At 42.9% G+C, this 71669-nt stretch overlaps 3 protein-coding genes across 7 annotated transcripts in view; 2 read left to right on the top strand and 1 right to left on the bottom strand.

Annotated features, from left to right (window-relative positions):
- Positions 1 to 15923, top strand: part of SH3RF3 (SH3 domain containing ring finger 3) — a gene marked incomplete at its 5' end in the record, with an annotated part of 235066 nt that extends 219143 nt beyond the window's left edge. Inside the window, 2 exons of the mRNA XM_042866782.1 lie at positions 3830 to 4167; positions 12689 to 15923. Coding sequence (XP_042722716.1) covers positions 3830 to 4167; positions 12689 to 12857 — 507 coding nt within the window. The remainder of the gene's footprint in view (positions 1 to 3829; positions 4168 to 12688) is intronic.
- Positions 15924 to 29406: 13483 nt separating this feature from the next.
- On the bottom strand, positions 29407 to 57197 carry SEPTIN10 (septin 10). Of its 5 annotated transcripts, none has more exons than XM_042867039.1 (10): positions 57072 to 57194; positions 49631 to 49745; positions 48810 to 49005; positions 47135 to 47321; positions 43542 to 43703; positions 42730 to 42826; positions 40786 to 40954; positions 33906 to 34038; positions 31355 to 31542; positions 29407 to 30230 (listed from the first exon to the last, which is right to left on the bottom strand). In XM_042867039.1, exons 1-10 carry the CDS (start codon positions 57090 to 57092, stop codon positions 30215 to 30217), a joined length of 1284 nt encoding a protein of 427 aa, XP_042722973.1. In that variant the 5' UTR covers positions 57093 to 57194; the 3' UTR covers positions 29407 to 30214. The 5 variants fall into 5 exon arrangements, with proteins under 5 accessions (XP_042722973.1, XP_042722974.1, XP_042722975.1 ...); XM_042867043.1 differs by lacking the exon at positions 29407 to 30230 and adding an exon at positions 30857 to 31133 and having other exon boundaries at positions 57072 to 57197; XM_042867040.1 differs by lacking the exons at positions 49631 to 49745; positions 57072 to 57194 and adding an exon at positions 47716 to 47777 and having other exon boundaries at positions 48810 to 48897.
- A 223-nt stretch (positions 57198 to 57420) lies between these two features.
- Positions 57421 to 61755, top strand: SOWAHC (sosondowah ankyrin repeat domain family member C). Its single transcript, XM_042867287.1, has one exon. The coding sequence runs from the start codon at positions 57421 to 57423 to the stop codon at positions 58885 to 58887; it is 1467 nt and encodes a 488-aa protein (XP_042723221.1). The 3' UTR covers positions 58888 to 61755.
- The last annotated feature ends 9914 nt before the right edge of the window (positions 61756 to 71669 follow it).

Here is a 71669-nt window from a genome sequence, read left to right as displayed (position 1 = left end):
CAAAATATTTCAACATTTACATATCTGAGACTTTAATTTTGATCTAGTCTTTCATGGTTTCTTAAGCTCAGACTGTATTCACTTTTCAAAATGTTCCCACAGCAAAATATCAAGGGGAGCTTGCACCTGTCTAAGTGATGGCTTCCTAAATGTATGCTTCAGGGTCACAGAAGTGTTGCCTATCCCTTCGTGTGTTGCCAGAGACTGATTGCCTCTGAGATTCCTTCATGCTACACCATAGGAACAGTCTTGAGCTTAGATTTTGTCAGGGAAGTAAGAAATTCTGACCTATATATACTGTGTTCACAGTCCTTTTTTTTTTTTTTTTTTCTTTTTTTTCTTAACTAGAAACAGCCTGGGATTCATTTCGTTCTTTCTCTTTTTTTAAAAGAAGGTATTGATCCTTACAAAATTAATGGCTTGGAAGTTTTGACTGTGAACCTCGTAGAATAAAACCTGCACAACACAAAGGTGATGATTTAAATTCAGTTGGACATGTGGGCAGTAGCCAGGAGATGGGAGAAGTGCCGTTAGGACTGTGAACCCATCTATCAACAGAGATGCAAAGGTCTGACCTTGGTGGGTTCAGGAGGCAGGGACGTCAAACACAGTTTGCAGTCAATTGGAAACGTAGCTACCAGACAAAGAAAACTCAATAATTACACAGCTGCTTCGGTAGATTACAGATTTCCTAGAAAGCAACAGAACAGCAGCCCATGAATGGAGAAGGGAAAGCATCTTTTTTGTTGTTCAAAAACGTAATTCCTTACAGTCATCAGAAACGTCCTCTGTAAACTTGTCTCTTTTCAAAACCCGCGGCGTCTGAAACCAATCGGTGAGCATTTCTGTACAGCCCTTTAGTGCTTAGCTGATTTATGGTGAAACCGCTGCAGAAAGGACTGTCTTGGACAGCCATATAAATATTAAATTAATTTCTTATGAAGGATGGTTGCTATTATACTAAATATTAAATGAATTCATAATACTTGGACACTTGGAATAAATCATTACTGGGATTGCATTTTAAGATTCGGCTCCAAATTCCCCCTTTTTTTTTTTTTTTTTTTTGGCTGTTAAAGCCATGGAAAACGACTGGTTGCTCTCAAAGAAATGTGTGACTACGCAGCATTGGAGCACTAATGAATTCCCACAGCACAAGGAGTCTTAACTTAGGACCGTTTACGGATGAGAGGAGGCCTGATGGGTTTTAGGTTGAACTACTGATTGTAGAAAGTTCAGAACCAATGTGTTTCTCATGAGAGACATCACAGCAAATCATCAGCTCCAAGCAGTCCTTGGTTTACTCTGAGCAGCATCAGCAGAGAGTCTGGCACTGCAGTACCAGAAGATGCTGGGAACATCTGGCAGACTCGAAGGGAGGGAGAGCTGGATGCAATATCTACACTCCAGGCACCCAAGGCGTTCTGTATTTGTTCACCTCCAAACATCTCCCCCAAGGCCACAAGGGGACTTCTGGGTCTTTTGACTTGGCTTAGCAAATGAAGTGCAACATCTCAGCTCTTTAAAGGTCACAGATCTACGTCTCAAAAGTTGAGTAAGATGCACAGTTCACTACAAGGAGCCTAAAAATCAATTCTTTATTTTTCCCTTTTGTTAAAGTAGAACAAGGGGTACCTCAGTCAGTTCATTATAGCTCTCTGCTGTCTGAGGGACAGCAGCTTCAGTGCAGAAATTTATGTCAGGAGTAACCTTGTAGGGTGGGAGCTGTTCCTGTAAACAAAATTAGCTGACTGTCAGACTCGTCTGCTTCTTAATGCACAGATGGTTGTGAATGTGTGTATTTCCTTCTTTCCAAAGATTTTGGCTTCCGTGCCTTGGATGCCTAAGTCATCCAAGGTTTTTCAAATGAAAATTGCCCAAGGTATTGAAATTAGAAGCAAAAATTAGAAAAGCTGCTACCACATAGGAATATTAATTGTTCATTATACAGGGCTTTAGTTCGTGTAGTTACTTTGCATGTGCAAAGCTGCCAATTAAAGAGTCTCGAAGTGCTCACTGCTGCACAATAGCCATTTCTCCAGGGCCCCACAATGGCTATTGTGTTCTGTCACTGACCTTTAGACACCTTCAAATGCGTATTGACACAGTATGCTGGGATCATTCGAGCTATTGTTTCAGCGAGCCACGGGGAAAGAAGAGGTTCTCAATTTTCTGAAGAGCTTTACAATTTGATTTAATGATGACAGCAGCAATATTTCTTAATCAGAAAGTGAAAAGAAATGCTGAAATGTTTTCTGGTTCTTCAAGTGAGTTCCATCAATCACAGAGGAGTTCTTCCTCCTGGTCAGGGAGAGATGTTTCTCAGGGGCACTCGGTCTCCTCCTCTGCTACACCCAGGGGAATGAAGTTGGTGGCTTTGACCCGTTGGTGCCATACAGCCCTCCCTTTGCTCACGCAGATAGTGCCTGGGTGAACATCTTGGCTGGACGAGTCCTTTAATCTATAAAGTAACCCGTAAGTGACAAAAGACCTTAATAGTTGCAGTGGGTCCCAGGAGACTGGCACCTGGAAGCATAGTTTAGACTCTACGCTTCAAAAATCACTGGATATGGTAAGAACAACCGTGCTTTATTTTGGCGTGTACAGATCTTAACATCTGAGGTACTTCTGCTTTCTGATGAGTCCATGACGGTAAAGAGTGCAAGCAAGAACTTTCAGAAGCAGAGACATCGGATATTCTGAGTACATTTGCAAGTAGATTTACTACTCTGAGCGTCTTCTAAAAGCTTATATTTATTTCACTGTAGTCCTCCGATTCTTTAAAGCTGCTTTGAGAAATAACTTCAGCACTCAGCACATAAATGAACATTGTTTTAAACCTCGCATGGGACATTTTGTCTACAAGCAAATGAATTGCTGGCTTGTATTTCCAAAGAGCTTTCCTGCTCAGAGATAGAGAGATCATTCTGTTCTATCAGTACTGTGTTTGCTGGGCTTGTTTTTCCCTCCCTATATTTGTGCGTGCTTAAGATGGACACATAGCAGAATTTCTCACACTGTTACAAAACATGCAAAGTCCATTGCATTTCTTCAGTAAAAGACTCTGAGCTTTATTTCCACATTAAATGAACGAGTGCTTTTAATTTGTTTGCTTTACTCTGCATCAGAAACCACAGCAGAACTTTGAAACTACACATGCACTGACATTGTGATTGCCAAGTGTGAACGTTGCAGTCTGTATTCAACCATAAGGCAACACTTGCACCTTAACACTGAAGGAGAGGTGACCTACCTCTGGAAGGGAGGTGTGGGTAGGAGCAGTGTGATGTAGGATGAGGAGAGAAGCAGGGCCTGGAAAGTAGTATAAAAACACTGTTTCATGCCTCCCTCCTCCTTGCAGTAAGTCTGTATCGAGCAGTAAAATGGCAAGCAGCAGATGAGGCAGCCATGATGAGTGGTTCTCTTGCTATCCCACTGGTGTTTTTTCAGCACAGCACCTGCTGTGTTACTTTGAGGGAGTTTCTCTATTGGACAACAGGAGTCCCTGGAAAGAGAGAGCAGCAGTCTGGTTGCCTCCTCCTCTGTATGGGAAGTTTGTACCTTTGCAGTATTTCTTTCAAGAGGTCCATGATCACTGCTTGGGTGAATTCGAAAATAGAGTTTATCTATAATAGGTCCTTATTCTGCTGAATAAGTCCAGCACTTCTGGGTGGGGAGGGATTTTTGTAAGATGTTTATTAGCAGATGCTCAGTTCTACCTGAATCTACCCCTTTATAAGGCAGCCTGGGGGAGTTTCCTGCCACACAGGAGAACAAAGGGACGAGGGATATCTGCTCACTGCCCACGTTTCCTTTTGTTGCTTTGCAGAAGGAGAAGAAGAGCGGGCTGCTGAAACTTCTAGCAGGAGCATCAACAAAAAAGAAGTCGCGCTCACCACCATCCGTGTCTCCCACACATGACCCACAGGCAGCCATCGAAGGAGTCCTCCAAGGGGCAGTGGGACCAGAGCTCTCCTCTCTCTCCAGCCACGGCAGGGCAGGCTCATGCCCTATTGAGAGCGAAATGCAAGGAGCAATGGGGCTGGAGCCTCTGCACAGGAAAACAGGCTCCTTGGATTTGAATTTTTCCATCCCTTCTCCTGCCAGGCAGCCCCTCTCTTCCATGGCAGCTATTCGGCCAGAGCCCAAGCCTTTGCCTCGGGAAAGGTAAGCTGCGTATCTCCAGAGGTCACTGCATCCTCAGAGAGCATTGGGAGGAAGGCTGCACATTTAACTTGCTCAAGGGTTGTTAAAGTTTTGCAGCTCCGTAGATTGACTGTGAGCGGCTGTGCCTATGCCCATTGAAAACCTTCTGGCGCATAGTGCAGGTTTAATTTTCATTCATTTAAAAACGTATTTCTGGAGAGCAGCACCTTGCCACGACAGCCCTCATTCAAGTAGAGAGGACAGGGATGCTTTCTCAGCCCAAAGACAGTAGATACTGTGGACAAATACCTCTTTGGGATCCCAGTGTTTTAATAAATTCATGGAGCTGTCAGGTGGCAACTTTGGAACAGTAGCTGCAGAAAGAAACAGAAAGAAACTGTTTTTATGTGAAAGAGGTCAGATGAAATGCACAGGGAAAGTCAGCCTGGCCCTGAATCTGGTCAGTGTTATGGAGCAGGTGTGCAGGGCATAGGAAGGGCTACCACAGGACAGTCCAGCCTTACATGGTATTTCACAGCATACAGCTTGGCATTTGGCTGGGAAGGTGACAATGACACTGTAACAAACTTTTCTAAGGCATCTAGCCTGTGAACCACGGAGTGCTGTGCTTGGCAAACTGTACACAACTGAGTAGCAGGTAGTAAGAAGGTTGCAGGCTGATTCATTGCTTGGCATTGAATGTAACTCTAGATCAGAAAAATGAGTTGGGCCATAGGCCTGCACTGTCCAATGTGAAGTTTCTGCTATTTGCAGGACAGGTGTGGGAGGACGGTGATGAAGAGGGCAGACCCATTGGTACAGAGCTAATTCAACTCTTTCATAGAAGAACACAGAGTAACAGCATATTCCGTGAGGGCCAAATTTGAGGCAAATCCAAGTGGGTGCAGGGCAAACTAAGAGCAATGGGAGATTTGAAACCACGTGCTTTTGGGGAGTGATACAAAGAGCTCTATCTCATCTGTTATGGAACAGGCTTGGGACCAACCTGTAAGAGACTGCAGAAGGGACAGGCTTGGGAATATTTTTATTCTGGATTGGGAGTTCTGTCTAAAAGAGATGCTGCACTTTAAGCACAGATATTACAATGGAAGCAGAAATAAATGCAGACAGGTCCTTCAGCATTGTAATGAAGGCACTGAGAGTAGACTATCACAGTAGTCTCTTGTCTTTAAAATCCATGAAAAACCAATTTAGTGAAAAGAGTGAAAAACCAATCCCTATTTAGGCACACTTAATTTGGTCTGCATCAGTTTAGATTAACGCTGTAAGAAAAGCTAAATCAATACAAACCAGATTTAGCAGCAGTGTAACTACATCAGTGGAACGCTGCACCTTTAGTTAAACATAGCCATGAAAAGAAACCAGTGAGAGCATTCCCTGGTGCCTTGGAGCTGGCCGTTGAGGTGCTGCTTTCCAAGCTTTGATGTAGAAGAGTCTGGACGCGTTGTTTAATATGCCAGGGCTGGTCCCATATCCTACACATTTCTCATTTCACCTCAGGGGGGTCCTGACAGTGAAACATTGAACTAATGACAATTTTAAGCAGCTGCAGTGAAACAGAATAGAACCAGAGGGACACTCTTAGCCTTGCTGGAATGAGGAGAGAATAGATGTAGACTGCTACAACTGTGCAAATACTTCCAACTGCAATATATGGTGGTAAGGAACTTCCTCTCATTTTAAGCATTTTGATTCTCGAGTCTTAAATCTGAAAATAAGCTATAATTGAAGTAACCCTAATTATACACAGCAGGCAAGATTCTCTAATTGATTTATGAATTAACTTCCATATCATTGGTGTATCTGCATTCCTTAACTGATCATACGGGTTTTTTCGTGCCATAATGGGAAATATTAATTACCTTCATGCACTAGAAAGGATAATGCTTAGTCCTAGAATAATCTGAGCAGATACATTAAACACTTGTCTCTTAGAAATTCATCCCACATCCATCTGTGCTCATTAAATCATCAAATTGCTCAGAAGTACCGAATTATTTAAAAAAAAAAAAAACAAATTACAGTTTTCAAACCACTTGTTCTCTTCACATCTGGCAGTGGAGGAACTTGCATTCAACATCACTCAGCTACACATTTTGCTTGTTTGCATTTTGGTGCATTTCATCTGCACAGTAGGAGCAATTCTCTGAGAAAGAAAAGGGAGGGAAGGGGGAAAAAAAAAAAGAAGAAAAAAAAAAGGTTAGATAAACAGATTCAGATGCTGGCTGAAATTTTAAAAAGCTGCAGAGCATTTCAGTGCTCTTAGCTGTACTTGGCTTTCTATCTCCCAACGCCCATCTGTGCACACAGAGACAGAACGCTGGAAGGTTGGAAGAAGTAGCACATTCCTTAATATTTACAGCATTCAAAATGAGGCTCACACAGGCAGCAGAGCACTGCTACTTCTTACAAAGGGGTTGACTTGTATCTCTGGCCCTTGCCATGTCCAGGCTACTGATGGAAACCAAGCAGACGTACCACAGGTCATATCGCACAGGAGATGCGTTACAAAGCCCTAATTGCTTGCAGCTTTAACAGGAGAATTGCCTGTCCTGCTGCCTGACAGCACAGCCCTTCATGAGAGTCTGTCAGAAAGGAAGGTGAACTGAGGTTCACCGTCATAGAAATGCTGCTAATTTTTATTCTGTTCATTCTTTGTACATGGAGAAAGCAAGGAAAGCAATACTGTATCTTACTCCATTTGATGTTTTCAAAACCTGGCTGTGGGTGGCTGCATCAGAAGGGAAAATGGTCCTACCTCCCCTGTCATTTACCTTTGACATTTAACTGTTTTGCTGGGATGGTTAGTGCCTATCTCTGCCTTCTGAGTGTAGCTTCCCACGGTACATTTTTAAAACCACTTTCCTTCTGCTGTTCCCTGTTGTAAAGCATACCACAGTCTGAGCAGCAGAGCGGAGAAATTTCCCAGGTGGTGTCCTTGTCACTTTGTGTTGCAGTGACTGACTGTCAAGTGAGTACCCCGTCATGATGCATGTGCCTCACACACTCTTTGCCAGCAGCTGCTCCATCCAGCAGCTGGTTGTGCAAGAAACCGGACTGGTACAGCCGATCCCATGCAGGGATGCCATGAGGCAGCTACAGACTCACCCCCATCCCCCTGACACCGGTGGCTCACGTGGAAGAGGGGTATGCCGTCTGCCTAGCAGCACCAAAGCAAAACATTTGCCTTGCCACCCCCTTCAAGAAAATATGACTGTACATTAAAGCAAAATGGGAAAGCTGAGTGTATGTGTGTGAGTCATGTTCCCCTAGCTGACTGGCACCGTTCCCAGATGCAAACCTGAGTAAAACATGTCACGCGTTGTTGACTCTTTTATAGTAACTGGCACTAATTCTGCCATGTTATAGTCTGATAAAGCGGTTGTATCCAGACTTACTGTCACGACTGGCATATCTGCCTGGCGTTTATATGGTTTTCAGGGAGCTTTTGAACAAGTGGTAACCACAGCAGCACTGCAGAATTAGATAGGAGCAGTGAGTGTGACCTTTAAAATAGACCCCTCCTGGTTTCCAACTATCCCTTCTACAAATCACTGCCACATTAGAAATTGAGCTCCCCATTCAAGGAGGCATTCAAGCATGTGCTTAACGCTCATTGACTTCAATTTTGTCATGCACGTATATCTTCTTTGCCAAAAGGGAAAGCAAAGGAAGGGCTTTTTTCTTTCCTGAAAAGTGATACCAGAGAAATGACCCTAGGAGTGTGTTCTGACTGAGCAGTGACATGTATGCACACGGTTAAGTGCTCCTCTGTCTTGGGTGCTTGCCTCAAGGTTGAGAAACTGGGGTCAGCCATCTTGGAAATTGAATCCCGCAGTGCTTGCAGCAGAGGGTGAAGGATCCAGATGAGGTTTGTTCTTCTGAGTCTGCTGGTTCAGACACTGTCAAACAGAGCAGATGAATGGGTTCTGGCTTGTAATTTGCAGAGGTGCTTTGCAGGTCTCTGCAATGGGTCAATGAAAGGATGAAGAAACAGAGCTCCAATGATAAGCAGGAGCAGTGGTTATCTGGGCTGGATACTCGATTGTCACAGATGAGCTATCCCCTCACAGATGTCACATCCCAACACACAAAAGATCTGTTGAATTCACAGCACTGGACTCCTGAAACCTATCCTCAGTGCAATATTTTTACAAGCAGAAACTTGGAATAAAGTTTTCGAACTGTAGCACTGTAAATGGGTCCAGATTGGAGATTAGCTTTGCAGGACTAATTTGCCTTGTTGCACCTCTATTTTTGCAGCCGCTGTAGCTCTGTCAGTCTAGTGGACATATAGATTTACTCAGGGAGAAGATACTCAGTATTTTGTTTCTTTTCCTCAGCTTTTAATTACTGGTGACTTCTGATCAGTACCGTTCCATGCCTGTCTGTTCACAGTGACAGCCTGCATGAGCAACTTAGAGCAGGCAACTGACTCCTACGCAGCTGAAGTGCATGAGATGAGGCTTACTCTGTGGAAAGTGTGGCATGAGGCCTTGCAGCTGGAGCAGTCAGACAATCCACGTGCCTCACACCTGTGCTTCTCTGCCAATTTCTCTAGGGTCACTCACCAGACATCTCCCAGCCTCTGCAGAAGATGAGGTAGCTTCAGCAAGCTCGTATCTCTTCCATGTCAGAACCTTGACTTGCATCCAGAGCAGGACATTGTGTGCACTAAATGAGGCAGGCATCCTGTAGGAAAAGTAATACATGATCACGTAATGGAAGGCTCAATTGAAAGCAAGCAACATGAAGTCATGGGCAGTCTTAGTCTCTTATTTCTTCCTCTCAGATGTGTGGTTGTGAAATGTTCCTGCTCTTTCAAGGTGTATTTATGCATCTACGTATCTGACATCTTGAGTTACTCTTGCTTTTTTAAAGGCAACATGAGCAGAACCTCCATCATGTAAGAGGTCAAGAATTTTAGCTGCACCTTGCACACGTCAGCGGTGATAGTGAAGGGAGAGCAGTATGGGACAGCTGACTGCAAGGACAAGTGCTGTAAGGACACAGCTATGGGTTTCATTTCTTACTCAGCTCTCTGATCCCTCACCTTCCCCCATTCACCAGTGCCCAGGCAAACCAGTTACCCATCCTTGCTGGTACTGCTCCCAGCCTCCCCTTATGTATTTTCTCTTGGGCACTGAGGACCCTCCCCAAACCGTATCATCCCCTCTGAGTTTGAAGTGCCCAATCCAGGGATGCAAAGTCAGCATAGAATCTGTGCCTTGGAACTAAAATAGAAAAGAAGCCCACTGCTGGGAAATGCAACTGCTGATGTCTCTCAGAGCTAATACAAATTGGCGCATCAGCCAGCAGAGATTTTAACTTCATTGCCCTCTGACCCTCTACTAAATATGTGCCATCTGGAGGCATTTTGAACTTTACCAAGAGCAGGTGAATTTCTGAAGGAACACCACTGTTGTCTGACCGATAGGGCCATAGATTGGGGCTTTCTTAGAAGGCTGGGAAAAGGAACAACTGTCTGAAGATGCAGTTTGAAAGAGAAAATACCCAGTATCAGTAACATAGGTGAAGGTGCTCGCCTCACTTGTAATCAGCCCAGCTACGTAGCATTTCTACAAGTTCATAATTCAGAGATGTAATGTGACATGGATAAAACAGAGGTGGTTCTGAGATTCGTCTAAAATGTCAGGAGGCAGTTTGGGGTAAGAAAACATGCAATGTTATCATAGCTTCTCAAAGACTAGGGGACGAAAAGGGAAATAAAGAGCGGAGATATAAATGGAAGAAGAACGTTGGACTGCCTTTTTGGGAGCAAGGGAAGGGAAAAGATCTCTTCTGCCAAAAAAATACGGCCAACGTATATTTGCAGTGAAGTTCTGGGGGAAAAAATCGAGGCTGAAATGCCACCTGGAGGCCTCCGAGTGGCAGCACACGCTCTGACAGGAGCGATTTATGGTGCCCGCGAGCCCCTTGCTGGCAGCCAGGCTGTGTGATCATTTTTCTGCTCGCTGCAACCTTGATTGTTCTGGCTCTGCCTGGTACTGCTTCTAAAACCTCACAAGGGAGAAAATGCAGGCATCTTTTTTGGTCCTTCACGGAGGATTTCTTAACTGATTTCCAAGGAATTTATATCTAAGATTTCGTTACTCTATCAAAAACACTCCAGTGTTATCCCACGAAGTACCGTAGTTAATTGAATTTAAACCACAGCACTTGGGGTTTCCTTAAATGGGAAGAAGTGCTTCATCTTGCGAGGCAGTGGCTGAGATTTATTTCTTTAACTCTCTAAGGAAATGCTCTGAGAATCCCTTTAATGAAGATGGGCACATTCTTACTGTGCGTGGTCACCTCCCTCCTCATGTGAGCCATTTAGGGAGTAGCGACTCCTTGCTCCTAAGGTGCACCCTGCCTTTAAAAGAAGGGCTGTGTGAACTTCAGGTATGAGGTGTTGGCAGTCCCAGCTCGGTTCTTGGGGTGACCCTACACCAGACAAAACCTTCTTCTATATTTTTGAACTCATCTGCCAAAATGGCCTGGGGCTGCCTCTGCAGCACTTGGCTGCTGTCTTGGTCCATCCCTCTTCTTCCTCAAAGCCTTTTGGGATCCTGGAGCACAGTTCGAGTGCATTGTGATCGTACATAGAGTCGGGAGATCTGAAACTTGGCATCATCTTAGCTAAAATTGTTCCACTCTGATAATTTAATTAATCAACACTGCAGCAGTGTTTGAAATAATGTGTGCATTCATTTGCATAATGGTTGTAATTGGCAAAGCCTCATAATATAAGTGTAGCAATTCTACAGATGATAGCGTGATAGACCATTTTCCCGCAGCCAGCCAGAAGCACACTTTTCAACGTCTGCTATTTGCTTTCCACAGAGAAAGGCAGTGACAACTAGATTTATTGACCAAGGGACCGAGATGACCACCAGATTTTTGATGGTGCTTGAACACTATTTTCTACATGACTTTGTTGCCATGTAAAGCTAACAAGGCTGCAGTCAGGTTTTAGAGCAGAACATCCACTTCAAATGGAAGGTGTCCAAACACATAGCTAAATCTGGCATTTTTACTGTCATGTCAAAAATAAATGGGGTCCCTAATTTCAAAACAGTGGTCACTATGTACCCAAAAAGTGTCTGCAAAGAAAATCAGCAGTTGCTTCTCAAGAGCTCCCTGCTTTGGTACCATCTCAGAGGAATCATAGAATCATAGAATGGCTTGGTTTGGGAGGGACCCCAAGGATCATCAAGGTCCAATCCCCTGCCACAGGCAGGGCCACCAACTTCCAGGTCTGATACCAGACCAGGCTGCCTAGGGCTCCATCCAGCCTGGGCTCAAACACCTCCAGCAATGGGGCATCCATAGACTCTGTAGGCAGCCTGTGCCAGCACCTCACCACTTTCACTGTAAAGAACTTCCCCCAAAGGAAGAGCTCCAGCTCCAGATCCACCTCCAGATCCAGTGCATGTTGAAATCAGTCCTAAATGACAGGTGTTATTTTAAATAAATGTTTGCCTGCTAAAAAAGCAACTGAGGGATCAGAAGCCATCCAGTGGTTGTGGAAATATAAATCCTCAGGAGATGGGCTTTAGATGATCAATTGTCATCTTTTAACTATCTTACCATATTAATTACTTTGTAACTAGCAAGACAGTTATTGATTGTTAATCAGATGCCAGAGAACAGTGAATGTATGTGCTGTGAGGAAGAAGAGTACAGCAGAAATACATTCCCAGCCCTGCACAGCAGTGCACTGATGTGAAAGGGCTCCAGTCTGCGTTCCCAGGATGATGAGGCTGAGAGCAGAACAGCTGTATGGGAACCATCACTGCTTCATTGCAATGGAGTGACACATGAAAGCCCAGTTCCCAGAGAACCCTGAAGGTGGCTCAGGGTAAAGGCTTCCTCTTGGCTTAGAGAGTGTTTTGAAAGTCGTTTCTTATCTTTCCAACTTAGTTTCCCTTCTGGGTCTGAGGGACCTAAAGTGCATTTGCAAGACACACGGTAAGAAGAAAACTGTGAGGTGCTTTAGTTAGTTTCTGCTGATAGTGAGGGGAGCTGGCCAGAGCACTGCCAATTCCAATTTGGGATGGCATGGATGCAGCAGTGTGCAAGGCTGTCACTCCAGCCATCTGACAACACATCCTGCTGTCACAGTCCAGCTTTATGGCATGTCCCAAGCACAGCCACTGGTCAAGCTGGCCAGAAAGCTCCCCATGGTACTGAGCTTTGATAGAAAACGTAGCAGCGTCAGATGCAACTGCTTTGCAAAAACCTCACTTACTGATGTTTCCAAACGCATTTTTCCTCAAAATTTCTGATTCAAAGGAAGTGAGGGAAAGAGAGAAGCGAGGTGATGTCTCTGACTCAAACCACGGCAGTCTTCCTTAAATCCAAAGGAAGTTTGTCCTGGGTGAGCCCCTGGGGCCGCTGGCCTGAGGAAGTGAGCCTGCACAGGCACACTCGTGGACCAGGTCAGCCCTGCGTGGGCTTCAGGCAGCTGATGGGTGGATGTGTGTCCGACGAGATCTTTGCCCTTCTGTTTCTGAAGGTACCGTGTAGTGGTCCCCTACCCGCCGCAGAGCGAGGCCGAGATCGAACTGAAGGAGGGTGACATTGTGTTCGTGCACAAGAAGCGGGAGGACGGCTGGTACAAAGGGACGCTACAGAGGAATGGCAGGACGGGACTCTTCCCCGGGAGCTTTGTGGAGAGCTTCTGAGGACGGATCGCCGCTCTCTGGACTGGAGGAGCTTTCAGGGGAAACTGCATAGCACAAGAAGAGACCGCAAAGGGAAACTGGACTGATAACCACTGCCATTTTTATTTCCAAAGACTCCCCCAGGCCCTTCAGTCCACAGCTTCAGAGACACAGCACTCCACTGTGCTTCTGGAATCGCGCGGTGCATACGGTGGTATGTTGAAGTAGTGCCTTCCACCTGGAATCACGGACTGAAAGGACGCCCACATGGACTGTACGTAGCCTGAACTCCGGCTGTTAACCCTTTGTGTAAATTATAGAGAAAATATCTTTAAAAAAAAAAAAAAAAGATTAAGAGGAAAGTTGTTATATTGCTGTAACTTATTTGTCAGAGCTGCAGTGTTCTTATTACTGGCCTATGCAAGATGGATTTCACGGAGGTGTGCTAGGAAGCTCTTAAACTGGGATTTTGTTTTTCCTGAGGGAAAAAGAGGGTGGGGAGGGCAGAGAAAACCCCGGCTAAAGAATCACGTGTCGTCATGCAAGAGAGAGCGAGGAGCCCAACACGTTAACGTCATGCTTTCTATATACCTCAGAGATATGCTGCGTGAGTTTGTCAGTAGGTGAGTCAGTGCTCAGAGTCCCCGTCACACGCTGTGTCCCGGTGCTCCCGCCGGGTGGATCTTGGAGGAAGCACAGCTCCGCCATCCAACTGTGGTTATTCCAGCGGAATCCCTTTTGCCTGTCTTCTGCCCTTATTATATGCAGCATGGATTTTTGTCCTTCAGTATCACTTCCCATTGCTTTTTTGTATGACGTACCTTTTTACTGTAAGAATTGTTATACTTTATATATATTCCTATTAGATCAGACATTTCCTCTTTTTCATACATCTGGTGCTATTTTTTTTAACTGTTAAAGATTCGGTTTGGTTAAACAGAGAGGCTGCAACAAGATTTGCATTCAGCATACGAAATTAGAAGTGTACCTGAAGATCGAGATCAGACTGTTCATGCTTCATAGAGGAAAAGAGAAAAAGCTGCTTGGTCACTGATAAATGTCCTGGGAGCAGCGCGCCCGTACACTGTGCGCATGTGCGCTCTCTCCTGCGTGTTGGTAGTATCTGAAGACCCACGCTGAAACACAGCGTTCTGTCTGGAGAGTGAGAATGACTCCAGAATTGGAGGTAATTCCTAGAGGAGTCATTTTAATTGACTTTTTCATGGCAATAAGAAGAACACTGCAGGTTCTAGCTTGTGCAGGAACCGTGGCATTTTCCTCTGTCGTTGCATTATGGAGATGAGAGCTGATCTGTGGCGGCTGTAATTAGCATTATTGAAATGTGATTTCTTACTGTAGAAATGTACAGTTTTGGAGACTGTTCGATTTCTTATAATGGTCAAGCTACAATACAAACCGTATCAGGCAATATAAGCTTCCATCTACCAGGGACTTAAAGGTGCAATAAGTGTAAAGCGAGTTCAGTCAGTTATTCCTACAAAGCAAAATGAGAAAAGTTCAATAATGCAATTGTGAGAGTACTTAAAAAGAGCTCAGCTCTTCTTGCTGAACGAAACTTGATGAAAGAATTTTCTTAACTGTATCTGTACCTTGGCTGTTGGCCAGAGCCAACATGTGGTGGTCATTTAGGAGCATGTTGGAGCACTGTAACCTGGAGATGATCTTATTAAAAGGAAGAGGCCCAGTGGGTGAGCATCGTTACTGCGTTGACAGTACTTCATATGTGAAGGTGTAAGTTTTGTTTTCGTTCAAGCCGTGTCTTCTGGTACATATCAAAAACCATATCCATGAACGTTCCAATTTAAGGTCAGCTCTGTGACTTTGTTCTCTGCAAAAATAAGTTTCTTCTCGCTGTCACACGTAACAAACAGATCCCAGAAACACAGTCCATGGCCAAGTGTAGCACCTTCAAACAGGGAGGCATTATTTTCAGGGTGTTTCTTTTTATATTTAACATTGCCGCATTTGTTCGTATTCCAGTTTGTAACGAGTCAGCCACTAAAAGCTTAGTTACTGATGAGAGGAAATTGCCTTTTTTAACCAACAGGAGATTGAAGAAATGTCTTCTGGAAAGACTTCTTTGAGAATAGAGCCATATCTGTCCACCTGTTTGGTCCAAATCAGAACCGGTGTCACTGCACCTGAAACAGGACTGCACAGTTAGCAAGTTGAAAATGTTTGAAAATGTCAGAACGAGTCTTACCGATTCTAATGAAAAGTCTGGGTTAGCTCTGCCAGATACAAGGAGATTTTTCTGACAGCTTACAGTGGTTAACGTTCTCTTAAAATTCTGTTCCATGGGTGTATTTACTACATGCAGAAAAACGAAACAGGATGACGGCTTGGTTGCTGCCTGTTGTGTTTAGCCAGATCTAAAATGGGTCCAGATTTCCACCTTTGAGTGCTTAACAGAACAAAAGTTGATATGTGAGAAGATAAAGGAAAACACGCAGATGTTGTGTCATGAAATCAGCGCTTTAAATTACGTTTTGCAAGGGAGATGTTGTTTTTCTAATGGGCAACAACCCTTGCGGTCATACCTCCTGCAAAGAAAAGTATTTGCCGGGGGGATTTGGTTTGATAACAGCTGTTTCTGGCCCCTGTTTACTGCATATCATCACACTTTGGGTTACTGAGTAATCTTCTTGGACAAATCACTCCCATGCAAGGAGCACAAGTGCAGAACACAACGCAGATCGGTGATACAGAAAAGTGACCCAGAGCCACTCGGAAAGCCCTGGACTGAGAGAGGCTTGATGTGTGCTGTGGTCTCACTTCCACCTGTTATGCCAGGGAAAGGGGAAAGAGATCTGCATCTCCTACAGCAGGGGAACAAAGAGAAGAATCCCTCTGGCAGCCTCAGATCGTAAAACGCCAGGTTTGCTGTTTTAGAAGTGCGCTCGAGTAATTGAACAATCCCTTTGAACTTTGCACAGCTCAGAAAATGTTTTTGTTACACATGAATGTTAACGTGATTTAGGAAATGTTGGCGGATATGAGTACAAATGAACTACAATGACTGTGTTTCTGATTCTTTAAGTAAAATAAACATTAAGGCAACTCGAAGGAGGTTCCTCTCTTTATTAGACGGCGAAGTGAACAAACAACATAAGTAAGTGGCACGGAAGCTCACAAGGAGCACTTCCTTTCACTGGTAACTCCCAGTAAAGACCAGGTAATGGTAAGATTTACCTGACCAGAAGACACAGCCTGCTTCTGGTTCTTCTTTCAACAGGTCTTGAGAAATCAACGCTGACCTCAGATGTGAGGAAAACACCCCCACACCTCGTGCTTTGCTCCTGCAATGGCAATTCCAGCCATGTTTCAAAAGAAAAATAATAATCGTAAATTGTTATGCGGCTTGGCCTTCCTAGATGCTTGTGGAGAGCAGAACCACCTGGACAACATCTGCGGGGCTGTCCCGCATCCAAGAGCTCCTCCTGACATCAGCAGCTCCTTACAACATGGTGGACCTGGCAGACGTGTGGCGTAGCGAGTGGCTGCCAATCCAAATAAATGAGCTGTCCTGGCAGGGGAGCCAAGCAGTGATCCAGTCTGGAGAGGGCCATGTCCTCTCCTCCTAGCCTTTCATGTAGCAAAAATAACTTTCCAGTCTGCTGCAGATGTATTTCTAATTACTGGGTGTGGGTTGTATCCCCACCCTCAGAACACCGCTTGGTTTTTATCAGCTGTATGAGACAGGCTGCCAGGCAGGGGCTGGCATTTTAGTCCTGACCCCATCCCATACTATATAGGGACAGCTCAGCTCAGCCCACTTCCATGTATACTTTATCACATGGGGACAAGCTTCCCTCTTTGCCCCCACTCTGGTAAGACTCCACTGCCCATATAAAGAAACCAGAATCCCCAGCTTGGCAAAGAACTCATAGAATCATGGATCACAGATCAGTTTGGGTTGGAAGGGAGCTCACAGCCCAGCCATCCCCAACCCCTGCCATTGGCAGGGCTGCCCCCCACCAGCTCAGGCTGCCCAGGGCCCTTCCAACCTAGCCTTGAACACCTGCAGGGATGGGGCATCACAGCTTCCCCCTCATCCTCCCCATGTAAAAGTGTCAGTTCCCCTGCTGTTTATAAGCTCCCCTCAAGTACTGGAAGGCTGCAGTGAGGTCTCTCCAAAGACTTCCCTTCTCCAGGCTGAACAAGCCCAGCTCTCCTAGCCTGCGTTCACAGGAGAGGTGCTCCCTCTGACCATCCTTGCGGCCCTCCTTTTGACTCGCTCCAACAGGAAAAGACACATTCAATGGAGACACCTAAAGGACCTACAAGCCACACCTCACTCTTCTTATTTCCCCCTAACAGCAGCAGCAGCAGCAGAACACTGACCTACTCTTCTTCATGGGTGCGTTCATGTGCCCTGCAGCTGTGCCTTCAGCAACACCCCAAGCAGACACAGGGCGGGGGGCAATGCGTTAAGATCTTCCCCACCTCTCCCCAGATAATTGCCTGGGATCTGCATTAATAGGAACATAAATTGACTGCTGCTGTGCTAAATGACAGCCGGGTTTTATTTGACGAAGCTAGGAAGTATCTTGTTCTGAACGTCAGCACCGAACAATCTAAATGCAAATTGCAAAATGTTTGGGGGCAAGGAGGCTGTTTATCCTCTGATGAGGCTATATAATGATGCAACCAGGGGAGAGAATTGCCTTTCAGTTCATAAAGGCTATCAAAACACGTGACAGTTAAATGGCGGGGCCAGTGTTTGCATATTATTCTAATGGGCCAGCATCAGCTCTTTGCCGTGGGTTTTCATTTCACAAATGATATTTTTTAGATGAGATGTAGTGCTGCAGTTCCCCAGCTGTATTTCAGCAGGCCGCACGCCCCAGAGCTGCCATGGAGCCACCAGCACAACCCTGGTACATCCTCAGCTCCTCTCATGTCCTCTGCAATAAGACGCAGTGCTCCTGCACCCAATCTGGGGGTGACTGCCAGGGGCTGCCTCCTGCTCTGTGGGTCCCAGGGCAGCACACCGTGTGCTGCAGCATTTTCCAGAGGGAAGACTGTAATTCTCTTTGCCCTAATCCTGGAGTGAAGAGGCACCCGTGGCCATTCAGATGGAGTGTCAACAACTCAGCACTTTCAACATCTTGCAGAACTGCTCTCCCTGAACTTCCGCAGAAAATTTGTGATATAATCGTCTCTGAGCTTGATTTAGGCTCCTGCAACTCTCCATAAATTAAGGAACAGTTTTGAGTTTCCTCCAACAGCTTTGCTCATCCGGGAGGCAGAGGAAGGAAAGGATTAATGTGTTATTTTTATTTTCAGTTTTAAATATGTCTCATGCAGAAAAATGCTCCTTTACGAGGGAGGAAAAAAGCAACAGATCTGCAAAAACAACACAAGTTGTTTGTGTATAAATCGTTGGGCTCCCAAGTTGTTTAATACAGGGCAGCCAAACAACTGAAACGCAGGATGAGAAGGCCATTGGAATGTATCGATGGCCTTTTCATTGCTACTTTTAGAGACTGTGACCCAGGAGTGGGGACAGCAGCCCAATTGTTTGGAGGCACCCAAGCTTGGGTTCTCTCAGGGCACCTTCATGAAGGATCTTCACACCATGGGAGGACTGAGGACAGGTTGGCAAATCCTTCCAATTAATTTACTAATGTAAACATATGTGTATATGCATGAATTCATATATATATATCATCATTACTACCATCATATGCAGCCAAAGCTCCAGGTGTACATCTACAGCAGAAGAGGGAAGAAGATGCTGTGGGCTGAGTGGGCAGCTCTGCCCGTGGAACTGGCCTAACTCCAATGCTGCCCTACAAGTTTGGCAATGCAGAAATAACAAGCATTGAAGAAATGACACAATGCCCAAACTTTCATTTGACATCAGGTGGCTCTGGAGAAGGCACATTCAAAGTCATCCTTCCTTCAACCCTTCGGTCTTCACAGAAGAGCCCTTCATGAAACAAGCCATCATTTATTCAAATGTAAAGGCATAAAAGCATATTCTTGAGCATTTCTCACAATTTTATTTGGAGAGATGTCACAACATTGCATTTCCATTTACCATGAGCATGGGACAATAACATGCTCTGGAAACACACAACCAATTAAGCATAAATTTTGCACAAGACAATTTGCAAAAAGCACTGCTTCACTTCTTCTAAATTAATACTCATTAGGTGAGGGCAAGAAAGCGAGAGGGGTAACTGGTGTGGGGTGGAACAGGCTGCCAGCAGCTGCTCTGATGGGCATTCATTATGCAAAGAAATGGAGTCCAAGTAAGTATCCAAGGCATGTTTCACTCACAGTGCCCTGCCTGGGGCACTGGTGTGGGATGGGACAGAAGAGGGTTGTATGGAATGGAATGGGATGGGATGAAGTAGAAGTGGGATGGAACAGAATGGGATGGAACAGAATGCAGTGGGATGAGATGGGATGGGATGGGATAGCAGCAGTATAGATGTGTGTCCTCCATCCCCAGCACCAGCTCTGCCCTGCAGCCCAGCCCCATTCAGGTGGGGAGCAGGATCCAGCCTAGTTGTGATGCTGCAGGGACAGGGACACCTGCCCAGGAGCTCGTTAGTCACAAAGCACTTGCCTGACGGTCATGATGTAATTTATTCTGTCATTAGCCTTATCTTGCATTCTAAAACTGACTTAGTTTCTAAACTGCATGAGGTTTTGTACTTTCATTAATCTCCCTGGTTTGATAGACTAAATTAACCTTTTTTAAGGACAAAGGAATTTCCTTTTTTTTTCATTTTTCCATGGCCAAACAAGCTGAGGGGCTGTTTCTCTGACATTCCCCTTTACTTAAAGCACATCTGTGTCTGCGACTGTAAGTGGGTGCGCCTGCATCCGTCCCTGTAGGCCTGTCAGCAGCATGTTTTCCTCCCTGCTCCCTCTGCTAATTTCTGTACGGAAGCCTTTCTGCCACCTCCCAGACATTAATAAAATTGGAAATGAGCAGCACTGAGGATGTACACACGAGGCAGAGCAACCCAATGAGGGACCGTCCCTCATACCAATAAAACCCTCTGCATTTCTCCAGGCAGTGTGTGAAATATAGTGGGCACATAACATATCCCGCAATAATAGGCTGCCATGTGACTCCCCGGCACCCAGGGAGCCATCATTTTCAATTAGGAAAAAGGCCTCTGGCACACAACAAAGACAGCAGAAGCACCGCAGTTAAGGTGAAATTTAACTTCGTTAAGGCTCAATGCAGATTAGTGTTTGCCTTTGTCTCAGCACCCTGTCCCTCTGCCACCATGCAGGAGAGGACTCTGTGGCGCTGGCTTTGCTGACAGCCCGGTGCAGGTGTGATGGAAGAGAGAAGATCCCAAAATAACACTTGCAGGAGGCATGCAGCATAAAAGACCTTTGTAGAAAATCGAAAATTACCATCCTCACCAAGCAGGGCCTGTAATTTAAACATAAATCTGCTTCTGAGGTGCTGAATATCAAGGTCAGTCATCATTTCGGGATGTAAAACCAGCCTGCTTTCTGCTTGATTTAAGGCATTGCCTCTCCATGCTCCCAGCCGGGATAAGAAGAATATACAAAGCCCTGGTGCCTGCCCCTCCTCACCACTGAGGGCATTGCCTGTGCCTGCACTTCTGCATGAACCCCCTCACTGGGCTCATAGAGTTACAGCAAATCCAATGCATTATTCTGGACACATCTCTTTAATGTCTCACTTAAATCTCCTAGTGAGTTTAACTTGTGTTTTACTTCAGGTTTCCTGAAGTGAATCTGCTACAATATTGACCCGTGTTTATTAAAGCATTTCTTATATTTTCAACAGAATATGTTGCTCAGAGAAGTTTGGTACCCCATCCCTGGAGGTGTTCAAGGCCAGGTTGGATGGGGCCCTGGGCAGCCTGAACAAGTGGGGGGCAGTCCTGATCATAGCAGGGCTGTGAGGTCCCTTGCAACCCAAATCATGCTGTGATGGTATGATTCTGATACAACGGGCCCCCCATGGCACCACCCTCTCCTGCAGGAGTCTGCCTGGGTCCGAGCTGGCTGTTCATCAGCATGAGTGTAGACACAGCCTTGCAGCTGTGGCTGTAAGGCAGGAGACCTGCTGTTTTGTCCCCAGGATTTCTGCAGGGTGTGTAACCACTGACTGGTCCCATAGGAGCGCGTGCTGGCACAAAGCCCAGGAGATGTCCAGCTGATGTCTTGTTACTCTTCATAAGGGCCAGCAAGCTGTGCTTGGAGCCATTATGGAACTAGGAGGTGTCAGCAACGCAAGTGAGCGCAGGAAAATATTAATACAGGACTTCGAAAGTCTTCTGATGTATGTGTTGTCTTACGTGTCTTACTCCAAACCTCTAATCTCTATCTTTCACACCTGGCCTTAAGGTAAAGAACACTGCACAGCACCTGCCAGAGCACATCTTCCCACTCCGGTGTCAGCAGCAAATGCAAGAGGACAGAGACATCAGCTGTGCAGTTTTTACTTTGAGGAATGTTTTTATGATGTAAACCAGTGAACATATTACCAAAGAGCATTCCTTTGCGCTTAGGTAAAGCACATTTTCAGCTTTTGAGACTGAGAATCGTCACAAGAACAGTTACTGAGCAAGTAGCTAAGCTGGAAAAGGAAGGATGTGCAGTTATGTCTAGTATTAAAAGAAAATAGACGGTGCACTGCATGAAAATACACTGTAATCTGGTCTGAGAAAAACAACTCACTTATTTGACAGCTAACACTAGATGGAAAAATCTCAAGTCTTCCCTCTTGAAGACCCAAGCTTTGAAATACACTGTACAAAATTCCTTGTGCTGGAAGGCCAGGATCCTGATCACCCCCACAGCACACCTGCCCCAGCAGCCCCCACCTTCCCTCCTCTGGTGGCTCCGTGCCGGGTTTCTTGAACTGAAAGCCTCGTAAGGCAGCCTTTCACAACTCCTGGGGCTGCATTCTGGCGCAACTCTGCGCTTAAACATACTTCAGTTGCCTGAGGATTTACCGTCCCAGTTGTTTCTGGAGAGTAAATTCTGGACAGTCCTTTAATTTTGGCTGTATGAAGTGGGACTTTCTCAGCTTTTCTTTGCCTGTGGGTTTGTTTTTACACCCAAACGTAATTTTGGGCTTACAGCTGGACACGGCTCCAGCCTTTCCAGCAGTTACTTAGCACCCCTCTCTGGTGACTTGGATAAACAAGGCAAAAATGGGCTTTACAATACAGACAGAAGAAATAAGCCAAAAAAGCGCTTAATGAAAGATGGAGAGCAACCACAACATACCTTTCCTTTTCAATTTCCAAGAAAACTGTAGCGTTCTTTAAAAATAGTCTTGCAGGCAAACAGATGCAGTGTTTCCAAAAAACATTGGTCCTCGGTCTCATCCATTTCTCTGAGTTTCTACATCAAAATGTTTTATTTGAAGAACACATTTTAATAGCTGTGTTATAAGTCACCAACATGTCCAACTTGCTCCTCCACGCCTGGACTTCTGAGGCAGTTTCCAAAACCTGAAGCTAACACTTCTGCACAAAGGCTCTTGTGCCAGACAGCACTGAATTACTGCTTCAGGTGTTACGTCCCAAGAGTTGTTTTAGTGCATTTGATCAAATTTTTAAAGCTGCAAATCATTTTTAAGTGTGCGTGAGATTGTACAGATCTGTTTGTTTGTTTGTTTTTTAAACAGTCTGTGCAGGCAGGTTGTAAAACATGGCTGTTATCAATGAGCACGCTGGGCTGTAATTATTGTGTGGGCATACTTACACTGACAGCAATCTGTTTGCAGCCATTATCAATCCCCACTGCAGTACGCTTGCAATGCAGTATCTGTATTTATTGGCACAAGAAGCTTTGCCAACACACAAACTTCATGATATCATTCACTAAAATGTGAGGATCGCTCCTGACCTCACAGGAAAAGTGAGGTGAAATACTCAAAACGTATTATTGGCATGAAAGGGCTTACTGGGAAAGTCAGCTGTTTCATCTGCCACGTTGCATCTTGCTTATCTGTGTCCATGGGTCATGTTCTGTGGTTTCTGTGATGACTGGATTCATAAACTGTTTCCAGCCCCAGCAAAATGTTAGGACAGTATTTCCCCACATGCCAAAAAAACAATGCATCATCTTTTAATTAGGATCTCCCTCTTTTCTTTAAAAATGACTGAAGCAGAGCATCGGTTTTGCTGGTAGCCTTTAAAACTTGATATGCTGAATTGTGGTGGCCCAAACAGCTTTGGTTCATCACACATTTGCCCTGAAGTTGTTTTCAGGTAGAGAATTCAGGCTGAACTCAAATTTCTGAGGCCTTCTGACAGCATCTCTCTCCCCTACCATGCCATGTTGATTGTTTGTGACTCCTTGTTGACTGGTGAGGTCCCAGAAGACTGGAGGCTTGCCAATGTGACTCCCATTTATAAGAAAGGTCGTAAGGAGGATCCGGGGAACTACAGGCCTGTCAGCCTGACCTCGGTGCCAGGGAAGGTTATGGAGCAGATCGTCTTGAGGGAGATCATGCGGCATGTGCAGGGTGACCGGGGGATCAGGCCTAGCCAGCATGGGTTCATGAAGGGCAGGTCCTGTTTGACCAACCTGATCTCCTTCTATGATCTAGTGACCCATCTGGTGGATGAAGGAAAGGCTGTTGATGTGGTCTACCTAGACTTCAGCAAAGCCTTTGACACTGTCTCCCACAGCATTCTCCTGCAGAAGCTGGCAGCCAGAGGCTTGGATGGGTACACTCTTGGCTGGGTAAGGAGCTGGCTGGAGGGCCGGGCACAGAGAGTGGTGGTGAATGGAGTTAAATCCAGCTGGCGACTGGTCGTGAGTGGTGTTCCGCAGGGGTCGGTGCTGGGGCCTGTCCTCTTCAATATCTTTATTGATGACCTCGATGAGGGCATCGAGTGCACCCTCAGTAAATTCGCAGATGACACCAAATTGGCTGGAAGTGTGGATCTGCCTGGGGCTAGCGAGGCCCTACAGAGGGATCTGGACAGGCTGGAGAGCTGGGCTGGAGCCAATGGGATGAGTTTCAACAAGGCCAAATGCCGGGTCCTGCACTTCGGCCACAACAACCCCAGGCGACGCTACAGGCTTGGGGCGGTGTGGCTGGAGGACTGCGTAGAGGAAATGGACCTGGGGGTATTGATTGATGCTCGGCTGAACATGAGCCGACAGTGTGCCCAGGTGGCCAAGAAGGCCAATGGCATCCTGGCTTGCATCAGAAACAGTGTTGCAAGCAGGAGCAGAGAGGTGATTGTTCCCCTATATTCAGCACTCGTGAGGCCGCACCTGGAGTACTGTGTCCAGTTTTGGGCCCCTCACTGCAAGAAAGATATTGAGGCCCTGGAACGTGTTCAAAGAAGGGCAACAAAGCTGGTGAGGGGTCTGGAACACAGGCCATATGAGGAGAGGCTGAAGGAGCTGGGAATGTTCAGCCTGGAGAAGAGGAGGCTCAGGGGAGACCTTATTGCTCTCTATAACTTCCTGAAGGGAGGTTGTAGTGAGCTGGGGGTCGGCCTCTTCTCTCGTGTCATTAGTGATAGGACCAGGGGGAATGGTTTCAAGCTATGGCAGGGGAGATTCAGGCTGGACATGAGGAAGTATTACTTTTCAGAAAGGGTGGTCAGGCACTGGAATGGACTGCCCAGGGAGGTGGTGGAGTCACCGACCCTGGGGGTGTTCAAGGAAAGACTGGATGTTGTGTTGAGGGACATGGTTTAGTGGGAGCTATTGGGAATAGGTGAACGGTTGGACTGGGTGATCTTTTAGGTCTTTTCCAACCTTAGTGATTCTATGATTCTATGATTCTATGTCACAGGACACCATTAGTCAGATGAATCGCTAGCCTGCTTGGCAGCCACTTAAATAGGAATTAAGTCCTGGCTCGAGTGCTCAAGTGAAGTTGAACTGGTTGCATTAGATGCTGACTGCTTGGTTGGAACCTGGCTGACACAGCCATATCAGCAGGGATGGAAGAGCCCAAGTTAGGCTCGGGCAGGAAGGTGAGCCGCCACATAGGTCCAAGCCTGGGTGCAGTTGGTGACCAGGACTCCTGTTTTGCCTGGTGAGTCCCAAGCCTCTCAGCGGTCACACAGGAGCACTTGCCTCCCTAACAGCATGTTCATGGAGAAATGCAAGAAAACCCTGCTCCATGAGGAACCAAAGGAAACACATTCACACAAAAGCTTCAGTGTGAGAAGAGTTTTAAATCCAGCTCCTTGCTCTGCTAATTTGGACCAGGGATTTGAAACTTCTCACCTTTCAGAAAGTGAACTTATCTACCAAGATTGGGAATTCCTGACGTTGGTCTTCCTTATCTCTTGCTGAAATGGTCTCACGTAGTTATAAACAATTGCATCTATACTGGAGCAAAGAGTAAAATTTGACATTATCTTTAACCTGCTCATTGTTTTCTTTTTGGATCAGTGTGTGCTTTCTTATCTAAACAAAATCAGAAAATGACAGTAAGATGGAGTGACAATTTAGAATAGAAAGCATGCCTAATTGTGGCAAGCTTTCTTCCAATGAGGACAGATTCACAGACACTTCACATCCACACCACGGACCATGTTGCTCCAACAGCAAGACATTAAACACGAACGCAAGTACCTCTCACATCTAAGTGACTGGGGAAGGAACAGCAGAAAGCATTTCAACCCCAGATTAGCAGATAGAAAAGTCTCACACAAATCTAACCCAAAGCACTGAGAAGTCAGATTGCATCTTTTTCCTTCTTCTGTAGATCATCATACACAAAAGCTTCTCTCTGTTATTAATCAGCCAAAACAAGAGCAGGTTTGAGAACCATACTGAAGTCTAGGGGACAAGCAGGCCACTGTCTCATTCCAGCAAGGGGTGTTGGTCCAAGCACCCATTCCATCACAGACTTCCTGTGCGACTGTAATTGCATATTAAAAGCTATGATGGATTTATTTCCATGGCTCATTTTCATAAAGGGTGTGCAAATAAACGAATAAACAACTAAATGTAAAATTATGCTTAAAAATCTACACCCTGCCCACCACAGATCTCCTCTCCCATCTATAAATGTAAATAAAACATTCCCACTTCTGAATATATTTTGTGAAAATAAACAGACTGAAGACTGTGGAGCAGTCAGAAGATACCACAACTTGTATAGGATTTTTATTTTCCTTGAGAAGCTGTGTACAAAAAAGCTTCTGTAACTTCAGAGTCAAAACAAACATCCCAATCTCGACATCCATCAAGACAGGCAGTGAAATTATTTTTTACATTTACATACTTGCATTACGCAGTTGCACATTTTAAATTATTAGGAATATGAAATGATATGACCTCGGGGCAAAGCTTTGGTGTCATTCATCTATTTTGAACACAGTCATGAAACAGCAGCTGCGTTTTGTATTCCTCAGCACAGTTCATCAGTCTCGTCTGCTGTGTTTCTAGATGGCAGCTAGCAAGAATTCTTCACCGGAGTTTGTAAGTCAAATGAGTCTTTAACAGAATGACAGGGAGGCTAACAAATGCTAAAGGAAAAGGTTGTGACTCAGGTTCAACATTTCTCACCTCTCCAGCTGCCTGCACACCTCATCAGGCAGCTCAGCCAAGATGCACTGGGATTGTCACATTTCCCCAGAACAGCAAAAAAACCTTCACACTGACAAACCAAAAAGACTGCAGATCCAGTTCCTCAGAACTGCCTTAACACTATGTTAAAGTGTATACCAGTTTCTGAGCTATGCACATAGTCTTTCGCCAGCCTAGTGAAGTTTTATCTGTTAAACAGATTTATAATTCCCTCTTGCGACACCACCAGAAGTTGGAACTTTTGGAGTACAGAATCTAAAGATCTAAATGATCACAACAAATGCCGTGTGACTGGAAAATCCCCTTCCCCAAGCCATGGTGTGGTGCTGCACTGCCACACTGTGCTTACCAGAACTGGGGAGAATGGTTCTCCACCTCCGGCGTTTCCAAAATGAAGCCAATGGTGACCATCTCAAGAAAACAGCTCTAAGTGGAAGCGGTGAAAAATGTAGTCTCAAATGAGTGTGCAAAGTACCAGCAGGGTACCCTCTTGGCCACTTCTTTCCCCTCCTTCTGAACATGCTAATGATTTTCCTCCAAAAAGATGGGACTGTCTTCTGTTTCTGAGTTTTGAGACAGGGAATTAACTCTTCCTTGGTCAGGACCAGCTCCCCATTTCCAACCCATGGAGGCAGGGAAGTAAAATCATAGCCATGCTGAAAGCTCTGCCCTTCTGTCTCCTCTCATTGGAAAGCATCAGCCCCTCCAAAAGCATGCAGGCTAATGGGAGAAAAAGGATTTCCTGCTCCCAACACGTGGGAATGCAATAGCTGCCAGCAGGCATTGAAACCAAGCGTTGAGCACTGCAGTGGTCTCCATGTGTTGACTGGGGATCTCACACCTTGGAGACCACTCTTCATACTCATCTGCACTCCATTAGTTCACCTGCAAAGATGTTATGGAAGACAGCACCAAACGGCTCCCCGAAGTTGAAATAACATCCACAGTCCTTGCTTCTTCCACTGATCTGTTGCAGAAGGCCATCACATTAGGCAAGCATTATTTCCCCTTTGTGAATCCATTCTGACTACTCCCAGTCACCCTTAAATAATCTGTGTGACAGTAAGGAGACACAGCTTTGGCTTTTCTAGCTGTGCAGGTGACAAATGGAATGACAGTTTGAGCAATTAAAACAGCTGCAATCTTTAAGCAATTTGTAAATGTGTTAGGACAACAGAAAGCTTTTAAGTCAGAAAACTGTAAAAATAAACCCAGAGAAAATAAAAGAAATACCCTCTGAATGTCCTTCTGAATGCTAAACTGTGACTGAGGTGAAATAAAATACCCTTGGTAACATTTCAGGGAAATCCAGCAAAAAAACAGGAGTAGAACTCAGCATTTCTGGTCTTAGCTCATGCTGGATTTTGTCTCCAGCAACACAAAACGGAGGTCACGATAAACGTACCATAATGAACAGCCACAAAATAACACGCTTTCATCACCACTTTAACCCTCTCGAGTTAATCACACACTTGTTTGCTAGTCACGGCTGCCAGGAATGAAAGCCACGTCCTTTGAGCGCACCCTAGCGAAAATAGTGCTGATGCCTTTTTTCCGGCTTGAAAGCTTGAAAGTGTCGATCCCTAACAGTGTTTGGCTTCTTCCACAAAAGGGTTTCAATTCATTTCTTTTCCTTTTTGTACTGATGCAATGCTACTGCTGTTATGGAAATGGTTCTTTTTTTCCCTCCTCCGGGCAGGGCCACCTCACACCAGCCCAGGTTGCTTGAAGCCCCATCTCCAGCCTGGCCTTGAATGCTTCCAGGGAGGTGGCATCCACAGCCTCTCCTGACTATTCTGACTATTCTAGGAGTCAGGGCTACCTGACTAATTCTCCATTTTTGGGAAATATAGTTAGCTGTTCCTTTGTAATTCCTGGTACTTCAGTTGACTGTTCAACTGTGATGTGCACTTGTGTCCTCTCATATCTAATCTCTAGGCTAACTTAATTACAGAATTACCCGTACCTACAGATGACTCTGCACTGCTTGAATGAGTATCAGGAAGAAAAACAAACACCCACTGGCCTTCTCAGAGGATACAGTGCCATTAACGAACTCCCTGCAACTCCTGCTTGTTCCCAAGCCCTGCTGCAGTTTTGTTCGGCTGCTGAGCCCTGCAGGGCCCATGCAGACACCCTTCAGCATAAAACAGCTCTGACCAAGACATGGCACCTATATGGCACTGCTCACGGTTCCCAGTCCAAGCTGGGGTCTACCAGTGCTTCTGCACCTCCAAGCCAGTAGTGGTCCCGCTATAGCCAGCTCATCTCTGCTTTCATAATGCATGTGAAGAACCATGCTTGAACTGCCTACATCAGCAGCTGGAAGAACCCACACTACAATCGAAAGCTGACGGTGCACATCACTCAGTTGTAACTATTCCGCTCAAGGTCACAGGGCAACACGTCCACACAACTGCTGAGCTCAAAAAAGCAGACTTCTTCCACGTGGCTGTTACCTCTGTCAAGCAGGGCACATCCCCTGTTTCTAATCAAACAGAAGCAGACAGCCCAGTCAATAGTACAAAGGCAAAACAAAAAGTACATTTCATCAAGCAAAATTTTGCTCAGGAAGGAGCAAACAGGCAACAAACCAGGCCTGGCCCCAGCCAGCTTTCTTCTCATGAAAGAAGTGCCACTTGCATGCTGGAGGAGCGTGTGGACTAAACGGGTGTCTCCTCTTAACCTTTCCCTCCTATGCCACAGCCTGCTGGGGCTGTGGAACCAACCGAAAACAAACACAACTGGACCCTTCTCTGGTCAGTTAAGGGCTTACATACCTCATCTATATTCCCTCCCATTGCTGTGGAATTCAAGGAAAGCAATTTCATATGCAGCACTGCTTGAATGAGACTGAAAAGTTCTGGATTTAAGTACAGGGGCACCGATGAGTCACAGTGTTCTTCAGACAGTATGCACAGTCATACATTTTCTCCAATCAATAAATGCAAAGCATTCGAGCTTTTGCTACACAATGACTTTAGTAACATGGGAATGATAGGAAGAACAACAGCAACGCTTATGCAAAACCAAAGTATTTTATTTCTGTCAACTTAGTATTTCATTTTTAAAAAGTCCTACAAAACCATTTCAGAGGACTGCAGCTCCTGGAGAATGTTTCCCATTTGTTACTATGACTACTCAAAATACAAAAAAGTTTGAAAGTTGTTTTAACCCAAAGCTCTTGAAGTTAACAGTGTAAAGTTTAACCTCTGCTGTAACCAGACACCACAACAAGAAATTGTAGGTACTTTCCAAATTGTAAGTAACATTAGATAAAATATCATGCAACGGTGCAGCATTGCAAAATATCTCAATGGATTGCATCTGAGAATGAGGACAGCACTTGTAAATAAAAGCCTATAAATAAACAACTGTCAGCAAAATAAGTAAATGGTTACATTATGTCAGCACTTGTATTAAGTAATATTTAGTAGACTAGTATGTCACATGAAAATAACCCTTTAGAAAGGCCAGAGTAGATCTATTCACTCAATACTTTTGTACTAAGGCATTCATACTATGAATGGAAGAGTTCATAGCACGCATCTTTTCTTTGGTACAATGCACATAAAACAAATCAAAGCTGGCCACACGTACATGAAGCAAGTGTGCATCAAGGCAGACGCATACAAGAAAGTCCACAGACAACAGCTGCCATTGTCACACCATGTGCGTGCCGCTCAAACTTAAGAACTCTCTCGTAGCCTGCAGCAACCAAGAGAGACTGTCCAATTCCTTTAGTAAGAAACTGCAACTCCTTGACCTCCAAAACCATACTGTGCATCACGGCTTCCCCAAAATAAATTATCATCCTTCCATCATTGGTATTACGTAAAGCTGGAACTGAAAAACAAAAGCAAGCGTATGAATTGTAACGTATTCTGAAGAAATAAAACTAAGCCAGAGAAAACATCTGGAAATCTCCTGAACTCGTGAGTTAATCGCAACAGTACAGGTTACCACTTTTATTAGCCATAATTCCCCTTTTCCAGAAAAAAATAATTAAAAAAAAGAAGTCTAGGAATAGGAATTCAGTGGCATTATTTGAAATGGCAATAAAATTTGTCAAAACCCAGAAGCAGGCTTCTGGCATACATCCCAAAACTTCAAAGCTGTCTTGCTGATATTTCTGGAAGTACGTGCACCCACAAAGCTTCTGCAGGTTTTCATACTCCAGGAGTTATGCATAACTTGTGTACAAAAGATCTGCTTTTAAGTGCCACGAGATATTAACAAAATCGCATCCACAATAAAACAGAAACCTATCAGGAACGGAGAATAATAAACTGACAGCATCTGCTATTTACATTATTTAATGTCTACAAATGAAGAAGATGAGCACATTTATTCTGGAGACTACTTCTGAATGCATCTCTAAAATTTCACAGATTATTCAGGCTTTTGTTTTGGTGTGGAGACAGAAAGAGCATCAAGTGAAGCGTGCATCAGATCATACTCTGTAGACAGTGTCATTTTTAGAACCAATTTTATTAATCACTCCTCAGAGAAGTCTGTAACAGGAAAACAAATCTAGAATTATGGGACAGCAGCAGACAGGTCACTTCACAAAGCTGATGCAACCTACATTCAAAATCTGAATGCTGCTGCAGCCAATACTATTTCTGGAAATCCCTGGCAGAATTTCTCTCCCTCTCTAACTTCTCCCTCTTGCTCTGTTTGTGACCATTCACAGCTTCTTCCTTTCTGATGTCAAAACACAGCAGTTCAAGTCGAAAACCTTTGTCCCTTCATAGGGGGGGCAGGGGAAAAAAATAAGAAGAATGCTCACAGAATATACAACAATTACTCTAAATGTTAATTTTAGAGGCAGAGATCCAAGCATGATAGAATTGCAAGCACAGAACAGAACAGGAACACATTCACGTCTTCTCTAAAAGATGACTATAATTTGTGTTACAAAAGTGAAGATTTTTCTATTGCTATCTCTGATGACTAACAGCACTTACTTTTTGCGGTCCTTGTCTCTCTTCAAGCTAACAGGAGTAGAGACCATTGGCTGTGTTTGGAGTAATTCAGCATTAGCTTTCTTCATGTTAAACAGAGCGATTTCTTCCTCTAAAGCTTTTCTCTTCTTCTCTAATTTCAGTTTCTCCTCTTGATGCACTAGCTTAAGATGTTCAAACTTAGCCTGTATCTGTTGAAAGCACAGAAAATGCATTTCCAACTAGTAACACAAGGTGGCGATATCACAATACAAAAGCACTGCAATTCCAGTAAAAACCACCTCAGCTAATGTTAAAACTACAAAAAACTGCATTCTTTCCCAAAAATCAGCAATCCAGAAGAATATATCAGATTTATATTGCATTTTTCCTATGGATGCCAGGCTACCACACACAAAAAATGAGGGCTGAAATGATGGAAAATGCTACATTAGTATTAGATCTATTGCAGGATGTACCTTTCTTAGATCAAAAACAAGGATTCCTTTAGAGAGGAAACAAAAATATTAAATCAGAAAGTGTCAAGCAGAATCCACTTTCCTTAAACCAGGCAGGCAAGAAACCACGTACACTTCTTTCATATAGGGTATGTGTTTTAATATGTTCATTAATTACATGTATGTATTAATGTGTATATACACAATTAGGTTGGGGAGTTACTTGTCACCTGCCAGAAGTTAACTGCTTTTCTGCAACCAAAAATCTTTAGGCTTTTTTTGATGTATTAATGGATTCTGGCCTTGGATGTATTTGACCTGTTAAAACACACTTGTGTAATTGTGCATGGTAACCAGGGAGTACTGCCTGCCTCTCTTTCTCACCTCCCACCTACCCATGCTTTGGTGTCCTTCTGACCAGCTGGATCAAGATGCTCATCTGGCTGAAAACTATAACCCTACCAAAATACTCTTGGATTTCAACTACGCCATTTCTCTGATCCAACCAATAACATTAAACACGTAGAAGCTACATGCACAGCTTCAGACTCAAGTGAACTCAAGTGCTTGCGGAGGCACAAAGCTTGTGCCCCTGAATTATGTCAATATAGAATCACAGAATCCTTAGAGTTGGAAGGACATTTAAAGGTCATGTGTTCTAAGTCCCCTGCAATGAACAAGGACATGCACAGCTCCATCAGGTTGCCTTGGGGCTGATCCAGCCTCGCCTTGGAAGTCTCCAGGATGGGGCATCTACCACCTCTCTGGGCAACCTGTTCCAGCATACAGAAGTTGTATGACTCCATCTTAGTGCAGCTATAGAGGTACAAAAGTCAGATTTATTTCCATCTTGCACAAAGAAAGAGCAAAAATAATACTGTAAAAATATATCAGTATGCCTATCCTATACAATAGAGCTGTCAGGTTTTATAGATGTGTCTATACTATGTATACTATTCATCATTTATTTCATTACTACAGTTAATTCAATGCATTGCAATAAAAAAAATAACTCAGAGTAGAAAACATAAGGTCCTAAAGCAATTGTACCACTCCAGAGCAGTAATGCTGCACATTGTAAGTACAAGTTTCCTCTAAATGAAGGACACAAAAGCCATCCTGAGTACAATGGAAACTCCTGTTTTTCTCTTATTTCCATATACACATACACACTTCTAGGAGAACGAGCAGCAGCAGGGTATATGACAAATGTTCTTTGCAAGTGACTGCATTATTGTTTTCTGACATCAGGAACTGGGAAAATAAATATCCATAATTCAACTGCAATATGCAGAGCTCACAGAAACTGCACGGTATAAAGCACAGAAGGAAAAACATCAAAGGGTATCACAGATAATGTGTAAAACTTAGCTGTGTCTATTTTGAACACAAACAAGTATTATTCCAATTGGACAGCCTCCTACTGAGAATGACTGAACCTGATACTTCCCACCACTAGCACAGGGGACTACACAGGTTTAGAAAATACAGTATATTAAGTCTCCTTTGTACTTAAAACGTGCATCTGAACCTACTATTATTGTAATATAAGAACGAGCCCCTTCAATCTGCAGGTGAGAAGAACTCATGGGACATGGCAGGAAGGGATCTCAGACAACAATATTTTTCTGTTTAATGTCTCACCACAAAACTCAATTCTACTGTAATGGACAAAAAATAATAACTGTAATTGCATGATTCTTTAGTGACGAGGCCATGGCTAACTGTCATAAATTGCTGCAATGTGACTTTTAGAGGCCCCAACAGACAGGTTACTCTTCCAGCAACCTAAGCCTGAAAAGCACCTGCTGTGCTGATATAACAAACACATCACCATTATATTCATCACCATATTCCTTCCTACTGTCTTGTCCCAGCTATCAACTAAACATGCTGCACACCATAACCTCTCTCATTCCATAAAAGTTTGCCATTTATTTCTGAGCATCTAATCAATGTGCTAAGCTAATCTTTGTAGTCAATCTGCTTTTGATTTTAAGCATTACTGCCACCGACTAGAAAATCAACTAGTTGATTAGAAGATCAACTAGTTGTGATTTTAATAAGAACTGTTCCATATCTCAGCACACAAACTCATGACAGACCAGCACACTTACTCGTTGCTCTGCTTCTTTCAATACTGCTTCTTTCTCCTTCACTCTCTGCACAAACTTCTGCCTTGTCTCCTCCTCTCTTCGTTGCAGCTCAAGGTAGAACTTGCGCCTCTTTGCCTCATAGGCTTCCTGCAGACTGAAGTCCAAAAACATAAGCAGGTCTCCAGCAAACTGTTCAATTCAGTGTGAAAAACTAACAATCTGGAACGTTATTTAAACAAATCAAATGCATCTGAGATATAAAGTATCATAGTTCTCCACGTAATAATTCATGGACTTCAGTAGAAACAGGTTTCTGAGTTTTCTTAGCTGTAAGTAAATAACCTTGCAAAACCAAAAAATATCAAAGCTAACAGTACTTTACTTTTCAAAGTAAATAAAGCACTTGAGAAATCTCACGTTCTAGTTGTAACTTTCAAATACAAATTATTCGCACTGAAGGCAGAAGTTAGTTATTAATCAAGACACTGAAATTGTGAGAAAAATCCTCCCAAAACTTCCACATTGTGAAACCTTAACCTTAACACAGGACGTTACAAACACAGTGCATCTGGATGCAACTACTGATTGCTCACTCCTTATGTCATTTACTCATCTAGCTGCATGTCAGACATTTTCTCCAGGAGAATACTGTGAGAAACCATATTGAAAGCTTTGAGGAAATCCAGAATGATGACGTGAACCGGTTCCCTTCGGTCAGCTGAGTGGGTAACCTTGTCATAAAAGGCTGTAAGTTTGTTAAACAGGACTTTACCCTGTAAGCACATGTTGGCTGTGACCCGTGACTGTGCTGTCTTTCAGGTGTTTGTCAATGACTCCCACTGTAATACTCTCTACAATTTTGCCAGGCCCTGAAGTGAGATGGACAGGTCTGTAGTTACCAGGGTCTTCCTTCTTGCCCTTCTTGAAAACTGGAAGGATGTGAGCCAGTTTCCAGTCCCAAGGTCATTATAAAATAATTGAGACAGATCCCACGATGACATCCTCGAGCACTCCCAGTATTCCACGTTCTTCCTTCCACTTTTTTCAAACTTACTCTAATAGACATTGCAATATGCAAGACAATTTTCTTTCCATTGAAAAACAGGTACTCAAAATTGAGAAATTTCCTTTGTATCCACACGTATCATAGCAAATTAAAATATGCTGATAATTCACACAAATACTATCACATAGTTGCTACTTTCAGGGTATACACCACCACTTTCTGCCAGCAAAGCTCTGCTTGGGAAAAAAGGAATACAGCCTGTGTACGCCTGTATCTCCTATCCCAAAGAACATGGTAACTTCAAAAAGCAGGGCACAGTAACTTCAAAAAGCATACCTGTTTAGTGCTACAAATTCTTTCAGTAAAACTTTTACAACTTCTCTAAATCACATGATTCCACAAAAGCAAACATGGAGGATCAGAGCTGCAATTATGGTTATAATAAAACCAAAAGGATCTCTCCAGTTTCTTGCAGGGGAAAAGGACACACAGAAACATCAGAACAATTCCTTCTTTAATCTGGGGCTGCTCTTGTAAACCATTCAATACTTCCTTAAAACTGACTAGCCAGCCTCTCAGATATCCCCAATTATTTTTCTTGCTGTCTTTCACGCCCTTCACTCTGAAGTAAAATACATTTATATGTATATATTTCTTACATTAAAAACATACATAAAATACTCAACATTGCTTTATATTCTTTACTGCTTTATATTAGTTATTTAAAATTAAATGCATTATACACACACTTTTGTACCGAGTTTGAAGTCTCACTCTTAGCTTTTAACAACTTTTATTGAAAGGATTTATAAATGGAGAGATGACACAGGACATCTAAAAACTCAATTATTTAGAGCAACAGGAAGCTGAAATCTCTTTCTTCTGTATTTTAAGATGACTGAACAGTTTCCCAATCCTAAAATCACTTACTTTTATTCAAAATATAACCTAAGGAGACAGAATAATCATCTTGAATTTGCATGTGCAGACTTAAAATTCTGTAAGATCACAAAGTAAAAAAGTTCTTTTCCTATCCAACAATATCTGAGTGATGCTTTGCAACTGAATGAGTTCAGCAGGACAACATTCTGCTTTGGTTTGATTTGTTGTTGTTGTTTTGTGTTAGTTTGTTGGTTTTTTTTAAATCAATGTAGGTCTAAGCCTTGTATCTGCCACTTGAAATACGGACATGGTTTTCACACCACCTTTGAGTTCAGACAGCACATGCAATAACAATAAAGCTACAGCACAGGTTATTCAAGTGCCAGCAGCCTTGCTGTGTGTCAGCTGTGCTAACAAGCACTTTGCCTTTGGGTGTAGTGCAGCAAAAAAGCTAAAGCAAAAACTTGACTAAACTAACACGCTGCAGTTGCATCTTTATTTCAGTATGTGGACATCTTCAGACTCAATCTAAGCTAGTTTATCAGATAAAATCAGTAAAGGAGAAGTCTTGATATCAGTAATAGATTAACCTTGCAGACATTGGGTTTACCACACAATCAAATTACATGTTTAAAAACTATGAAAAATTAATTTAAAAAAATTATCATGCATTCTCTCATTTTTCTTGGTTGGACCTCAATAATTTTATACCTTGTACTCTGTGAAGAAAGCCTTTGCTTTACTAACCCATGACATGGCTCCTAACAACACTTATCACCTACCTTTCTACAGGAGAAAAGCTGTCATGTATAGCTTTCTTATTTGCATAAGGCTTCCAACATGGAAGTCCAAAAATAAAGATGCAAATCAGGCACAATCTGTTCGTAAACTGAGACTCTAACTGAAGTGAAATTCATAGCTTGGTGGAACACAACTGTTGTGTGTTTTGTTGACTCTGGATAAGAAAGACACTCAAACTGTTCTGCAGTTTGTTCATTTAAAACTTAAAACGATTTTCAAGTTTCAAAAATATTCCTGGAACTTTCTATATAACATTTCAATACCAGTGAAAGTGTATCATAAAAAAAAAGTTAACTAGTAGCAGGTATCACTAGCACAGTCCCTTGACTCAGTGGACTATGTTGCTATGAAGCAACATTTAGGATGTGGCAGATCTAAATAATTACCATCTTCCCAACAAAGGCTTGAAAAAAAAAACCATGTATTTTGGCTGGAGTTCAGTCTTCCCATACAGAGGTTAAAGTATTTAGCTCGAATGCAAGGATCAACACTCGGTCAGATGAACTCCAAATCCAGGGGACTTCTTGAGGAAGTCTAATAGACTTTTAGATACGTTGTTTTCCTTCCTTAGAAAAGACAATTTGAATCATACAAATGATCCTCTACATGGGAACTTCTGATTGAATCCTTCCTGTTCTCCTTGCATCCTCAAAACAGACTGAAAACAAACCTGTTTTTGTTCTATCACTGCAAGGTCTGAATACTCCAGTTTTAGAGAGTAATAAGAGAAGGTACTTCACATACTGAGAAACTGAAGCATTTAAGATGAAGAAACTGTACCTTCTGAACACAGAAAAACAACTACACTAGAGAATAATTAACATCAGAGAATCAGAACATGCAAGCAAACAGCCCAAATATCAACCTTTTTTCAACACTCTTGCCTATCATTTTTCTTCTTTCCAAACCAGGAGAGCTCCCTGAGGCAATAACACAGTTTGCAATCAAAAAGTGGACTAACAAAATACCCAAATTCAATACTTTAATAGTCCTCTCCTCCCCTGCAAACATCTAAGCTTTCCAGACACACATATATTTTGACATTTGTTTGGCTGGAAGCAGTCTTAATATCTAATTGCTGTTTCCTACCGTTCCAAACTTCTCTGTTCTAGGCATCTCAGCAGTCATCTCTTGCTGAGAATGATTTGAATCTAGGAGTTTGACAACTTTGCAGTCTAAGATTTCCTAGTGGAAGTAACTAGACCATCAAAATGGCAGGACTGGACAGCCCCCACACACACACACGCACAAAAGAAGGTCTTCAGGTGTCCCATAAAAAATAAAATTCGATAATGGTTTGGGGTTTTTTTCCACATGGAAGAGTTGAAGCCTTTATGGATGTCCAACTGTAACCCATCCTGGAAGGTACCTGAAAATCCAAGAATTACTGACGTTGCTTTGCACCGACATACAGTTTTGGATGAATAAACTACTATTGTATTTTTAAATCCAGAAGAGTTGTACAAGCACTCCACAAGTAGCTTTTGTACTTCATGCCAAAAAATAGGGCACGTTACCTCCTCAAGTGTCAATGTTTAAATGCTACAAACATCAGTGCTGTAACATTTTCTGAAGCTCTCATAAAGCAATCCAACTCAGATTATCAAATTCAGCATGTAGGCAGCTACATCACAGGCATAAAATGTGACTTTTCAATATGAATTCCGATCACTATATAAGACATGAAATTCTAACACTCATATACTGCTATTTGTATTATTTGTAAACTAAAACTAAACCTCTTACAATTCCTGAGCATGTAACTGTAAACATCTTAAAGGACAAACAGCCCCTATTGTGACAGAAACTTAAATTTGGAAGTCAGAAAAACAAAACCCACTGAGCTTCCTCTATGGAAAGTGGCATTTTTCCATCACACACTGAGCATAACGCACTTCATGGTTTCATCAGCAGCTTCATAAAGCACCTGATGGATGAGGTTACTAATTATGTCACATACAGATCTGCTATATTCTCTTCCCTTTTTATGGTATCATAAAATGTCTCTCACAAATGACCAAATGCCTTCCCTTTCAGACCTCAGTGTCTTTCACCATGCCACACAGCTAAGGGACAAACATCCTAGATCAGGTCCCACTTGTTTCTTCCTTTCTCTGTCAACTGGGGAAAAAGTTTATGTTGCTGGATTTGCATGCAATACTATTCTTATCCTTCCAAAATAGTTATATTTCCAACACAGAGTGCTGTCTTGCCCCAGCACTCTTAATAAGCTGACATTTAGTGGCCCATGCATAAAAATTACACACCAGAGGGAAGTAATCTTTTCTATAACTTCACTAAATCAACTTCACACATGTAAAATACTATGACATTCTGATGTCAAAGTAGACCATCCTGCTACTTTACGTGGTTAACAAAGTCAACTGTTTAAGGGTTCTGCAAAGACAACTCTTGTATTTGTGGAAAAAAGTGCAGTTCTGTGGACATTTTTTTTTTTAATTTATTTAAGAATTCTTAGTTTGAAATGGCTGTACATTGTGAAATTCAAGTTCAGGAAAGCAAAAGGTACTGCAGTCAATATCCCCATGAACAAATCTATACGCTTTCCTTTGACAAAGAAAATAAGGTATCAGCTGTTAGCGTGTGTTCTCAAACCCAATGAAAAGTCTACGGTCAATTACAGTGGGCTTTAAACCTCATTCACCTTTGGTCTCTATGTATGAAAAGGATTTATTTCTTTCTTTTTAAGTCAAGAGAAATGTCACAGTGATTCATGGTCAGCTTAAGATCTAAATTAACTACTCAAGCATGCCTTGGCATTAAGGTTTCAGAAAGTGCCCACGTCCAGCATCCTCCTTGATACATTCTTCTTATGTAATGATCACCTTGAACAATATAGAAATCAGACTTAGTGAAAGAAATGCTGTTCCATCAACACTACGAGTTAAAGTAACTGCAACTTCTTTAGAACTTCTGCACAAAGTAAAGCTGAAAGCAAAGAATTTAAGCTGCTAAAAACAATCTGAAGGGAAGCTATTTCTACCAGAACACTTAAATACATTCTGAATCGCTATGTGAAACAAGTTAAAAATCCAACTGGTTCCAAGTATTAGAAACTGTTTTTAATGCAAATCCATACTTTGTTTTCATGCCTGGCTTAAGCTGGTATTTTCCACAGTGACTATGTGGTAACAGCACTCTGCTAAATCATGAAGACTTTGAAGATTCCCAAAGCATGAGCTTCTTCCCATCAGGATGATAACAATTTGCACACTTACAAAATACAGCTCTACATATGAAATGACCAAAGGAAGTTGGAAGAAAGAGAGGAAGGATTTGAAAATAACAGATTAAACAAACTGGATATAGAAATTAGAAGTACTTCCTACAGAAAACAGCTTTACTGCACGAACAGCTGAGTGTCTCTAACCCTTTGCTTTACTCCACTCTGGAACAACCTGCAAATAACAACTTCTTACAGTATAATAAGAGATATCTTGACCCAAAAAGGCTAAATGTTTGTTATTACAGAAGATAATGAAGGAAGTCAACAGTGTAAACAATGATTTTGTACAAGTTTTTGCTTCAGCTCCTGCTGGATTTTAAGTGCAGCCAAACCATTGCTTGAATCAGACATTATTAGAGAAAAAGTAAAACAGCATTATTTCTATAATAACATTCCAGAAGGCATACAGTGTACATACCTCTGAAAAATGGATATTCTTCCCAGTGAAAATTAAAATGCTCAAGTTTTTTTTAAAAAACGGATGTATTTCAGAAATAGAGCTTGTATGCCTGTAAAAGCCATGCTCATATAAACTCATATACTGTTCCATGAAAATAAATGAATGAACACATGTGTACTTACACTGATTCAGAAAAAAATAATAACATATAAACATTCTCTCTCTCTCATAAGAACTGTTCTAACTATGAATCTTGTTTGGTATTGTGCTGATACAGTCAAATATGCAATGAATGAAAGTGGAAAGCCAGTGCTGTATACAGAATCACAGAATCACAGAATGGCCCGGGTTCGAAGGGACCTCAAGGACCATGAATCTCCAACCCCCCTGCCACATGCAGGGCCACCAACCTCCCCATTTAACGCTAGACCAGGCTGCCCAGGGCCCCATCCAACCTGGCCTTGAGCATCTCCAGGGACGGGGCATCCACAACCTCTGTGGGCAGCCTGTTCCAGCACCTCACCACTCTCTCTGTAAAGAACTTAATGTACAATAAGACTCTTACCTTACTGGCTTGTTCTCAGGGTCAGTGTCTCTGAAGCCCATCTCCTGCAGTCTGCAGCGCCTGTACAGCTCATAATGGCATGTGTGAGTCTGCTCTATTAAATCTTCCATATTTGTGCAAATAAGCATCTCACGGAGCTTCACAAAGTCACAGTGGTTCTCATTTTCCACTAATCAGTTAAAAGAGGGATCATCATACACAAGTACAGAAATTGTCAAAATATATTTTAAATACCATTGAGATCCTTCTATTTTGTTCACTGACTACACTTCTAGGAAAAAGGATCTGTACTTCTTATACCTCCTGCACTTTCTTGTGATTTCTAATACACAAATTGAAGCACTAACCGTATGTACCACTGAACATGTTCCAGTATGTCCTGATTTCACATTTGAATTGAGCAACTATTAATTTCTCTTTTTCTCTTCTGACAATCAGGAAACCTTACAATCTGGTAATGCTAGAGGCACTGCCACAATATCAACCAACCCAAATATCACATACAGCATCATATGGCTTGATTCCAGGAAAGCATCAATGTTGGAACTGCAGACTTCAAATATGAATTTCTAAATTCTCTAAGCTGCTTATACAAAATACAATCGATATGACAGTAGTGGCTAATAACAGATCATGAGAATATCAATGAATCTTACAATTAAAAAAGACCATAAAAATATGCAGGTCACTCCAAAAGTAACAACTTTTATTTATTTCCATGGAAATGACAACAAATCATCAAGGAGCACAATAACACTATTTGAGAGAGCCCATCCTCAGCTCCAAAACACTCTTTCTCAGCATAGACAACACCAGTAGCTATGCACTTTCACCAGTTATAAACAAGACCCTATGTGCCATGCCTGTAAAAATCTACATCAGCAGAGGTGACCCACTGTTTCACAACTGCTAAGAAAATGTTGCCCACAAAATCCATCTTTTGTCAGCGTGAACAGATGGAAGTCAGAAGGTGCCAAATCCGAACTACATGGTGAGTGTGGTTATCTTTTTCTCTAGAAGTTCAAGGCTTCAGCTTAGTCAGCAACTGCAATGTAGCCATCAGTTGACGGTTTGCTCAGGCTCCAGGAAATCCAGAAGGAACAACCCTTTCCTACTGAAAAGACACTGCACATCACTTTACCCGCTGTGTCTTGAACCTTCTATTGGATAGGGAATTCACATCACCACCCTATGGATTGCTATTTTGACTCCAGCTCATAGCAGTGGCACCACATCTCATAACTGGAAATGATGTGACCCAGGAAACTGTCACCTTAAGCCCAGTATTGGTTCAGTAGGTCCTGACAAACTTGCATACTGTGTTCTTTCCATCCCTGTTTGAGCATTTGTGGGACCCACAGGGCGCACACTTTGTGTTATTCCAACACTGCCACCATCACTGAAGCTGATACTCAGTCCCATATACACTTCCCTGTCATAATCTACCAATCTGCATGCATGAGCTAATCAAAATGCTCTGTATCTTGTGGAGAACTGCTGTGCGTGGCCATTCAGAACACGACTTGTCTTTCATGTCGCTGCTGCTATTGCTGAAATGCAGCATCCACCACCTCATTGCTCACATCCACCATTATGGTATCCAGAAGTGTTCAGCAAGTGTTGATGAATCTGTACAGAGGAGTTCAATGACAGCCCTTTGCTTCATGAGTATTTCCATGTCAGATGCCACTGTTTCAGACTGCCCCTCTGCTGCCATGTATCACATGGCAATAAAATGCAAGTGAATACTGGCAGGAAGGTTCAACCTCTACTGCTATCCCACCAACACTTGCCTCTTACATTGTAAGCCAACAAAATAAAACATGACACATTACTTTCAGGATGACCTGCATATTTTTATGGTCTTTTTTAATTATAAGATTCACTAATATTCATAGAGGCTGTTATTAGCCACCACTGTATTACACTTGAGAATTCATTTACCTTGTACAATGCCCCAAGGGTACTGACGAGCTTTCACCATTTTGTTTCCAATTTTCACCACTTCTGTACTTCCCACTACAGCAAAAGGTAAATGCCCCTGCAAGAGTCACACCAACACAGCCTTATCTCTCAGTGTTCTTACGTAACAAATGAAAAGCAAGCAATCCAGAAATAAACAAAGGGTAAAAAAATCTACCACACAAGGAGCGAATACAGCTAGAATGCTCAGAACACCCAGCTTTAGCTTACAGGCTCATTTTAAAATGACAAGGTAGATCTGAAAGCACAACAGTGAAAGAGCTTGGAGTGCACCTGACTTTGTGATTCCTGAAGATAATCTGTCCTGCTATGGAAGGAAAGTAACAACAACAAAAAGGAAAAAGCAAACAGAAAACAGTTCTGCAGACATAAAAAACAGAGAAAACTGGAGAAATGAGTCACCTGACTACCTTCTCTAAAACATGTAAGGTACCATTCACTATGAAAAAGAGCAGATCAGTTTATCTATGTTAGTAGATGTACATTAAACATCCAGAAAAAGGAAAAGTATTTATGAGTAAGATCCTCTTTCCAGAACCAGAAAACAAGGAGCCTCCTAAAACAAGCAGCATCAACAGCAAAGGGACAGGGAAACCTGGGGGACAGGGGGAGCCCAAAAGCATGGGAGTCATTTAAAGAAAGAGAAAATAAATAACCAACTTGCAAAAAATACAAAGCCATAAACCTCAACACAGCCACAGAAGAACAGGCATGAATCAGTGTTACAGTGATGCTTTAATACTGCAATATTGACATTACTTCCACTTACTTACATTCATGATAGTATTAATTTGAGAAACAACTTCATCATCAGTTGGAAACTGGTATATCTGGATACCATTGCTAACTAATTCAGTAATGAGTTTCCTCTTGAATTGCTGCAGTTCTGTTTTAGAAATGCTGTCTGCTTTGCCTATAAGTGGTATAATGTTCACCTATTAATGACAAAATACATGAAATCTGTAAGACATCAATTTTGAGACAACAACATTAACGAATTTCTTTGGTCGTAACTCTTCAAAACTACCCTTTCAGTCTAAACTTTTCCATCAATATCTGATTCATTTCAACTATAACCAAAGAAAACTTCACAAGTCATTAAAATATATTCACTGCCACCATTTGAAAACAGTAACTTTATTTAATTCCTCATAACTAACTCTGAGAAAAGAATTAGGAAGGTGACCTCATACAGCGTATCACTCAAAAGAACAGCAATGCCTACTTACTACCAAATAAGTCATGAAGTATTTATATCTCTGTTTAAAAAATGGAATTTTTTATTGATAGCAGTGGGGGACATGTCAGGTATTAAAAGTTGGGAAGTTAAATGCACAAAGAAAAGGCTGCCAACACCTCAGCTTCCCTTCAGGTACAACAAGGTCCTTACTGTCACCCATAGCTCTTACTCCACTAGCACAGCAACGAGGTTGACTTGTACCTGCTGAAGGCAGAAGAACATCTAACACTGAAGAATCTCGCCTCCAAGTTGTTGCAGTAGTTACTCAGAATTCTAAATTCAATCCTAATGCTGAAAGTTGACCTATCTGCTAAAATAGTTATGACAGTAACTCAGTACTCTTAAGAATAATTCAGTATCTGTGACCCTCCCAGCACCCCTTTCAGAACAGGACACCAAGAATTAGTGCTCAAAATTCTAGTGGATCACTGCAATTCTTCAGTGAATTTGAGAGTTCTGGATGGTTCCTTGATTACAGACACACACAAAAAAAAAGGAAGAAAAAACACACACACACCCCATTTTGTATTGTTCTGACTATTCTGCCTGAATGGAATTTCCACAGCATGAACTTTCAAGACTCCATTCAGTAATTTTTCCGACACTGCAAAGACAGCAAAAGACTTCAAGACAGCACTGACCTGTGTCAGGAGGGCAGGAAAAAGTAATAGTAAGCATTGAGTCAAACAAATAACCTCCCTAGAAAGATAACTTAGCTGTGCTAATAAGTGCTTGCAAAGCAGATATATGTAACGCCTAGCACATCAATATTTCAGAAGTATTTCAGGGCAGTGAGTTTTGTGCAGTCCCCCTAATTCTAGATAAAACACATGGTGTTACAATTTCAGAAAAAAAAAAAAAACTCTCTCAAAATCACTATCATTAAAACAAACCACTTTATTCTTTAAGCTAGAAGTTTCTTACCCTTGTTCACTTTGTCTTCCTGCTTCTAGGGCTCCTCCCTCCCCAGTTTCCTCACGCTAACATTAAAGTATGACTTGTAAGATTAACTGGTGATATTTCTTAACAATGTAGCACATGCAGCCTAAGCATACATGTGGTTAAATCAAAATGCTACATATATTATTTTGATGACTGATATAACTTAGGATTGTATAAACAACCTGATACAGCTAGTAGAAATCCAAAGCTTCTGCTAAATTAGCTGAGGTATACTGAGCTAGATTTTCCACTGCACAGCTCTAAAAATGGATGGAAGAATCCTCAGACTTTACTTAACCTTCACTCTGCCTTCTCAACATAAAAGGTTTACAGGCCCATCTAACTAGGAGAGATTGGTAATGAATAGGAAGGAAACATTGCTGTGGAGACAAGTAACAAAACAAAAGCAAGATCACTGCAAACTGAGTCTAGTTATCAATACTGATGTTAAATCATACCTGTCATTAAAATGTTAAAGCAGTACTACCGTGGCTTTAGATAAGCAACAGAAATAGTCTTTTTCACCTGTTAAACAATCTATTTCTACTTGCAGCTCCTAAGGTTTACTTGACAACTAGTATCTCAGTACTTTCATCCAAGAACAACACTAATTGAAAGCATGCACTGACCTGTACTCACAGGAGACTTGAACTATATTGAGCTGGACCACATCCAGATGTGCTCCAAGTCGCAGTGCTTCCATCTACGTCTGCTGCACACTTGGGCACCAGCTAACTCCTTTCAGCCTCTTCCCAAATCACAACTCCCACTGCACAAAGCTGAATTCTGAATTCCACAGGCCGTTAACACAGAATCACTTCAACCCCACATAAAAAGTCAACACCTGAAACTAAAATAGCAGTCTTCATCTTCTCCCGTTGTGTGCAGCAGCTCCTTTCCAGGTAGAACTATAATCTGCACAGCTCTACAAGGAGACAGATTACTTTTCAGTTTCCTAAGTAGGCAAAATTCTTTAGTTTTCAGTTTAAGTCAGTCTTCTCATCCAGGAAACTGACTGAGGAAAACACTTAAGCATGCACAGTGTGAAGGAGCAGCTGAGCCTGCTTCTTTCAAACAGCAGTGCAGACTTACTGAAGTTTAACTTCAAGAAGTAGTTTAAAGTAGTTCAACTAAAACAACAACAAAAAGCCACTGGGATAAAGGTTTTTCTTTATCCATGCACACAGTTTTGCTGTGTGCTAGCACCAAATTCAGCCCTTTGATCATCCTTCATATCCATGATATGCAAAGTATCACTTTCTTCCCTCACACTTAGAAAATAGACTATTTTTCTAAATTACAATTGTAATGTAACACCTCACATTAACGTCAAAGCATCTGTTGCTCCATTATGCTATAGAGAATGAAAAAAATATATTCATACTTGCAATTATTATTGGTTGGTATTTGGCACATATATTTAAGTATATTTGAAGGTGTCCACATGTTAAGAAGTACACTTACACCTCATGTACAGGAAAAAGAACATGCTGACAGTAAAACACAAACTAAAAGGCAATAAAACCAAACACTGCAGCATTCCAAATTCTTAACATTTTAACAGAAAATAGAAGAATTCTCCTCTCTTCTTTTATCAAACAAGATTTCCTAAAATGGCTCAAATATCTAGCTTCTTCCAATTCACACAAACCCATTCTAATAAGAATCATAAGAATTTAGAAAGAAATAATCACTAGAAACTATTTTAATGATTGCAAAATTAATCAATATGTGTGTAGTTTAAAACATTAACACAGACCATCATAGAAAAGTCAGGCTAGAGGAGCTCACAGCACTCACCTCTTCAGCTGTTTATAACAAACATCTTTACAGTGCTGCAAAGTTTTCTATACACCAATTTTCCAGCAGTCTCAAAACTTGATAGTGAACTAGAAACTACAAACTTCATTAGAAACATTACAATACTCATGGAGGGTATCCTATCCAATCAGTAAGATGTTAAGAGATTGTTTGTCTGTGTTCTTCCCATTTGTGAATAAATAAGTGATGAACTGCAAACTTTTTGTTGAACTGAGTGGTTCTGAAGTTAAAAAACAAACAAACAAAACACAATCTCCTAAAACCAATCACACAGATTTGGAACAAAGAGTTGGTAGCAGACTTATAAGCTGCAAGATGAGTCAGAAAACAGAACAAGTCCTAAGAGCTGTTTCAAAGTCTTACCTTTCTGTCTAGACTTTTCATGGTTAACAAATCTAGAGTCTTTAGGGAATGGCCTGTAGGTGAAATGATGTAGAGGCATACATGGATGCGAGTATCATGGTAGTTAAATATAGAACGTTTAATTTTCAGTTCTTCTTGGAGATAGGCTTCAAATTGTGCATCTATGTAATCCACTATTGGCTGATAGCTGTAAGAAATAAAATAAAATGAAATAACAAGACATTAGCTATTCCCAAACAAGCTAAGAAAGAAATTAATCTTGTACTGTTGTGCATTTTCATTTTACAATTGAACAGGGTGCTCACGTAGCTGCATGACACAGCAGAAAATTAAGTGCACTGATCCTAATTTCTGAGAGGCTACTCCAAAAATAACTGTACACCTAAAACAGATAAAATACTCTGTAGCTATTGTAAGTGGAGAAAAAGAAAAAAAAGGCTACGTAAATTTACTTTTGCTTATTAGTGATCTTTTCAAGAGATGTTTTATAAACTTTGGCCATGAAGCTGTGCAACCACAGAACACTTAGATTCGAGAAAGACACACAAAACTTCTAGATACAAGAAAGAACATGCAATTACCAGTACCAAGAAATAGGACTTCCAGAATCCTCTGAAGATGAAGTACTGTACATGAGAGAGCTCTTAAACAATAAACAAAAATTGGAAAGGAGGAATGTGAGAGAAGAATGAAAATCTGATTTGCAACATCAGCACAGTTTAAGCAAGCTTCATCCTGCTTAAAACACAACTATAATCTCCTTTCAAAAAGAAAGTGTTGCCAGATGTCCCAGCAGGACCTCACAGTTTTGCTGCCACTAAAATTTACTAGACCAAGTCAAATGCAAACAAAGTTCAAAAGCAATAGTTGTATCCAAAATTAATAAAGGGTTAAAAGGCAGCTTCTTACAATATAATATATCAACATCTCTAGTATCTATATTAATATCTACACACATCACACTCATCCCAGTCTCTAGCATTAGCTGTTTTCCCATGATATCGTAGGACAGTGATCTCATGACAATCTTAATGTGATTCTCTAACCTTCATTTATAATTAACACAATTTAGGCACCCATGTAGCATGAAGGACTACTAGAATTCATTATAATGAAAGAAAAAATCTGCTGAGATACAGTTCAATATTTTAAAATCTTCAGTTCATAACAGCAGAGACAAAACTGACACTGCACTTCTGTATCTTTTGATTGAGCTGACCAACTTAAAGGACTTCAAGAATCCACATGATGTTCCTTCCTGTTTGAAGTCCTTAATATAATCCAATATTTAAAACAAAAACAAAACCAAAAAAAACCTACAACCAACAACCTACAGATCTACTCTCTATAATGTAGTGTACAGCATAACCTTCTTGGTTGTTTAAATAGTCCCCCATGGAACTTATCACCCTGCTCAAAAGAAACTCTACGCACTACTGCACTTCTTATTTACACGTATTTATAAAAGATTTTATTATAAAGAAGGGAGCAGATTTCAGCTGATTTCTCAGTTTCCTAGACAAGAAGGAAAACACTACCTGCTTTGGTACACAGAGAAAACGGTTAACCAAATATTTAGATGACATGTAAGAAAAATATTTACTACAAAGTCCAAAGAAGAATCAAACTGGAATTGAAGAACTTCTGCATGCATTAGCAACAAGGCAACACTTACCTATCTTCTTTGTTTATCTGGTCACCAAATCCCACGGTACTCACAACGGTTAGTTTCAAACGAACGTTGCTTTCATGGAGTTCGTATCTCTGAGCTTTAAGTCTTACATTTGGGTGAAAATGAGTTGACACCAAGTCATCAAAACTGATGTTAAATAGACTGTTTATTAAGGTAGATTTCCCAGATCCAGTTTCCCCTAAAGTTAAACAGAAGGGTTGGGGGAGAAATAAAATACCTGCCAAGCACATCAAGTGCTATCAGAACAACCTGACAAATCCACCAAAAAATATTAAATAATTTCTCCAAACAGTTGTTGCATTCCTTTTTTTTTTTTTTAATATAAGGAGCACTAAATGCCTTCTGTTAAATTTTTATCACATAGACAGGAGACAGTTAATACTTACCTATAATGAGTAATAAGTAGAACTGCAGGCAAATTTACCATTGGATTCAAAAGCTAAGTAACTACCTGTGAAACCACAGGGTTAGACAATTTTTATAAAAAAGCATTTATTTGGGAAGCATAGAAACATGTCTGTGTTATCGCCTTGGATTTTAGAACTTTTTGACCTAAAGCTCTATTGCAGTAAAAACCGTGTAGCCTCATTCACTCAAAAGAATCCAAGAAGCTATCTACAAATCCTAAGTGCATGATGCCCACTTTCAACATTTTTTGTCTTCCTGTTCTTTATAAAAATGCTAAATATAAACCCAAATTACTGATACAAATGAGCAAAGTTGGGGAGAGAGTGGAACTGCACTTCATGCTTAACAAGTCAGTTCCTAAGGAGAGGTGTAGCTTACAACCAAACAGCACCTACCGATACAAAGAATGTTGAAGCAAAAGCCCTGCTTGATGGATTTGTTAACCAGCTGATCAGGTAAAGTATCAAAACCAACATGGCCAGACAAGGGTAAGGATCGAAGGCCATCATTCTGCAATTAAAAAAAAAAAGAAAAAAAAAGAAAAAAGTATGTTATCAAAGCGAGTTGCAAAGCAATTAGCAATGGCAAGAAAGGAACTCTGTTGGTAAGCCAGAATTCATTCCTTAGAATTTACAAGGAACTCAGGAAAGCAACAGTCCAGGAGAAAAAAAGAATCTTTCAGCTCAGCTTTACACTGTAACTTCAGAAAATACTCAGATTTACTCTGCACAGCTATTTGCAGTGTCAAAGTAAAGACCCTTTTTTTTGGGGGGGGGAGGGGAGGAGGAGGTGGATGGGGGAGGAAAGGGGCATGGGGGAACAGAAATGAAATGGACAAGTCCAACTAAAAATGTAAACTAAAGAACACAGAAAAAATATCAAATCACATTTGATTTGCTCTAAGAAATGAAGAAAAGACTATTAAAAACAACTTATGAGACAGATTGCAAAATAGGGACATAATCAGAGGAAGGTATATATTAGCAATCACAATACATTCTGAGTAGCTGGAATTGTATTATTTTATTTTATATAAGTAACTATTTCATTACCTACACATCAGAACCCTAGATAATATATACTACTAGAAATGTCTATAGGAGCACACTGTGCTTTTAATATCCAGAATCCTGCAATCCTGCATCACAACACCAAGGCAATGAGCATACAAAAAAACCCCAAAAAACGAAACATAAGATTATCAGTTTATACAGTTCTGTTTCAAAACATTCCATATCAAAAGTATAAACAGCAACAAGTCCATGCTATTCTGCCTCTTCTCTTTGCAATCCACTTGCCCTTAGTGGCTCCTGGGAATGTGTCTATAGCCAACTGTGGAAATACCTTCATTTAATAGTCCCAAGCACAAAGGAATGCCACCTTTTATAGCAGGTATGCTATACAGCAAGTGTCAGACTGCTTGCAGCTAAAAGGATGCAGACATGGCTTACAGCAGACGGTTCCTCTCCTCTGGTTTTGCTCAGGATTTCTTGTGTGGGACTACAGACTGCGCTCACTGTCAATTTAGACCGATGTACTCAGGCATCTCTGCTTAGACTAATGCAACGAGGAGAAACCACAGCCCTGTGCATCCCGCTCCATGCCCACGGCGCTGTGGTGCAGCCCCTTTCCCTGACCCCCAGCTGCCCTCCCCTGACAGCTCCATGCCGTTCCCTCGGGCCCTGTCGCTGTCACACAGAGCAGAGCTCAGCGCTGCCCCTCCGCTCCCTGTGAGGAGCTGCAGCCGCCATCAGGCCTCCCCTCAGCTCCTCTGCTCTGCGCTGAGCACACACAGGGGCCTCAGCTGCTCTCCACACACCTTGCCTTACAGACCCTTCCCCACCTTTGTAGGGTTTTTTGATTGAAGTCCACTTTAATTTCTGTGGCCAAACCCAACAAAAGCCACAAGCTGGTTGGCCATTTCCAGAAGTCACTAGAAACAAATACTGCATCACCCAGCAGGCACTACAACAGGATTAAATCTGCTTAGCAAGGCAAGAGTGAGAAACCTCCTATTACAGCTGTGCCCACAGCACATGGGAAAGCAGCAAGAGTCCTCACAGCCTGTAACTCCGGAACTTCCATTTTCGGAAGGAAGAAAGTGATTAATCACAACCGAACAATTCAGCACGAAAGTGTATTGTTTTCTGGGAACAGAAATTAAAAACAATCTTTTCTTCCACTGTTACATTAGTTGTTTATCACAAAAACTGATAAAATTTCTGTGAAACAGAGAAAATGGGAAATCATAAATGTGCAAAACAAGGCGCCTTCTCTGTGCTTAGCTTAGAAAGCTATGGCTGTGTTTACAGCTCAACAGTATGGCCGCATCACTCTTTAAAAATTCATCATTTCTTTGTGTTTCTGAGTTTCTCCCAGAGAACTCTACTTACGGATATGTGTGTGCTTCAGTCAGGAAAGAGATATGTCTGCAACAAACATGTATGCAGTTGTCAAGACAATCATTTGAAGTTTGCTATTTTAAAATAGCATATTTCATCTTTCTTCAGTGCACAGAAGTTAATTTAATGTTACAATGTCACAGTTACAAGTGAAAACGAGAACTGTTTTTCTGGAAATGTAAATACACAGAAGTCCACTGCAAGTGCTGTGTCATTTCACACAAAAGCTTGACACCAGAAACGCCCCGGTAAGCTCTAAATGCATCATAAAGGAAAAGGCTACTAGAACGTGAATCGTATTTCCCCCACATGTAATTTAGAACCTTCATCACAAGGTTGCTCTTCTCAGTTCTTTGTGCCAGAGCTAATGACTTGGTAAACCACCAAGCTAACCACCAACCACCACCTCCGCCCAAACCTCACATCTCACCAGCTCTGCATGACCTGACAGTGAGAACGTGCATGGCCACAAAGTACGTAACAGCTGGAATTTCAAGCACAAAGAGTATTTGTTATATCAGTCATGAGAACAGGTTTTAATGTCTTTGCCCTATTGTTCTCATTTTAAAGAGAAAACTGACAGACTGAAGGATGGTCAGAACAAAGTGACTCAGGGTCTATTTACATCTTTCCAAGAAAATGGTCAGAGTTGCCTTGAACATAGAGGAGGAGACTTTTGGTATTGCACATGTGAAAAGAATTACATTAATAGTTGAGGGTGATGAAAAGCTGGAAACTTCAGGGTCTATCTCTAAGTCTGCATACTATTTCAGGGATTTAAACCACCACTAAGCTGTTCAGACAGCCATCCTAAAACTCAACTGACTCTTCAAGAACCAATAACACTGTAGTGAAAGCTTTTAGCTGTTAAACTTCCAAGAAACACGGTGTCGTTCAATTTCAGCTGAAGACTCAGCCATGCTGATTTAGAAGAATATATCCTTGCATGTTGTACTTCTGCTTTCCACATGAAAAACATCATAACATTGAGTCCTACCGTCCCGATCTGGAGACTTGCAACCATCCATGCTCTTATAATAAATACCTTTGTAAATCTGTTAAGTCTGACAAACGTGGCAACATTCATATAGAGAGTAATAAGCTACATTTTCCCTTCCAAAATTTTCCAAGCACATCATGACTAGACAACCTTAGTGGTCTTTTCCAACCTTAATATTCCGTTTGTTTCCTCCAGCACCCCATGCAGCCTCACTGTGTTACTATCTAATCTAAAAGCAGAGACATTAAATTCACAAGCCTGATTGTGAAATATCTGCACTCTTACTACTTTTCTAAGAAAGAATATGTCATTTGGTTGAAAAACAAGTTGTTTCTGTTTCAACTGTTTAGGAAAACGGTGACAACTAAAGCATTACCAAACATAAATCACGCAAAAGCAGTTAAGTTGCTGTACTAGTTAGTCCTTTTGAATCGGCTTCAGCGGCCTGGAGCAGCTAAATCATGTTTGAAGACAGCTCACCACCCAACTTTATTCAGTGAAGTATTCAAGGCCTGCAGTCCAAATGCTACTAGGGCTGGAGTACTCCAGTAAATTCTTCCTGTTTCTCATTTCTTTCTTAGAATTCATAGTCTCATCAAAATAGCAAACAATTTAGGCAGGTTGCGGTGGTTCAAATCACATCTTGCTCCTCCCCTCCAATTTGTTTTTTAAAAGGTTGGTAGCATAACATTCATAGAACCAGCAAAAGCAGTACCCCGAGTACACTGGTTTACAGAAAGTGGTCTAGCCCATTAGAAGCAGTGTGCAAATAAAAATTATTGTCTGAGACAAAAGTAGTATTTTTTTTCTTTCAGAAACGAAGTTCTATTTTAACCCTGCCATGTATTTCAGACTAAAATTGCACAACACTGGGCCATCCCACATCAAAGGCTGCATCTCGGACTTACACAGGTATCCCAGATAAGCCTCCTGCAGAACCAGACTTGCAGTCCAAGCAAACCATTACCTCAGCAGTCTGCTGGCCTGCAGGCTCTGCAAACGTGACTCATTCGGAGTCCCAAGTCTCTCACAACAGCAAACAGCTGAGGGTATTCATTAAACCAAAAAATTAATTCCCCAATACCAAGTGACACTATGGTACAATCAATTACCTCTCTAATGCCATTAAATTTAATCCAATAAATATTAACATTGCTAGTGCCTCAAAACAGACATTCTATTTTTCTACTCTGAAAATTATTTTCCATTTTTGGGTGGTCAAACTGTAAAATGAAGATGCAGCCCTGCATACCGCTGGTGAATCTCTATTCAGATACATGCATGAAGGAGAGACAGAGCAGGTGGGATGAGCAGAGGGAACAGAAAGGGAATCTTGGCGAAGTAACACAGAAGAAAGGCAACAGGGGAGTAAGGTAGGAAAACAAAAATACAAAAAAAAAATCCATGAAGATACAGAGTAAGAAAAAAAATATGCGAAAAATTACAAGGGATTAATACATCGGCCTACTCTGTAAAATGAAAAGAAATACAAGGAGTCAAATATGAAGCAAAATATGCCGAAAACAACTGCATAGGAAATTATTGGCCAAAGGATGATTCAAAGTAAAATCATTTGAGAAATTTTACAAAGAGTGAACAAGTGATTTATTCACCATGTCAGAAACCAACAGCCAACTTTCAGGGGACTGATCCAAAGGATCTTGAGCTCAGAATTCTTACAGCTCTTGCAAATGACCCTTTTCACAGCATTCTGCAGTACCTACAATTTCTTTTTTCTAGTCCACTTCAACACACAAGGCAGCCAACTGCCTTCAACCACTGAGCGCCTCAAATTTCCTTGATATATACATGGGCAAAGCAAGAAGCACACTGCTGTCAGCTGAGGGCATGCAGCTCGCTGTGCTGCTGCTGCAGAGAACTGCTGGATTCTATTTGATGATAATTAGCAGAAAAGAAGCAAAAAAAAAGCAGAAGCATCTTGCTCATTTTCCAGTTGTGGGGAGGTGATTCCACAGGGACTTGCAAATGTCACGAAGGCCTCTCTTTCACAGCAGGTATTTAAGTAACCTGAGAATGTGGCATGCTTTGTACCTGCACCTCCTGCACTGCAGGTAATGAGGAAAACAAAGTAAGGAGCTGAAATCTGCTGCAGCACACTGAGATGCCTGTGATAAGAGAAAATAATCGGCACTGACGCAGCCACCACTTTGCTTCAGTAGACGTGCCCTGAGCTGGCTGCGAGCCCCTGGGGCACTGTGTTTCCTGGACAGCAGCAGTCAGCCGCAGTCCGTGGCCCTTCATGTCCACACCAAGAGCAAGGCCCTGGGTGCGAGGGGCAGCAGCTGGCAGCGGGTGTCTGACTGCAACGTGGATCTTCTACTCCCCTTTAATTAGTCAATGCTGAGCATTGTGCGCTGTTCTACAGCTACAGGAGCTGCCAGAACTTTCCCAGAAGTCAAAATTTCAAAACTTGGAAGCATTGAATGCATGTATCTCAAGACTGTGTGCAGCCTGATTGTGTGGTAAGGTCAGACTGCACTCTGAGAGATTTTGCATTCCTTCTATGAAAGGACTGAGAACAAAACCCTTCCCACAACATACTCAGAAACACTTCAGTGATTTGATTGCACAGCATGTGCCAAGCTAGGAAATCTTATTTGATGTCACTTTGTTACTTGAAAACCCAAGGGTAAAGCACTGTTCCCCGTGACAAACCAATCTCATCCTTCTGCTTTTAGGTCTCTCCTCTGTGAAGCCTTCCACCTCCGTGCTCCTCTCTTTTCTTCCCAGACCTAGTGGGCCCTCCAGTCCCACTCCCAGTGTCTTTGCTGCTTTACTACCTCTCTTCAACCTCAATCTTTTTGTAGTGCTTCTTAAACTTCAGCTCTTAGGTTTTTCTCCTTTCAGTATCTTACCAGCCTCCCACAAAACAGCCCAGAGGAGAGTTACTCCAACTGCAGCAAGGAGGTGTCAGTATCTTGCCTCATGTGACAAGTGACAGAATCACAGAATGGCCCGGGTTGGAAGGGACCTCAAGGACCATGAATCTCCAACCCCCCTGCCACAGGCAGGGCCACCAACCTCCACATTTAACACTAGACCAGGCTGCCCAGGGCCCCATCTAATCTGGCCTGGAACACCTCCAGGGACGGGGCATCCACAACCTCTGCGGGCAGCCTGTTCCAGCACTCACCACTCTCTCTGTAAAGAATTTCCCCCTGACATCTGCATCCCCCTGACAGGATGCAAGAAATCATGTCCCAGGGGTGGTTTAGACTGAATATCAGTGACAGTTTCTTCATGGAGAGGATGGTCAAGCATTGAAACAAGCCACTCGGGGAAAAAGTGGGATCCTCGTTCCCGAAGTATTTAAGAGGTGTGTTGACACAGCACTAAGGAAGAAGGCTTAGTGGTGGGACTCATACTGTTAGGTGATGGTTGGACCTGGTGATCTCAGAGATCTCTCGGTGATTTTATGAGACTCCCAAAGTACAGTGGCTGTCCTCCATTCATAGAATCATAGAACCATTAAGATTGGAAAAGACAACTAAGATCATCATGTCCAATCATCAGCCTATCCCCACCATGCCCAGTAAACATGTCCCTCCGTGCTACATTTCCACATTACTTCAACACTTCCAGGGACAGTGACTCCCAAGCCCCCCGGGCAATCCGTGCCAGTGCCTTATCACATTCTCTGAGAAGAAATGTTTCCTAACGTCCAATCTGAACCTCTCTTGGTGCAACTTGGGGCCATTCCCTCATGTCCTATTGCTGTTACCTGGAAGAAATCGCTGACTCCCACCTCACTACAGCCTCCTTTCAGGTCATTGCATGGAGCAATAAGGTCTCCCCTGAGCTTCCTCTTCTCTAGGCTGAACGATCCCAGCTCCCTCAGCCCTTCTCCCAGGGCAGCCTCCCATACAGCCACATTGCATAACACCGAAGTGGGACAAAGCCTGGAGCCACCCAACCAGGTACTTTGCCTACCGGCATAAAATGCAGATTACTGGCTGTGCAGACAGGGCGGAGGAATTCTCCCTAAAAAACAAACAAACAAAATAACCTCCTCTCACTCTGCCTTACATGCATGCTTCGCATTGCTAAGGTGCGAAGCACAGCAGAGGACTCCATTTCACACTCATACTCTAAATTCCAGAGTTAACACACTGACGGTACTGTGCACTCGAAGCCTAGGAACCCATCGCTTTGCCCTCATACAGAGTAGCATTTCTCTAATATCCAGGATGCAGCGTATTTCTGGAAACTCACAGCACCCTCTGAGACCTTCCACAACATCTGTAACCCCTGGCAGCTTCGGCTGCCCAACTACGAGAACTCCAGTAGGTTTCCAATCGTACCGTACCGTACCGTTCCTCCCCTGGAGGCCGTTGCCCCGCGTTGTCCCGTCCCCTCTCCCGTCGCAGCGGGCAGGCGCTGGCAGCCCCCTCTGCTCCCCGCGGCGAGACTTACCGGCTGCCCCGCGCTGGCCATGGCCCCGGGAGGGACGGAGAGCGGCGAGACAAGACGGAGCGCCGCGACAGAACCCTCCCATCCTCCGCAGCCCCAGCGGGGACCGGGAGGAGTCGTTCGGCGGAGGGGCGGGCGCGGGGGCAGCGCGCACCCAGCGGGCGTTGGGGAAAGCGGTCGGACGCGGGGCCACCTCGCTGAGCCGCCCCGGCCCCTCCCGGCCGGAGGAGGGCGCGCCGGCGCCGCGGCTCTGAACCGGCCGCGCCGCCCGGAGGAGGGGCCCGGGCGGCAACGGCGGCCGCGCCGCACCCTGGGCGGCAGTCAGCGGCAGCGCGATGGGGAAGCGGCGGTGATGGCGGAGCCAGCCGAGCTGGGCCAGGAGACGGTGGTGCGGTTCCTGGCGGAGCGGGGCGGGCGGGCGCGCCACGAGGAGCTGCGGGAGCATTTCCGGGGCTGGCTCAGCCCCCCGGAGCCCGAGCGCCGCGCCGCCGCCCGGCAGCACTTCAAGGAACTGGTCAACGCCGTGGCCACCGTGCGCCAGGAGCCCGACACCGGCGCCAAGTACGTGTGCCTCCGGCGCCGGTACTGCGCCCCAGGAGCCGCCGGCGCCGTGAGCCCCGAGGCGGCGGCGGAGGGCAGCGCGGTGCGGCCGAGCCCACCGCCCTCCCCGCGGGCGGGCGCTGAGCGGGAGGCGGCGGCGCGCGGAGATGCCGGTGGCCGCGCGGAGCCCGAGGGGCGGCGGGGTGAGGCGCCCCTGCCGAGCCCGGCGGCGGGCGGAGGGCAGCGGAAGGGCTCCCGGCGAGGACCGGCGCCCGGCCGCGGCGGCGGCGGCGAGGAGGCGGCAGTAACGGCGGAGGAGGCAGCGGAGGGGTCCGGCGGGGCGGCGGGCGGCCGCAGGAGCCTGAGGGAGACGGCGCGGGGCGGCTCGCCGCAGCTGAAGCGCGGCGTCCCGCCCGGAGGGGGTCGCGGACGCAGCGGTGGCGGCGACTCGGACAGCGCCTCGGTGGCCTCGTCCTCCGCCGAGGAGGAGGGCAGCACGACGGGCTCGGTGGCTTTGGACCCGCTGGAGCACGCGTGGATGCTGTCGGCTTCGGACGGGCGGTGGGAGACGCTGGAGGGGCTGCTGAGCTGCGAGCCGGCGCTGTTCTGTAAGAAGGACTTCATCACCGGCTTCACGGCGCTGCATTGGGCCGCCAAGCATGGGCGCCAGGAGCTGCTGGCCACCCTGGTCAACTTTGCCCAGCGGCACCAGCTGCCTGTGGACATCAATGCGCGCACCAGCGGCGGGCACACGGCGCTGCACATCGCCGCCATGCACGGCCACACCGAGGTGGTGAAGCTGCTGGTGGGCGCCTACGATGCCGATGTGGACATCCGCGACTACAGCGGGCGTAAGGCTGCCCAGTATCTGCACCAGGGCACTTCGGGGGACATGCGGAGCCTGGTGGGAGCCCTGGATGAGGAGGAGGAAGAAGAGGAAGGGGCCACCAGCAACGGGAGTGTGCGCTGGAGGCTCTCCAAGGTGTTGCCCTCCAACCTCATGAGCTACCGCCTTTCCCACCACCATCACCACCATCACAGCACTGGGGAGGAAAACGGGGGTGCCGATGGGGCAGCGGTGCCAGGCAAGGGCAAGGAGATGGCCAGGAAAGCCTCAGGCAGCGGGCGGATGAAGCCTCGGCTTAATAAGATCCGCTTCAGGACTCAGATCATCCACAACACGCCCTCCTTTCGTGGTGACACTGAAGAGGATGAGCATGAGGAGAAATCCCTGAAGACATCGTTCAAGCTCAGGCCAAAGTCCAACATCTTTGGGTAGGGTCAAGGGGGAGGTGGGTGCCTGGACCAGAGTGCCCCAGGTTGTAGGTTGAAGCAGGTGCTCGTCTGAACTCGTGTTCTTGGGGGAGGTGGGTCCCAGAGCCTTGCTGGAATCTGCAGTTGGGTTTCTGGCAGCTGCCGAAGAGGTGGTGCCTTGGCTGGGCCCTTGCTGGGACAAGGGGCAGTGGGTGAGCTGAGAAACGCTGGGATGCTTCTGGGTCAGAAACGTGTTCATAAACCCCCTAGGATTAGCGAGTTGAGCGAGGGAAAGGAAAATGCAGATGTTCTACTCTTGTATTATAAACCCGTACTATAAATTGCTCATAACTTGCTATGTAAGAGCACCACCTCAGTAATATGCAGGTGTATTTTAAGTTTCTTGTTTAACAGCAATACCACCTGGCACGGTGTGGAGTTGGTACCCAAAATGAGATCATATGTAACAGTTTCCTGTCAGAATCTAAATTTCAGTCCAGCAAAGACTTGAGTCTGTGTTGACTTTATGCATTGAAAATTGCCGGATTTGATGTTGCAAATAATAAAAAAAAAGCATTGCACTGCAAACAATGAACAAAGTTAGCCGTGTGCTGAAGTCTCTGCTGTCTGAGGTACTACTGATCTTGCTTGTCACTGTTGGGATACTGATACAGTATAAGTGAAGAGTCTTTTATATATTTGGTATCTTATTTTGTCTTAGGCAAAGCAGTTTTATGTTAATCACTGTGAATTCTCAAGTGCCAGACCTAGTACAGTTCTGTTTATTAAGTCTGGTCAAGTCTTGTTACTGTTGTTTGTGTAACTCACTGCATTCGAAAACAGAAAATTGTGTTGAATGTGTTACTTGTGAAAGTCACTCTGCTCTAGAAAAGAGCACAGACACCATTGCATGCAATTTTCACGTGGTCCTGTAATGTAGAAGGTACAGATCTGTGTTTGCTAAAAACTCAGGTGCCAATCCCTTCAACTTACTTTGTGAATAGGAGGAGGAGAAAAGGAGCAGGGGAGGTACAAAGTGAATAACCAGAACTCTGAAGTTCTGTTCCTCTCAGTAAAACCAGTGTGATGAGTGATGGCAATGGTGTTTGAGTTCTTTTAAACTTGTATTTCCGGAGAAATAATAACCAAGGCTTTGAACATGCTATCTGTCTGCTAAAGCTTTCTGAGACCTTGAATCTTGTTTCTCTGCTTTAGTGGTAGCAATTCCAGTGAAATCTAGGAGGCTCTCATTGAGAATGAGCTGTCCCTGGATCCTGAATGCTGCTCAAGGTGGAAGTTCAGCTGTGCTTAGATATTAAGGTACTGCCAGTCTCAATGCAACGTTTGTCAGAGTGCGTTTCAAGTTGGCTTCCTCAGAATGTATGTGCCTGCCCATCAGGTAGCTTTAACAGAAAGTGCTTAGACTTCAACACAGTAAATTCCAAACCTGAGACACTGATGAAGTATGTTCCATAGCTGCTAGAACACTTCATGGGGAAACTGCTGCTGGGAGTGGTGCACTTTCAAGGTAACAGCTGTCTGTGGCTGTTGCTGGTGGCTTACGCTTTTAGTGACAGAGGAAGGGAGTGGCAGCGATTTATCTGTTTCAGACTTCCCATGCAGATAAATTACCAGTATCTGCACTTTGTGTCAAAACCTAATGAAAGTCAGTGTTTGCATAAGCATGCAGGCGACATTTAAGTATTTCTGGGAGTAGCTACATTGAAAATAACTGAAACTCTGTATAGGTGCTGGTCATTAATTTCACGCAGAAAGGCTAGAAATTATACAGAGCTTCTGCTTTAATTTATAATTTATAGCTATAATATAGATTTCATGTGCCTTCTTTTTGGGTTGGTTGCTACAAATACAGTGGATATAATCAGTTTTGCAAAGCACTTTGTCTTTACATCTGAACAGGACCAGGAATTTTTCTTCAGCCTTTCCTTTTTAGGCTCATACAACAATTGAGTGTCTGAAAAAAATCATACACATAATTCTGCAAAGTTCGTTTGCACCAGAGGAGAGAATTAAATGCTGAAGTCCTAAACTCCCTTCATTACGGAAGGTAAATAGCTTTTTAGGCTTCTGCAAAAAGGTCTCCAATTGGACATTTGCAACATGAACTTTCTACAACATGGCAGTTCTGAATTGAGTATGTTCCAAGCAACTATCTACTTCCCAGTCTAATTAAAGTAACTTTCTGCTTACCATTTCTTCAGAGGATCTGTTGAGTGAAGTGTTTTTCTTTTCACATGTGAATAGCAAATAATTGCACAAACATATTGAGTCCTAGCTGTTGGGGTTTGAGGAAATTATTTGTGAGCTTTGATGCTTTGGGATTTGGAATACAGCATAGTTTGGGTTTTAAAAGACTAACTGGAACATAATTTTACCTTGTGTAATACAGTAGAACTTGGTAATTACTAAGGGAACTTGGAAAATGTTCCCTTATGCATCATTCTCACTCACTGTTTGAAGTATCTAAGTGAAAGCTTTTGCCAACTCATATGGTGTAACTGACTGTTAGCTCACGAGACTTCATGATAATGGTCCAAAGTCTTTCTCAAGGTGGAGTGCCATTGCAGCAATTTCAAACCCTAAAAAATTGGTACTGTTGGTGTTAGAGATATATTGACAAATGGCTGGATAACCACTAGTGTCTGTTTGCTCTGCAGGACTAAAGCACTTTGATTTCACATTATGACTTGTCACATTCCACACGGTTACTTTTTATAACATGAGCTGAAACTTATGTTTTGTTTGGAGATAGGAAAGGCTTGATGCCCTGTTCCAGGATATCTACAATCTAAAGGTACTCTTGAGTCAAATATTTTTGGATACATTGCCTAGAAATATGTGAATTTGAAATAAAGTTGTATGGTACAGAAAACTGGAGCACTTACTGGTGTCTTTTTAATAGTACACTGGAATGTCCTGTGTTTATTTACTTCCTGTGACAGTGTGCAAGGCAGCGAGACTGCGATGTGAACATTGGATATCTTTTATTGTATCTTATGCTTGTGATATTCTAGAGGCCTGGAAGCCTGTCACTTTTTTATTAATACTGCTTTTTATGGGTGTCTTTCTCAATGGTTAGGAGTTTAAAATCTGCAAGTTTTTGTTTTACTGAAATGAAAACAGCCCATGAATTGTTAAGGCTTCAATCTACTCATGCATGCTACATACTCAGGTACTGCTTTGCATACTGGATGGTAAACCTGCTTTATGGTTGGGCTAGATGATCCCACTGGTCTTTTCCAACCTTAATGATTGTATCCTTGTTTTAGATTTTCCTTTATTGTGAAGATTCTGACATTGTCTTGCATAACAGAAGAATAAGACGCTTTAAAAATATGGTGGAGTTGTTTACTAGACAGTAACTTTTTTCCTTAGCAGTTCCTCTCCAAAAGCTCGTGTCAAAGCAAATGAAGACACAACAAGGTTTTTGTAGAGAAGTGCATCTAAATAAGGGCCTGGGAGAGCGGTGGTGCTTGACTTAAAATAGCACACTGACCTTATTTCTATGCCACTAAAAATCTCTGAGAAGATTTAATGCTAGTTTTTGCCACTATGTAAAGGTCAATACCTAATTAAAAAAGGTTTAGGATTAAGGCTTTTTGTAACATGTCTTAACTACAAGCAGAAGCTTCTCTGAAGGGAAATTTCACTGCATTGCCTTGCTAGACTGTCATATTTTGGTGTACCTTGATATATTTTTAAGTTGCTGCCTGACTAAAACTTACGTGAAATCTATTTAGTTACATGCTGCCAGTAACTCCTTTGAGAGCCATCCAAATTTATGGTTAAACTGAAAAAAGGCTCAGCTTGATGCTGCTTGATGAGGATGCATGCAGCTCCAAACCAAGCAGCCCCCAGTTGGTGGTTTGGGAACAGAAGTGAGAGGAGGAAGAAGGGGAAGCGTTCTTGGGGACGTGGGGAAGCAGCTGAGGTTACACGGGGAGAGCAAGGACGTGAGCTTTGCTGATCATGCAGTGGCTTGCCCAGTTGCTCAGAAACCCATCTGAACACCTACCCCTTCTGCTACAGAGTAATGCCTGGGAGAGATGACCCGCTGAGAGCTCAAATGTAAACTCGTGTCTGACTTCAAGTATTTCAGTCCCTCCTCTCAGTAGCATTTTCTAGTGTAGCTAATACAGTTTGCAAGAAATACAAACAACTCCTCTGTGTTGAGTGTAGCTCCAGCTGTTGCAGGAGAGTCCCTGTGCATCAGATTGATCCCACTTAACTTGAGGGGAAAAAGCCCTTCAGCATTGCGTTGTTAAACTACTTTTCCATTAACAAGAAACAAAGGGTAAGGGGACTGCACTCCTGATTTGCTGTGCCTTGAGTGGCCAAAGCTATAGGGAATGCATGTGAGCCTGAAGACATTACACTTCAGGGACTTGATCCTGAAAAAAAAGTTTGGTCATGCATTTTTTTATTTAGTTGGTGGGGATTTATTATTTTTGTTTTATTTTTTATTTTTTGCTCATGTTGAGGGGGAAAATAAGTATGTACTGCCATTGTCTTTTCAGGTCCCTAGCTCAGTGTTAAGGAGGAATAGGCCTCAGATTAACATTAGAATTTGGGAGAGCTACTGGCTGTTCAGGTGGGGTTAAATGACCATCTGGGGGAAAATGGAACATGATTCTGAATTTTGCTACACTGAAGCATCTTGTCTTCTTGTTTTGCAACTGTTCCAGAGTTTAGCTTGTATCATTTTTCAGTTCAGCCAAACTCAGTGCTGATAGGTTCTAATTATGCACGTTGCTGGAAAAAAAACTGAGCCAAGCCACCATGGTTGGTTGATTGGTTTGTGATACAACTGCATTATGGGGGAGGTATTCCATCTTTTGTGGTAGAAGAAATCCTGTTCTGAGATTTTTCCAAGGAGTTACACTGTTAACACCATGCATAAAAGTTGCCTTAGAAGGAAGTAACATTTGGGTCAAGGTGTAACTGCATTCTGTGTCCTTTCAAATGGATTGTATAGAATGAATCACTGTGGTTTACATGCATCTGCCCTTCAGTATCAGTAGCTGTAAAGCATCTCCTCCCGTTGTTTGGAGGAACCATGAAAAGAAGGTAGGGAGTCACATGAATCTATTTTAGCATCCACTTATTTCACTACCAGGTATTTTGCCAACCTGTGACAGGCACGTCAAGAGACAAGAGAGCTAGTCAACAGAGCTGTGTCCCTGCATGTATCTGCATCGCTGCCAGTGAATCAGTGAAGCTGTTCCTGCCTGTCTAAACAAAGCAGCCTGTAGCATGCACACTTACAATTCTTGTCCTTGAGAAGTGAGTTTGGGAATTTCCTCAGTATTTTTCCCCTGAAGCTAGAGGCCTTTCAATTTTTCTAGTCGGTTCTCAGGCTCCTGAGTGGTTCCTTGGGGTGACTGAGGGAATGGTGATGGAATGGCTATGACTGATGGGAATCTCTTTTTGAAGCTGAGGGGTGGGTGGGTGTCTGTTCTTGGGGAGTGTTTTTTGTTGTTTCTGTTTGGGGTTATGGGTTTGTTTTTTGCTGTTCTGTTTTTTTGTTTGTTTGTTTGTTTGTGTTTGTTTTTGTTTTCTTTTAGGAAAGAAATAAAGGATGCCTGCAGTATTTGTTGAGGCACAGGAATTGCTTGGGAGAGTTCATACTGAGGAGTTGCTGTCTGTTATTACTTTTAATGCAGAAGAAAAAATGCGTTATGCAGGCTTATAGAGCTGTTCTCTGAAAATAAACTTGCATGGAATAATAAAGCCTCATAATACCAAAACAACAACAACAACAACAACAAAAACATTGGTAACCCTTGAAAAAATAGCAGCACTTATTTTTGCTATTTCTTTTCCTTGTAGCCTATCGCATACAATCCTACCCTAGATATATCGAATGGAAGTAACTCTGTTAACTTGGGAGTGTGTGGCTGGGTCCTGCTGGTCCAACAGCCTCCCACAAGAGAGCTGTTAGCTGCCAGCCTCGCCCTTGTCTTCTGCCTTCCCTTTCTATCACAGATGGGCTGGGTGGAACAGACTGCAGTACCAGAACTGCCACTCCACTCAGCCTGCAGCTGCACAGCGTGGGTTGTAGCAGTGGTGACGTTCAAGCCCTTTGAAACTGCTCAAAGTACTCCCCTTGAAGGAGATGTAGCATTTACATAGGTATTACACTTTTGTATGTCAATGGCATGAACCAACTATTGATGAAATGAGAGTGCTAAGAAGGCTTTCATGTGTAAGTGGTGCTAAGCACTTTGTAAAGCTTATATTGACGCTTTGGGTATGTTGTCACTCTTTAGCTGCTGATAGAATCAGTTGGATCAACACAATTATCATATCTGTTCTTTGCACAATTTGTTGAGACTGCCTTTTCAATGCATGAGAGCTAGTTGCACGGCGGGTGCTGGCTTGCAGTACTGTATTCCAAGAGGTGTATTTTTTAAGGGCTCACTGACAGTTGTCTGCTAGGATGTGCTAGGCTTTTCTTCTTTAACCCAGAATATTCTCACCTAAAGTTTGCTTCATGTTCCCACGGCAATCTGACAAGATTTCCACTGCCTATACGCTTGGCTATAAAGGACTATTATAATTTATGATGGGTCCTACGTGGGAGTTGTACATAGCCTGAGCACCCACTTCATCCTCCCCTGCAGATGAGTCCCTTTGGATAGCTGCCTAGATGAATCCACATTTTGGAAAGGTTTGCCTCATCTGCTGTTAACAATAGAAGACTGTAACTTTAAAGATGACTAATCTTTTTGAAAGTTTGCTTCCCTACACACCCTTCCAACTGAACATATGAGGTAAAGAGGAAGAAAGAAAGAAAGAAAAAAAAAGAGTAATGCCTTTGAAACTTGCCAGCACACACAGTGACTAAGCAGCACAGGGCAACAGCTTCTTCTTTTGAACTTTTTAGTGTTCCTGTTTTCATAATACTGTTCTTCAGGGGTCCTTTTTCCCATGCCTGGCTTAAATCCCACTCATCCTTACAGAAAGCACCCATGACTTGAGTGGGTCAGTAACGAAGAGCTGTTTACTCAGAAAATATTAGTGTTACATTTTTTTGAAGTATATCACTTTATTGGTTAAAACAAGTGACAGGAGAACTTTGGAGATGGGATTTGATTTTTTTATATTATTTTCCTAAGTGGTCTTTTTAGAATGGAATTTTTACCATAAGCTATGGAGTTGCTGATACAAGCAGGACTGTTTATAGTCCTTTATGGCCTTGTGAACTTTTCATCATCTTTCCTGATTTGAGGTTGAGTGAAACAACGTGGAAGTGACACTGAGGGAATGGAATGTAATTGATTGGGAGCAGAGGAAATGTACTAGGTTGTCAAAGCTTCTGTTGATAACACCACTACTGCAGTTTGCAGGTTGGTATTGCCAAATCACAGTTGGGATCTCATAATACCAGGTGCTGTCCAAACACAGAAAAGATGCAGCTCCTGTCCCTAGAATCTCTGTAGCCAACTCAAACAGTGGCAGCCAAGCAGGGGTCAAATATCAGTATGTACACACAAAAAACAAAAGGCTACTTTTGCCTAAATGTTTTGCTGCTTTTCCTCTTGCACTTCACAGTGACTCTGAATGCTCCACATTAACTGTGTTGTTATCATTAATAGTGCGTATGTTTGTGTCTGATGGGGATTTTGTGGTAACTCTTCATAATTGCTTGGGTCATCTGCCTCATTATTACTTATGATTGGATTGATTTACCTGTCTTTTCCATTTTTAGTTTTTATTTTGGTGCTGCATCTCATGGCCAGCGTGGAACTGGGACTGGCCTTGAAAGTGTTTCAAAGTTAATGTGGAGGAAAGGGTACTGACAGTTTTGAGAAAGAGAGAACACTGTATTTCAGGCCAGTTAGAAGGTCTCAGGAAGCACTGAAAAGTTTCCAACCGATTGTCTACCTGCAGGAACAGAAATGAAGTCATGGAGATCAACTCACTGTTTATACTCTCCAAGAATTTCCTGTTTCATGGAGATCCCATAGTTGCTATGAGATCTTCTTAAACATCCTTTGACAAGCCAGAAGAGGAAAGGAGGAGATGCTGAGAGGCAGCAGCACTGCAATAAGAAATGAGCAGGTGGCTGTATGCCATACCCAACAGTGCCACTGCTGTGGGACAGAAAGAAGCTTTTGGTTAGCTGATGTTGGTCCACTGTATTTTTCCTCATCTATTTGCTCTGCACTCTCCTAGAGCAGTTGTGATGGCCACAGGATGGGAATGTTGGACATTTTTATTTTTCTTTTACTTAGTTTTAATTACTGTTTACATTTAGTCTAATTTTATAGCAGAATTTTAACTATATACCTGTTAACCTTGCTGCTCCCCATGATCTGTTTTTTGATATATGGAACGTGAAGAAGAAAAGTGGCAATTGTCATAGGATTCTCAGGTTCCTTTGTTTCATTCTAACAGCAGCATTCCCTATCTATAAAGTATCTCTAGATTCTCTGCAGACACTACTACATTGCTTACAATTCACACATAATAAGAAGTACTGCAGTAAAAAATACCCAACTAAATATTATAATCCTGAGGAAATAAGAGTCATGCAAATGCTGCATGAGTTGACCAAGTTAACACCTCTGACTAGGGTAGGAAATGTACTGTACCTGAAAAGGAACCAAGACGTTAACCAAATTCTCATTAAATATTCCATCCTACAATCTTAAATATGGAATTCATATAGGATTCAAATATTTGCTAACTTCAGACTTTTTGACTAGCATCTTTAAATAGACACAGTTTCTTCACTCCCATGAATAACTTTGCATTTTCTGCACTTGTCTCGTTTTTATTTTCCTCTACTCTGTGGCTTGCAGTGACAACATATGAATGAATGAGTGGGTGACATTAAATGTCACTGTTCATTCTAACCAGTATTGATGTAAAAGGTCTATTTGTGTTTGCTGGCTAAATCCTGAGTTTAACAGAAGGCACTTATTAGTTCTGTTGTTAGAATAATTGTTTCTTTAATGACACAGTGATGATGTATCTGATTGTGCACAGAAGCAGAAAAGACAGCTGATGGAACTACAGTGCAAATTACAAATTGCAGTCTCACAGGAAGATAATGGTAAAATTTTAGGGTGTTTTTTTGTTGTTTTTTTTTTTTTTTTCTCCTGAAAATTGCCCTGTATTACTCTAATTCATGTACTTAACTCTGGGTGTGAAGTAGAAGCAATGATTAACTAGAACTTCCTTATGATTAACCTTAGCCATGCTTCCTTCATATCAAGCAGAGGAATACATTTGCTGCTGGCATATGTTTGCTAACTCATGTTATTAGCAGCAGCACTGCCATCTTGACTGAGCAGGATTTACACTAGTAATACAGTCATTAAGGAGTTAAATACCTGTATCAGTTACTCTTCTAAATCTCTTTATAGTCAAAGGAGGGAACAGGGACTTTTTGAGAACAAGTAATTTTAACCCAACATAAATTTTTCAGGTAATTACTCAGGAGAGCATCATTTGCACAGCATGAATTACGTTATTGCAAATTTGATATGACAAGGAGAAATGATTTCAAACTAAAAGAGGGGAGATTTGGACTGGATATAAGGAAGAAGTTTTTACAATCAGGGTAATGAGGCACAGGTTGCCTGGAGAGGTAGTGGATGCCCATCCCTGGAAACACTCAAGGTCAGACTGGACATGGCTCTGAGCAACCTGATATAGCTGTAGGTGTCCCTGTTCATTGCAGGAGAGTTGGACCAGATGGCTTTTAGGAGTCCTTTCCAACTCAAATCATTCTAGATTCTATAAAATTATGGCATAGCAGATAAGTTGCTAGTCCACAGACTAAAGGATAACTTCAAGAACGTATTAAATCCAATTTTTATTTCTTGCATTATATAGTTTGCAAATTCAGCTAGACATAACTTCAAAAGAGCCATATTAATTTACAAGAACTGTACCTCTGTTAATAACATGCTGCCTCTCCATGGACTGCTGCAGAATACTCCATGCCTCGAGGCTTAAGAACTGCTGTCAAAGAATTGAAAGTGCCTTACTTGCTTTGGAAACACTGAATTACTCAAAAAGAAAGTTGTTTGGGGATCTCGTCCATCAGCAAAGCTCTGAAGTGGCAAAACAGCATCCAGCTGTCGTTGTATGTGGAGTTTTTGGCTGACTGACACTGTGGTTTGATGCTGCACCAATGCAGGCCCTCCTGGGTTTCCACAGGACAAACAATGCTTGCCCTTGCCCAACCCCATCCTACTCCCAAGTGTACCCATAGCCTTTTACACAGACCAATGGTGCTGGGTGAACCCTTTGGCCTGCCAACATGGCTGAAAACCAGTCCTCCCTTGCATCTGAAGTAAATTAAGGTCAGAGAGAGACTTTGGGGCTTGGGCAGCTCAGATCCAGCTTCACCTCAGGGCCAAGAGCAGCCTGGCAAGGAGGTTATGAAAGCACCTTTGGACTTGAACAGTGGGAGACAGATCCCAAAAGCCACAGGGGATGTGGTTCTTTCCTGTGCTCTCCAAAGTAGACTGTGAAGATCATGTGAAGATATGAAGTCTTTTTTTTATGGGGAAGGCAGGACAATGGATTCTGTATGGCTAAATAGAAGTAATTCTCTGTTTCCAATTCTGCAGTTGTTCTCATCTGAACTCTTTTCAGATCTATTTGTCTCTTCTCTTAGGAACTCTGTGGAAGTGGTTCTTCACCACACTTCATACACAGTGGTGTAATCCGTTAGGTACTGTACAAACAGGCACTTGTGTTCACTGTGGGGAGCTGCTGGGGCAGGGGATGTGGTTTTTTGCAGTGCTTGGCCCACTGATACATCTAGCACAGCAGGGTGGTCATCTGTCTCATAAACAATACAACAGCTGTCAGTGGAAAAGATGGAGAAAAGGTGAGAAACTGAAAAGATGACTCTGCAGAAAGCTGACATCTTCACAGTTTTCAGTCCCAGTGTCGTGTCAAGCTCTGGTTCTTCCAAAGAGCTGGAACCTGAAGCCAACCATCCATCCATCAAGCTAACCACTGCACATGCAAGGTTTGAAAGAAAGGAAGGAAAGCAGTGAAAACTGGAGATGAACTAACCGCACTGTAACCAAATATTTGTGGTTTTGACAGAGAAAAAAAATGAAACCAGAAGCAGTCTGAAATTTAAAGGAGCAATAAAAGAAATAAGTAAAGGTATTAAAAACACCCTTCTGAATTGTTTGGAGAGGCACTTGCACAGTTAGCTCCTTCTTCCAGAATATGAATAATAACAATAATCTTCAGTCAGAGCGCTTTATCCTGCCAAGGTTTCAACATCGCTGTAGCCCCCCTGAACACTGGTTTGAGCTTAAGAACTCAACTTCTGTTTAAAAAAGGGAAAAAAAAAAATCACCATGGAAAGCATTCCATTCTTGAGCAATTTCTTATGTGCAACAGTTTGTCTCTAATTCTTTTCTAATTAATTTGGTATTTATGAAGAATCAGAGCTGGAGCTAGTCCTGTTCAAGAAGACTGTCATCTGCAATTAGTTACAGTAAAATGTTCTAAGGGAAACATGGGAATTTCCTCATACTATTAATGAAAAGGGACTAAATCTTTCCTCTTCTAGAAGTCCCACATAAGTCTTTTCTACAGAATCTGGATTTCTATATACATTTGCATGTTTAAGCTGGTTGCAAGCCTTCCTTAGACTCCAGAAAGTCCCTTCCCATGAAATCTCAGATCTTTGGTTACATCATTGTTCAGCAGCAGTCAGTGTTCAGACAGCACAGCAGCACGAAGGACAGGAACTGCAGCAGGCGTTGCTGTGCTCCAAAATACAGGCTGTGTACTGACACAAACTCAAAAAGAGCAACATTTATGCAGAAATAATGATATGGCAGAAATGACCTGTGCCAACAGTTGCTTCTTAATGAGATTTTCAACTGTCTTTATGTTATTTCTCTGGCTTTTTGAGTTTCCATGAAAGGGACAAAGCATGCATACTTGACACGGGTTTGATGACATAAGGAGAAGCAGTGTCTCCATAGATTCATAGGACATGGGAGGGGAGAAAAAAGCAAACCAGAGGTGAGTAATTCTCAGTCCAAAGGTTCAGCTTTTTCTGACGTTGTTTATAGTATGCCTGCCAACTCAGCACCTACACTTCTAGCTGTAAGGGGCACATAACTGTGCCTCCAACAAACTGCTTTTCCCTCTAAACTCAGAAGTTCTACATGGAGAGAAAAAAGCAATGCAGCACTATGAATCCTGCAGAAAGTATCAACCTTTATAACCTCTGAGCTGCGCAATTACAGTACATCAGCTCCCAGGTGCTGGGCCGTGACTGCCCTCATGCTCCTGGCCACTGGTGGGTAAATGCTGGTCCTCCACCAGCCCTCACACCAGGTGGGACCCTCCAGCTCTTCCAAGAATTGATTCTAGTGCTTATCTGGAAGAATGACAGAGCCAGCTGAAACTGCCCTGCTGACTGAAGAGTAACCCTGACATAGAAAAAGACGGCCAGCTCCTGCCCAGTTAGAATTTCTTCACCATTTGTAGTTCAAGAGCAGGGGCACAGTTGTGAGGCCTCAAGCAGAGCTGGAGTGGTTAGACTTGGATTAAAGGAGAACGGCTTTCTGCCCCTTCTGATGATGGTAAACCACTGGTGATCCTCAGATGTACTGTCTATGTTTGCAACTAGTTTTGGTGGATCCTAAGCACTGGGTAATGTAGTTCAGTCTAAACCTCCTTTACTGTCATTCCCAGCTAAAGGCGGTCAGCTTTATGGCTTCCAGACTTTCTCTAAAGCCAGAATTCACACAGGCATATTTTGCAAGTGCAATTTCTGTACCTAAAATT

This window comes from Lagopus leucura, unplaced genomic scaffold, assembly GCF_019238085.1.
Source record: "Lagopus leucura isolate 7727_CA_CO unplaced genomic scaffold, USGS_WTPT01 Super-Scaffold_100001, whole genome shotgun sequence".
In the NCBI taxonomy this organism is placed as follows: Eukaryota; Metazoa; Chordata; class Aves; order Galliformes; family Phasianidae; genus Lagopus; species Lagopus leucura.
This window is presented reverse-complemented; position numbering and strand designations above follow the sequence as displayed.

Excerpts from the sequence above, each read along its gene's own strand:
- SEPTIN10 (XM_042867043.1), bottom strand. The coding sequence starts at position 57,092 with ATGGCCAGCGCGGGGCAGCCG. Across the intron at positions 49,006-49,630 it reads CTTCAACATTCTTTGTATCG|GGGAAACTGGATCTGGGAAA; the intron begins GTAGGTGCTGTT and ends GTTTAACTTTAG. Across the intron at positions 42,827-43,541 it reads AAATTAATACTATCATGAAT|GGGCATTTACCTTTTGCTGT; the intron begins GTAAGTAAGTGG and ends TGACTCTTGCAG.
- SOWAHC (XM_042867287.1), top strand. The coding sequence starts at position 57,421 with ATGGCGGAGCCAGCCGAGCTGGGCCAGGAGACGGTGGTGCGGTTCCTG.